At 40.1% G+C, this 72089-nt stretch overlaps 2 protein-coding genes across 2 annotated transcripts; both read left to right on the forward strand.

Moving 5' to 3' along the window:
- The first annotated feature begins 7706 nt into the window (after positions 1 to 7706).
- On the forward strand, positions 7707 to 32407 carry zdhhc1 (zinc finger DHHC-type containing 1). Its single transcript, XM_033987992.2, has 11 exons — positions 7707 to 8252; positions 10894 to 11122; positions 13968 to 14143; positions 19701 to 19802; positions 20728 to 20852; positions 21786 to 21941; positions 24030 to 24148; positions 27415 to 27503; positions 29776 to 29887; positions 30551 to 30623; positions 31836 to 32407. Exons 2-11 carry the CDS (start codon positions 10910 to 10912, stop codon positions 32297 to 32299), a joined length of 1629 nt encoding a protein of 542 aa, XP_033843883.1. The 5' UTR covers positions 7707 to 8252; positions 10894 to 10909; the 3' UTR covers positions 32300 to 32407.
- Positions 32408 to 41381: 8974 nt separating this feature from the next.
- Positions 41382 to 48472, forward strand: LOC117390949 (tubulin polymerization-promoting protein family member 3-like). Its single transcript, XM_033988758.2, has 4 exons — positions 41382 to 41469; positions 45484 to 45693; positions 45964 to 46117; positions 46823 to 48472. The coding sequence occupies exons 2-4, from the start codon at positions 45503 to 45505 to the stop codon at positions 47051 to 47053; spliced, it is 576 nt and encodes a 191-aa protein (XP_033844649.1). The 5' UTR covers positions 41382 to 41469; positions 45484 to 45502; the 3' UTR covers positions 47054 to 48472.
- The last annotated feature ends 23617 nt before the right edge of the window (positions 48473 to 72089 follow it).

Raw genomic sequence — 72089 nt, forward strand, 5'->3', positions numbered from 1 at the left:
TAAAAATTTAGCCTATTTTCATTTCCACTTTGAGTATAGATTACATGAGACAGCGTCTTTCCCTGAAAATAAATCTGTTTGTCTTCCACAGGGGTCTAGGTCTTGTCAGTTTCCTGTCTGCTCTAATGTTTTGTGACAGCTCTGGAATACCTACACACTCCTGTCAAAGGTTTTTCTTCATACAGAGAATTATTGCGATAGACATATATTGAATCTATAATATTGAAACTACTTTATGTCATTGACACAATATAATCTATTTAAAAATGTTTTACTAGGATTATCTTGCATTATTATTTATAATGCAAAATAATCCTAGTAAAACATTTTTGAATAGACAGAATCATTAAAGACCTGAGCTGCAACAAATAAATAACAGAATGAACCAATAACTAGCCATAGAAGTGATCCATTCTAGCCGCTACAGCTCAAATCTGACATTAACTTAAAATAGCGAAAATCTCAAAATTTTTGCAAAAAATTCGACTCACGATAAATATTGAGATCCCAAAATATATTGTTCCATCTTTCATATACTGAACTATAAGTGGATATAGTGATGATATAAAGACTAAAGTAGGAGCAACTAGCAGTTCAAAATGGTGGCCCAAGTAAGGGTAAAAATGTATTTGGGAAGCTACCAATGTTCCCTCTAATTTTTCACGAGTCTGAGTAAACACACAAACTCCTTGAGCGGTCCCATGGACCACTGTGAGCAACATCAGATGTGTGCACTGTGGTCATGCTGCATCGCATCCATCCAAGTTAAATGGTTTATTAAAACAATCAAATTACCGCATTTACATTTCTGTTATAAGACTTTTAATTAAGTGCTTTAGCCACTTATACAATGAAAATGACAAAAATCTTGCTCATGACCTGTGTAGTATGTTAATGCTATTGGAAGTATAAATATTTAATTTTAACTATGGCAAAACATGAGCTTCCAACCAAACCAAGCCAACTGTAAACTCCAATGTTGAAAACACACTTAACATTTTTATCATAAAGTTCTGACTTGTATTATGAGTATAAGCCATTGTGTGAAGCTTTTGCTGTGCACTGAGTGAGATTGTCCTACTGTGGTCTGGGAGACAGTCCGTTAACTCTTTTTCAGTATATGACACGATCATTTGATTTTTACAACTCATAAACTAGTGACAGTCAATGACCAATACACACATCTGTATCTGCACACCCAGCTGCTCTATTACTGTACATTTACATAACAAAACACAATATATAATGTGTATTTGTATATAAAATATATTCAAAACAAGTGGTATGGGTCAAAACAAATATATATTTACAAACCACACATGGCAAACAGTGAACAAACACACACTGGAAACTAAAAATACACTGTACATGTGACAGTGTGACAGTCATTCTGTGACAGAGGCTGGAGGATCGAGTCCCGCTTGGACCAACTTCTGTCATTGTGTCCTTAGGCAAGACACTTCGCCCAAGTGGTGTGTGATGATTGGTGGTGGTCGGGGGGGGGCGCATTAGCTAATGCTAATGATTACGCATGATATATTTGACCCACAATTAAGTCAATAGCAGAATAAACCAGGCTTACCGATCAGGGACAGCATCCAGTCCATCAAATCATAAGGTCCTCTGCTCCTGAGTCCACCATGAGATCTTCACTCGGTTCCACGAACCGCTCCGGGTCCGAGATGCCTCTAGTTTAACTTGTACAAACATCCACAGTGTCCTCGGTCGCGTACTTCCTTTGTTTTGTCCGTTTCGTCATGTTTAAAACGCAAAACTGCTACAAAACAGTGCGTAACAGTACGCCCGAGGGAGGGCCGTCAGAACGTTAAGGGGTTAAACACTTAGCATCATTAGCGAGTCTTCACTCCACATCGGCCACATCGGCTAAAACTCTGGTAGCGGCGCATGAAGAGCCTGTCAATGACGTGGATAAGCTGTTCAAATACGTATGTGAATCGCATAATTGTCTGGAGCAGCTCGTCACCGGTCACACTCACTGACTCACATTGAAAAATAGCGCAGAATGAATTGTTGTGTGTTTATTTTATTTTCAATTCCGGTTCGATTTTTTTGTGCGCAGCACAGATTTTCTGTGCGCGGAGACCGTGTCAGCAGTGCGCAATTGCGAACGCACGCAGCTTAGAGGGAACAGTGGAAGCTACTACTCAAGTAAGAGTAGTAGTTTAAGTAGTAGAATTTGAAGTTAAGGTAATTTGCAGGACAAAACATGAAATACTGCACAAAATGTAGTGTTTTCAAACAGACACAAAAAATGGGCCAAACAAAATCATATCTGAAGGAACTGCAAGAAACACAAATGTTCAAATCATTTCATATTGTCAACATAAAGCTCAAGTCACTAGACTTACTCACAGTGGGAAGAGGAACCACAACTTTTACTCAAGTAACAGTATTGTTACTTCAATAAAAACATTACTCAAGTAGGAGTATAAGTATGCTGCTAGAAAAGTACTCTGAAAAGTACCATTTCTTTAAAAAGTTACTCAAGTAAATATAAGTGAGTAAATATAACTGAGTACTGCCCCCCTCTGGACTTGTAAATTACGCAAGTTAAAATCTTTCACCATCTTGTGGCCTAATCAAAAGTATTTACAGCATGAAGGAAAACATCTACTGCAGAATCCCAAGCGTTTGTGGTGGACTTCTGGGCCTGTTATGCAATGTCGGGCCCGGCAGAGAAGCGCTGATTTGTGAAAACATGGTCTGTTTTTTGCAATGGGACCCCTGAAGTTTGAAGTGGAATCATGCACATCTGTCTTTTACAGCTGCAAACCCGACCAGAGACCAGCGCTCAAGCTGAAACCTTAATGGATCTGGCATTCAAAAGCAGGACAGAAGATGTGTCATACTGTTTACAATTACAGCTACACTTTCTGGAGGTGGTACATCACCTGCATGATTCCATGGAAAGTTCAAACATTCAGAAATGTCACCAGCAAGCAGCAGTTTTTCATTTAATTTTTCATGTACTTGTGTTTGTTTGGCATATTTGGCACATGTTTATTCATTTTGGCACATTTTCTGGAACTTTTTATAAATCTGGCAAAACTTTTGTGCTCTCTGCAAATCTATTCATACAAAAGACATAAAAATATTCAGAATATTTGAAAAAGTAACTTTGAACAAATCATAAAAGACTCTTGTAAAAAGGACACTGTGTGGTTGAAATATAAACACAGTCATCAGATATATAAAGTCGTGTAGCCATCATCCAGACACTGGCTGAGAATACTACAGTACTGTTAGGCTGTTAGACATGTACTTGGTATCTGAACTGCATCAGACCTGGACCTCTGTGTCTGAATAAAAACCTTGCTCACACAGATTTTCACTATTCAAGTCTTTTACATTGTGTTTCTAGTGCTTCTGTCTGAAAAATCATATTGTGATTCCTGTGTGTTCACTTTTGTCCTTTGTGTCTTTGGTCTTTGGACTTTGATAAGAGTGTGCAGTATTTAGGAACTTTGCATTTTTCTTGAGTTTTCAGACAAACTTAAAACTTTTTGACCTTGTTTTAAACTATTTAATTAGTTAGTTTTAATTATCTGATTTATATAGCACCTTTCATGGCACCCAGCACGCTGTGCACTGCATGATTAATTCACTCCACAGTGATGGTAAGCTACTATTGTAGTCACAGCTGCCCTGGGACAAATTGGCAGAAGCAAGGCTGACAATCTGCACCATTGGCCCCTCTGGCCGATACACACACACACGGGGCAATGTGGGTGAACAAAGCACCCCACTGAGGCCCCTGGTATCACAGCAGTCTCCCATCCAAGTACTGACCAGACCCGGCCTGGCTTTGCTTCTGAGGTAATACAACATCAGGCTTTGATAAGCCGGTATGGCCACCGTTTGCTAATTTGTGCACTGTGTTACCATAGTAACTACTGAACATGCCACCATAGTGATACATGTAGAACACCTCCAATTATTTTTGTCAAAATTTTATTTTATTATTTTTTTTCTGGCGTCACCAGGGCCCCACCCTAGAGCCAGGCCTGGGGTGAGTGCTCGAGAGCAACCGCCTGGTGGCCGAGCCTTACCCCACGGGGCCCGGCCGGGCTTAACCCAAAGGAGCGACGTGGGGCCGTCCTCACGTGGACCCACCACCCGCGGGAGGATCCATAAGGGGTCGGTGCAGAGAGATCTTGGCAGCAGTCAAAGGCGGAGCCCTCGACAACCGGATTTCCGGACATGGAGACTGGCTCTGGGGACATGGAATGTCACCTCACTGGGGGGGAAGGAGCTTGAGCTTATGGGGGAGGTTGAGCACTACTGATTAGATATACTCAGCCTCAGCACCACGCACAGCTTGGGCTCTGGAACCCAACTCCTTGAGAGGGGCTGGACTCTCCATTTTTCTAGCGTTCCGGTCGGGGACAGGTCTCTCACTGTTGTGTCGGCCTATAGGCCAAACAGCAGTATGGAGTACCTGGGGGAGGGGGGTACTATGCAGTACACCAACCGAGGACTCTGTTGTTCTCCTGGGGGACTTCAATGCCCATGTGGGTAACAACAGTGACACCTGGGGGGGTGTGATTGGGAAGAACAGCCTACCTGATCTGGGAGGAAATGCTTCTTATTGGATACAGGTCTACTGTACATCGCTGTGCTACACAACTCCCAACTGTTACAAACTATTTCTTTTATTCAAACTCTTCAACTATTTGACACTACAGGGTCAAAAAAATCTAAAATCTGAAACTAGATACTCATTTGAAAAAGTATCAATACTGAAAAATCATAAAATGTGACCTTTCCTGAAAAGTTATATCTTAAATTTTATCAGAACCAGTGTGAGATCACAAGGTATGATAAACAAATACTATTACTTTCTGCTGAAAAATATGGCAGTCTTAAAAAGAGCTTTTAAAATGATCACCGATCTATCCATCCATTTTCTTACGCTTATCCGGGGCCGGGTCGCAGCGACAGCAGTCTGAGCAGGGAGTCCCAGACTTCCCTCACCGCAGTCACGTCCTCCAACTCCTATAGTTGGATCCCAGGCCAGCCGAGAGACATAATCTCTCCAGCGTTTCCTAGGTTTTGACCGGGGCCTCCTCTTGGTGGGCTGTCATTTCAACTGCTTTTGTCTGCGATCTTGTCCTTTTAGTCATTACCCAAAGCTCATGACTATAGGTGAGAGTAGAACGTAGATTGAGCGGTAAATCGAGAGCTTTGCCTTTTGACTCAGCTCCTTTTTCACCACAACATCCTGATACAGCGACTGCATCACTGCAGACTCTGCACTGATCCGCATGTCAATCTCATGCTCCATCCTTCCCTCATTCGTGAACAAGACCCCAAGATACTTGGATTCCTCCATTACATACAGGGACTCTTCACCCACCTAGAGGGGGAAAGACACCTTTTTCTGGTCTAGAACCATGGCCTCAGATTTGGAGGAGCTAATTCTCATTCCCAGCCGCTTCACACTCACCTTCACACTCGCAAACCGCCCCAGTTCCTGCCGCAGGTCCTGGCTTGATTAAGCCATCAGGACAACCTCATCTGCAAACAGCAGAGATGAGATCCTGTGGTTCCCAAACCGGTCCCCCTCTGGCCCCTGGCATGTGTCTAGAAATTCTGTCCATAACAACAATGAACAGAACCGGAGACAAAGGGCAGTCCTGGCAGAGTGCAACATGGACTGGGAATAGGTCTGACTTACTGCCGGCAAGACTTCTGTTCTCCCAGAGCACCCCCCACAGTACACCGTGAGGGACACGATCAAATGCCTTCTCCAGATCCACAAAACACATGTGGACTGGTTAGGCAAACTCCCATGAGCCCTCAAGCACTTAATGCAAGGTATGGAGCTGGTCCAGTAACGCGACCGGGACCTCTTCTAAAAACAGAGGGACCAGCACCCCCCGGTATACCAATCCAGAGGCACAGACCCCGACCACCACACCATGTTGCAGAGACGTGTCAGCCAAGACAGACCCACAACATACAGAGACTTAAGATACTCAGGATGGATCTCATCCACCCCTGAAGCCTTGCCACTGAGGAGCTTGCCAACCATCTCAGTGACTTCAGCCAGGTGATGAATACGCCTCTTAGTCTTCAGTCTCTGCTTCCTCGGAATTGAGGACATCCTCAAAATATTCCTTCCACCGTCTGACAACATCCCCAGTCGAGGTCAGCAGCTCTCCGCCCGCAGTGTAAACAGTGTTGGTGAAGCACTGCTTCCCCCTTTTGAGGCGTTGGATGGTTTGCCGGAATCTCTTTGAGGCCGACTGATAGTCCTCCTCCATGGCCTCCCTGAACTCCTCCCAACCCCAAGTTTTTGCTTCTGGGACCACACATGCTGTGGCACACGTAGCCCACCAGTACTCATCAGCTGCCTCAAATGATCACTTGGGTATCGAAATCGATATTGAAATTGAGTTTGAAATTTTTGTATGTGGCAATACTATATGTGACATGTTTGAACCCTATGACTTGGAGTCTGATTTACTTTTATTTTTAAATAACCTCAAGTAAGTACGGGCTTACCTAGTAAATGTGGGAAAGCTGCAGTGTGTTGGGACATGGCAGACGGTCATGGTAAATGTAGGCTTATATAAATCAAGACTCCAAAGAAACTGTATGATTTTTAATGTTTATCCCTTAAAACACAAAGTTTGGACCAGCAGAACAGAGCAAAACAGGTCAGATCACATACAATCCAGACATAGGGGACCCACACATAGGGGACTCACCAATCCAAAATCGATCACCTGACTGTTAATAATGCGAGTCAAGTCCATGGAGCGGTTATGAAATCCAGTCCTTGTTTATGTAAATGCTTCCATCTGCTGGCTGTTTTGCGTAATCACCAGAGGACAGCTGTGGGCGTGGTCTCCTTTCTGTAACCAATGGAAAACTCAGATTGTCAAAATCTCAGGCATTTCGCTCGGGGTGCACCTTATTCACTTTGCTTGGAGTATAAAAATATCTTGAGAGAAAAACACACATAGTTAATTTGTTAATTATTTAAAAGTTAAGGTGGGGTAGGTTTTATTTAGGCATAATACTATACAGGGTTTTCCAAATAAAATGTTAAGTAATAATAGGTGGTTTAAGGTAACGAAGTACAAGTAGGCTAGTAAATTACTGTTAAGTAGAAATTTTAGGTGTCTGTACTTTACTTCAGTAAATTTACAGTGGACACTTTTTACTTTAACTTCACTACATTTGAAAGAAGGTATCTGTACTTTATACTCCACTACATTTAAAAAAAAAAACTGGACTGAAAAATAATAAAGCACTTTTCATATGAGTCGAGGGGTTATTTTTTACCATGTTCGTGGAAACATCCTGACTAAAGTTTTTCATCTTCTTCTTCTTCTTCTTAATTCAAGCGTCGGCTTTGAGCAAGAATTTACAAGAAAGAAAAAAAAAGAAAGAAAGAAAGGTCTTATTGCTGTTGACCAAAATCTGTATCATTTAAAATCATTATCACTAAATTTATCACACTCGGGTACTACATTTTTTCATGTGATACTTTAATTTTTACTTGAGTAACTTTTTACCTCTGTATCTGTACTTTTACTTAACTAACAAACCGGACTACTTCATCCTTCGCAGGAAATAATAAAAGAGGCCAGTCGGCGGATGAAATGCCTCGGATTGATCGCGTGCCGTTGGTTTCCCCGTTTCCAGGGAAACAGGGCACAGCGCAGTGAGGCGGCGGAGGCAGGAGACTGGAGGCTAATCTGCTGCTAACCACACTCCGCTATGCCCCGCGATGTCTGCTGAATATTTAACACATTTTTCTTTTTCATAATTTACATTCACGTTTCTGTTCTCGTTCGGCGGGCCCTTGCTGCTGGTCCATACTCTTGCTCGATCGCTAACACAATAAACGCCTCCTTCGCCTCTCCACGCCGCACCAGACTCCCTCTTCAGATTAGCAGGCTAGCAACACAAACGACCCTAATCTTTACAACGGGAATAACACACTTTTGAATTAACCTAAACGTCTGCCTTTGTGGGAAGGGAAGTGTCGTGTTTCTCTCTCGTACACGTTGGATTTTCAGTCGGAATGGATACGTGTTAAAGCGGGACAAACACGGGAGAAACCGGGGACACCAGAGGACCGAGACGACTGGAGCTCCATACCGGCGGATTCGAGAGGTCCACGCCGCCTGAAGAGCCAGGGACCCGGGCTGACATGGAGATACACGGGGCGGGAGGAGCGAACCGCATCCACTGTGTTGTTAATTAGTAATAAACGGGTATGTCTGGATTATTATGTATTATTAAATGTAACGGAAATCAGATATTGATTAGTATCTGATTTCTGTTTCTTGACAACCCTGCATTGTAACAAAATAGTAACAAGATATTACATTAGATTAAAATTATGTGGTGTTATTAGAAGATAAATCCACTAACTATTTGGAACAAATTTGGCAATAAATGTGAACTTTATTTTCTATAGCACATTTCAAGCCCCCAAAATATAGGGGAAAGTACTTAAAGATATAAATGTATTATGAACAATTTTGTACTCAAATAAATACATATTACATTATAAGTTTAAAAGATTATCATATATTTATTATGAAATAATTCAATAAGTCATTAATTCAATATATGTGTATATATGTGTATGTGTGCGCGTGCGTGTATTGAAACAGTTCTGTCATTTGGGTTTAAAACTGGACTGTTGGACCAATCGTAAGCCAAACTTTTTGCTTACAATGGGGTTGTCAAAAGTATCAAAAATCAGACTCTAGTCAATACCAAAACTAGTATAGAAGCTATACTCATTTCAGCAGGTATCAACACTAAAAAGTGACATTGACAGAACAGAAATTAATCTTTCCTAAATAGCTTTAAAATGATTTTTAACTGTATCAGAACAAGTGCGAGGGATTACACAGATATAAGGCCACATGGGAATATAAGACAAAGTATTATCATTTAATGCTGAAAATCACATTCTACTATCGAAATAAAGAGTGTTTTTAATTATCATCATGGTAGCTGAATCAGTATCGAATATCAAGTATCGAGTTTATTCCTTAGTGTCGAAATCAAGTTTGAAATGTTAGTATCGTGACAACAGTATAGCCCAGTGCTACCTGCTTTAAAATGACATGGTCTAACCTCAAAGAGAATAATTATGTTTATTATAGATAATGGAGCAGCAGATGCATTCAGACTGAGCAGAGCGATGGGACTTTCCTGTGTTTCCATTCCATAGAGCTCTAATGGCCGACAATTACGCTGATTACAAGTGTGTGCTAATGCTTCATAAAGCAGCAGAAGGAGCCTTTTCCACAGAGAGGACACATCCAAACAAAGATAACTCGTATTCTCGTAGTCATATAACAGCTCATCTCAAGAGACCCAGTTTGTCCTGCTAAAATAAGGTCAACTCTAGGGCTGTAGGCCTATAGTTGTTTAGCTGGTTAATCATTATATTTACATTTTTAATTATTTAGTGGGAGTATTTAGTGAGCAATCTGAAGATTTAGTAATTTTGGTATTTAAAAGGCAGATTAAACTCTTAGTCTTAGCTAGATTAGTAGTTTTTGCATGAACTCCAGTGAAGTAGTCTTGTGAGTGCAATTTGGGTCAGATACATAGACACGCATACTAGTTTTGAAAGCTTTTGCCATGCCCCCTTTTTAGTCACTAAATACAGCCCTCTTTAGTACCAAGTTCTGCTTCCTCTCTTCACGTTTTCAGTCTCTGCAGAGCCTCCACAGTCAGTGTCAGTGTTGAGTGTCTCTAAGCTTTAACAGCAGTAATTAGCCTCAAGCTCTGTCTGTCTCCCCTCTCAGCTGCAGTGCACATTATATGACAATGTTCCAATGTTCATATCATCCCCACATCACGATATATCCCTAGAGATATGGCCCTGCCCTAGGATTTCGCTATTACAGTTTTGTCTGTGTAATCTCTCAGTTGTCCAGGTCTGATCCATAGTAAAAGCCAAAAGTAAAATCTGTCAGCTGGACAAAAATGTTGTAGGAGTGAAGACATTTCGTTGCTCATTCAAGCCGCTTATTCAGTTCTGGTCAGATTGCTAATAGAAATATTAGGCAGTGTCCACCACTAATTTGACCAGAACTGAAGAAGCGGTTAGGATGAGCAGCGAAACGTCTTCAGTCCTACAACCCGAATCATACTTAACCGAGGAGGGCCTCCACCTGCTTGTCTCCATGGAAAGTGTCTTCCTTTGGCTATAATATTCCACAATATGGCATAAAACTTATCAATCTTTAAAGAGAATGTTGCAACATTTGCTTTTTACTGTCTATTTCCACAGAACCATGCAGTTGACATGCTGCCTCCAGAAAGTTACACAGTGTTGCTTTAAATAATCTGCCTGAATGTACTCTGTCTACAACAAAATGATGAGTGTTTCAGTCTCATCAATGTGCTGAACAAACTATAAACAATGTGCTCCTGCTCTGCTCAAATGTTTTATGATTGTATTGTATCTTCTCTGATGTGACTGATGTGTGTCTTGTGAAATGTTCCTTTCTAAATCTGCAACTGGGAAATTGTGTTGTCACAATACTAACATTTCAAGTATGATTTCTCAATACAGACTCTGATACCACAATGTTATAAAAAACACTCTTTCTATAACCAATAGAATGTAACTTTCAACATAAATCACAGTGACCATATATATGTGTAATCCTTCAGTTGTCAATGTAGGTTCCATAGTGGTCCATGGGCTTATACTAGTCTGTGTGGCCAAATGACTATATTTTCAATACTAGTTTTATTATCGATTAGTTTCTAGCTTTAGTAGTGATTAGAATCTGATTTTCAATATTTTTGACCTACTGTGAAAACAAATTTCCCTGTGGGGACAATAAATTAACTTACAAATGAGTACATTTGTGTTTCCAGCCAGAGCTCCAGCCTGATGGAGGTGTGCAGTAAGAACCCGAACAGGACGGCTCCGGTGGGGGAGGAGCGCCGAGCCGATGTACCCCTCTGCTCCAGGACCAACGGCTGGAGCTGGCCCCCTCACCCCTTCCAGATGCTGGCCTGGCTTCTCTACGCATACTTCGCCATCACAGGGTTTGGGGTGTTTGTGCCTCTGCTGCCTCCTCACTGGATCCCCGCTGGGTACATTGTATCCTTCAGAGGGGAAAGAAATATTTAATTCATATTATTATAAGTTATATGAGTTATCTGGTCAGTATATAATTGCAGAAAAAGGGTTAGACTGAATTATATATACACTGCTTGACCCAAAAAAATTTCGCCACCTGGATTTAACTAAGCAAATAGGTACGACCCTCCTATTGGATAATTACTCTAGGTTCAGCAACAGTATGTGCTCAAAGAGCACATACTGAGGTTAGCTGACTATCTGAATATACTGAATTTTTCCTTCCCTGATGGCACAGCAGTGACGTGTAGTGAGGTTCATGGCTGGTGAGGCAATGATGTCATCACAATCAGATTTACAAACATGTAAACCAGGTGTTGGCAATTAAATTTGGCCCCGGGCCAATTTCTCTCATAGTAAGTGACTTGGGGCCAGAATAAAAAAAATAAATTTAAAAATAAAAGTTGCGAAATCCATATGAAATAGCTCTAATAGAATGAAATAAAAAGCAAGCTGGTTTTGTATTGTTTATTTTTTTATCCTTATTCTGGTTCCCCAATTTTCAATGGATTGAAGTCATTACATTTCTTACCAATTCGTACCGCTCTGTTTGAAAAGAGTGAGTCTTTCGTCTGGTAGTCTGAAGCAAACCTTTCAGTTTCGGCGTTGGTCTTCCTTTAATGATAACCTCCTGCTTCCACCAAAAGTCCAGTTTAGAAAACTGCTTGAACTTTAATATGTAATCCTCCATTTAAAAAGTAGGGCCAGACAAGAAGAAAAAAGTGAACAGATTGCTAAACTTGACTTGCTAACTCTAAATTGTAGCTTGCTGTCACTATTCTGCTGCCCCAAGAATCCCTGGGCTCACAAGTGCCCCTACTATTATGCCAGGTACAGTAACTACGTGCCTTTTCACAGCCGCTTAAAGTATATAGCAGTCCACGGTGAGATAAGAGCGGCTGGTGCCTCTCCACACGTCTCTTCTAAGTATTTGAACGGTAAAAGTACAAATTTAGTGATTTTGAATTAAAAAAGAATTAAAATTGCTTAAATAGAAAATAACTTTATAGTTCAAATCATTGGATAAATATAACCATTTCATTTATTTCTTCTCTGTGACGACAGGTGAGGTTCACCTGGGGAGGCAGGCCTCACCTGCCTCCCCTGACTGCACGTCACTGTGGCATGGGCATATTCCAAGATGACAATGCCAGGATTCATTGGGCTCAAATTGTGAAAGAGTGGTTCAGGGAGCATGAGATGTCATTTTCACTCATGGATTGGCCACGACAGAGTCCAGACCTCAATCCCATTGAGGATCTTTGGGATGTGCTGGAGAAGACTTTGCGCAGCGGTCAGACTCTACCATCATCAATCCAAGATCTTGGTGAAAAATTAACGCAACAATGGATGGAAATAAATCTTGTGACATTGCAGAAGCTTATCAAAGTGAATGCGTGCCCTCAAAGCTAAAGACGGTCCAACAAAATATTGAGTATATATATATATATATATATATATATATATATATATATATATATATATATATATATATATATATATATATATATATACACACACACACACACACAATTTCAGGATACGAAAGCCTTCATAAAACAGTTAGATGAATGTACACATAGGCATGGGCAGTGGTCCAGTGACGGCACAAATACTCATTATTATTGATTGATGATTTGTGGTGATTTGTATATCACTTTATTTCCTGATTCAAATAGATTTACTGAATTACGGGAAAAACAGAACTAGTTCATTTTAAATAGTTTGCAGTGGTCCCAAGTTATTCCTTACTTACCTTATGCATTCAGAGCATCCTAATTAGTTACAATGATGAGTTTACAAGTGCTTTTCACAACTTTCAACAACTACCATCCTAATGTACACTTCCTGATTATCGGAAAATAAAATGCTTTCTGATTAGATGCAGACTGTGCACAATATGTACTCAGGTACAGGTACATTTACTTAAAATAAAAGGTACATTTGGCCTACATTCATAGTCTGAGTATACTGTTTACATGGAGGAGCTTCAGCTGTAAACATTAGGTGCTAATAGAATACAATGGCCCCATTATTCCACATGTGAGCAGTTATGATTATTTATGCTCCTCAGGCTACAGCACGAGGGTCACAGCATTTTAGACTTAACAGCGTCAAAGTTACAAAAACACAAATTATACTCAGGGCAGAACTGTGGCAGAGTTTGTCAGGCAATTTCCAGGCCAAGTGTGAATGTGCTCTAAGGCTTAACTCCTAGTATAAATGAATAAGTGTATCATGTAATCTTTTTTTTTCTACATTGCTTTAGGGTTGTCAAACGTATCAAATATCAGATACTAATGACTACTAAAACAAGTATTTTAGCTAGATTCCCATTTGAGCTGATATCGATACTTAAAAAAAGTCCCAAATCACAGGATGGAAATGAACCTTTCCTGAATAGCTTTAGAATGATCTTGAGCTGTATCAGAAAAGTATAAGACCATATAGACTATTGTACGCCCATGGACCACTATGGAAACTACCTGAACTGCTGAGGAAATACACAGATATAAGGCCACATGGGAATATAAAAGGAAGTACTACCAATCTGTATTAAGTATCAAGTCTATTCCTTAGTATCGAAATATAGTTTGAAACAACACTAAACCACACTGGGTCTAAACCATGACCAGTGTGAACGCACTCTTAAGATTATATGCTATTTATCTAATGGTAACATCGTTTTTTGCTAACTCCATTCACACAATTCCCAGTTTGAGAAGAGTGGGTCTAAATGGTTCTGTGTTTACCTGTTTACATTTCCTGCTCCACTTCCCCTGGTTTTCCTGAGCACTTCTGTCAGTGCACTGGAGTCCTGTTCGTGTGTCACCTGTGTGTTCATGTGCTGGCTGTGTCCATAGACCCAGCAGACTCTAACGTGAGGAGCCGGACTCACCGTGGTCCTGTGCCTGTGTTCGACCGCTCCAAACACGCCCATGTCATTGAGAACTGCCACTGCTTCCTCTGCCAGGTTGATGTGTGAGTACCAGACCACTCATACCCAGAACCTCCTTGTAATGCAAAGTACAAATTATTATTCACATGGGTCCTTACTGTGAGCGGGCTTACATCTTCACCAGCCTGGCATTCCTCCCACTTGTCTCCATGGAAATGTTGTTCCTTTGGCTCACAGACTGTATAAAGAAGTGGACTAAATGAGTGTGACGTCACCCATAGCGTTTCACTGAAGCTAGCAGTTATAGGGGCAAATTTGGAGCTGATTTCCATATTTGGTATTACGACTGTGAGTATCATAGCAACAAAAGAGCCAATCCGGAGTGAGCGGTTGACCACTGGTTTAGCAGGGAGTGGATGCTTAACAATGCTGTCAATCAAACCTGTTGCTAACGCTAATGGGAGTAAAGTCAGAGAAAGACTGTGCCTGATTTTTCTGTTATTAATGTTCATATTTTGATTTACGGACAAAATAGCAAAACAAAATAACACCAGCAGGTTAATGCTAACATTTTAAGACCAAAATGACGAGTCTGACAGGAGCAGTTCCAAAGAGAAGAGCGACACAGCAAGTGTATTGGAGCCAGAGTCGATGGAGCCAAAAGTGCGACCATGCTCACTTCCTATTTGGAATGTGGCTGCTAGCAGATTAGCTATGTCCATTTATACACTGCCTTGCCAAAAAAAAGCAAATAGGTACGAGCCTGCTATCAAATAATTACTCTAGGTTCAACAACAGTCTGTGCTCAAAGAATGAGGTCAGCTGACTACCTGAATATACTGAATGACCAGGTTATTCCATCAATGGATTTTTTCTTCTCTGATGGCGCGGGCTTATTCCAATATGACAATGCCAGGATTCATTGGGCTCAGATTGTGAAAGTGTGGTTCAAGGAGCATGAGACATCATTTTTACACATGGATTGGCCACCACAGAGTCCAGACCTTAACCCCATTGAGAATCTTTGGGATGTGCTGGATGTGCAAGATCTTGGTGAAAAATGAATACAACACTGGATGGAAATAAATCTTGTGACATTGCAGAAGCTTATCGAAACAGCGCCACAGTGAATGCATAATCAAAGCTAAAGGTGGTCCAACGAAATATTAGAGTGTGTGAACTTTTTTTTGGCCAGGCAGTGTATATACAGTCTGTGCTTTGGTTGTAGAGCTGGTAAATGTGCTATCACAGGTTCATTAGGTGATTGAAAACAATGAGTGTTTACAATTTATTCTTTTTTTGTGACAACACATGTCACATTAAAAAGAGTTTGCAGTTGTTTAAAGGTTATAAGCACGGATCTATAATTATAACTGTGACAGAAAGTGTACCAGGGAGGTTGATGTAAGAAGCCAGGCAAGGCTAAGCTATCATTAGCAGTGACTGGCAGTTACAGAGATATAGAGATACAGTTTGTGGTTAAACATTTGCTTTTGAAAAGTAATTGTCTCTTGCTTGATGAATAAGTAACTAAACAAAGCTAGAAATCAGCTGTGAACTTTCTGGTTGGACCCAGAAGTGACATCATCAGTTAATAGCTCTATAATATTCTAATGGCCTAAAATCTATCTTTATGGAGAGTGTTCCAAAGTATGGTTTTAGCTTTTTGTTTTTCTTGGAGTCATTCAGGTGATGTTCCATCTACAGAAAGTTATGTGGTGTTGCTTTAAATATATAATATAATCACAAAATGGCACTCTGCTCTAAAAATAAAAAATGTAAACATTTCACTTTCTTAGGTATTACTCTTGACTCAAACTTGACCTTTAAGAATCATGTAAAAAACTGTGTAACTCCCTAATATTTAATATGGCAAATTTTAGGTACATGCAAGGGTCTTTTACAACTGAGGCATCAAACATGTATTTAAATTCTATGATTTTGTCACGTTTTCTGTACTGCATAACAAGCTGGTTGCAGGCTTACAAAACAGCCTTAAAGCCTCTTGAACCAATGTATAAATGCACACTAAAGATTCATGACAAGAAACCCAGACAGTATCACCACTGTCATATCCTCTCTAAATATGATTTTCTAATAATCTGCTAATATGTACTGTACTGTCTGTTTAAAATTATTCATGGTATTTCTAGTCCTCCCCTAAGAAGGTTTCTCTCACTGTGCTCAGAAAAAACAACTCGAGTCACTAGGGCGACCTCTAGAGGAGAGTGCAGCATTCCAAATTGTAGGCCCTCTTTCACCAAATCTGCTTTCTCTATTGTTGCTATGAGTCAGTGGAATAGTTTGCCAAATCAGATTATAACATGCACATGTTTGCACATGTGACAAAGGAATGGGTATCAAAGCAAGTTTGCACCCATTAGTGAATGTGTATGAAAGAAGGAGTAGGGGGGGGGGGGGGGGGATGTGTTGTATTTGATGTATGCACAATATGCGTACTTAACATAAACCTGTCCAGGGACTACAGGTGGAAATTAGTATTTTTGCTATAACCTGGCACCATACATCTTTCCTGTTTGTTTGGGGTTTTTTTATGGTCAGTGTATTGTTGTGCACTGTCTCTGCCCAAATAAAAGCACACCATACCATACTGTAGAACTAAGTGTGGAGAAGGACTTAGTGTGAACATAATAGTGATATTTTGCAGTAACATCACACTGTTTTAACAGTATATCAGCTCACCAGTTAGTTACATCTACATCAGTTCTTTAAATAAGAACTGAGACAGATTATGTTAAAACAAAGGTCAGATTATAGTCTAACTTGAGTAACAGAGCTTCAGACAGAGCAGTTCCCCTAGTTAGCTTCACACCCCAGGGAATTTTTATGCCATCAGTCCCCCCAACCCTCACCATTTCTCCATAGCAACAGTGTGACGCTCTCCTATATATTTAGTGCTCTCTACAGACAGGTGTCCCAGTAGCAGTCCCCACACTCTGCCCACATCATTAGCACAGCCCATGGGGAGGTGTTAGCTTCCTGTTAGCAAACAACTTTGACGGCAGCAACCAAAACATTATGTACCACCACAACATCCCAGTCACTTTCTGCTGTTACACAGGAGCTTATATGTAATAATGGCTACAATTGACATAGACATTCAAACTAGTATCACTGCCTTTACTGGTGCTTCTAGAACTCTTTATCAATGTCATTTAAAGTCAATCAATCAATCAAACTTTATTTATAGAGCCCTTTACAGCACTCAAGGTGACCAAAGTGCTTTCCAATAAAACAAACACAATATAAGAATATTCAAAACATTAAACAATGAAATAAAAACTAATAGTACAACGGCACTGAATCTTGAATGTTTGCAGTGATCCAAAGTTATTCCACACTTATGCGTTGATAAGTGCTTTTCACAACTCTCAGAGACCAGTTTGGCGTTTTGCTGTGACTGTAATACTAATACCACTTAGTATGTTAATGTGCACTTCCTCTATAACTGGACAATAAAACACATTCTGAATAGATGCAGACAGGGAAGAAATCAGGTACAGGGCCTTTAATCATCAAAATCATGATTGGTTTACTGATGTCTGTTTTCCCCACATGTGTTAATAATAATACTGCAGTGGATTTATGTAGGCCAGGTCAATATACTCAAAGCTCTTATGCATTGTTCATTCACTCCTCAACCACCATCTTACTCATGAGCTTATTGTGTAGCCACAGCTGCCCTGAGGCTGATAGACCCATGGTTGCCAATCTTTACCAAAGGACTCTCCAATCAAACGGTCCCAAACAGGTTTATTTTAAAGGTACAACATAGAACTGCGAGATGAATCCCAAAATCACAATTTAATTGGACTCAAGTAGCAAATCGTAATGACTGCACTTTTTAAAGTACCATCATTTCCTCTACAAATAACAAAATACCCAAAATATGCTTATTCTGCTTAAAAAAAACTGCTAACCCTGTAGTGTAGATCAATGCAGAAATACAAAGTTTATCAGTTTATGTTTAAGTCTTTTTGTCACTTCAGGGAGCATGCGCTTAGCAACACTGTAAATTAAACCTGTTGCTAACGCTAGCAGGGGCAACCTTTGGGAAAGAAGGCTGATTTGTCTCTTATTAATGTTCACATCTTGATTTACAGACACTATAGTGAAATAAAAACACCAGGATCATGTAGAGTGGGATAATATATACATTTTAAGGCCAAAACGACAAGCCTGACAGCAGCAGTTACAGAGAGAGGAGCCACAGTTTTCCAATGTAAAGTAAAATGGAGCCAGAGTTGACAGACCCGGAAGCGCGCCCATGCTCACTTTCTATTTGGAACATGGAGACTAGAAGGTTAGCTATGTCCATTTATATATCCAGTCTATGGTCCAAACCGGCTGCGCTTTGTTTTTGTTTAAATAATGTAGTGTGTTTTCCTCCTTTGCTGCCTGTCCCTAAAGCGTGCAGACCAGTGTGCATGTTTTATGCAGAGCCTGAGGTGTGGTGTGAATAAGTAAAAGTGACTGTCACCATCCTCACTGTGAATCGAAGGCAGGTCAGTGAGACACCGTATTCCAGCATGCTTTGGGGGAACTGGGTCAGCAGCACCGTAGGAGGTGCTTCCCTCCTTCCACTCTTTACATCCATTTCTATCTTTAATTTATGATGCCGTAATCACCATAGCAACAGAAATCTGAATGTATGTTATTTCAGTCTGACTCAACATGGAGCAGTAGATGTGCCATTTGATGTTATAATGATGGCTCTACTGGAGGAACACTGTGTGTGTTTTTTGTTTGCAAAGCTCTCAGTTAGTGCAGTGTACCAGCTGTACTCTTCAGACTGGTATAGGATTTGAACGCACTACACAGTAATAATTCAGGATATCGGTTAAGGTTCAGATCTATATATCTACTAAAAGACAGAACTGGCCGTCTACTTATGCTGGAGACTCATGAGGACACAGTGGATTAGTGGTTTGAGTGTTTATCTACCAAGTCCAAGGTAGATGGCCTGATCGCGTTGTATATTGTTGTGTCCTGGAGCAAGATGGTCAGTATATATGAACATAGCCTGTGAATGAGTGATTGCTGGGAGCTGGAAGAGCTGATGCCATGTCAGTCCACCTCAGGGGAGCTGTAGCTACGGTAGGAGCTTAGTGTGTGGAGTGAATAAATAATATTACCGTGGTGTGAAAGGTTTGTGGAGCTTGTAAACCACATTACAAATATCAGCCATTATGTTTAATATGTGCACTTTGGCTTTACTGTGTGGTTTAGAGTTATGTTGTGTTCACAATTCACCTCATGAAAATGTGTGCTAAACCAGTACAAAAGTCAAACCTATACTTGGAGTAGATCAGTACTAAACAAGGACTAGAACAGGACCAAAGCTAAAGGACCAAAGTCCTCATCAGAACTAAAATTTGAACACACTCTGAGTGTTGTTGTTGGTAAAGTGCTTGACTTCTTTGGAATAACCAGGTTATTTTCACTATTGATCTATGCTTAAGTCTAATCAATAGCAATAAATCAGGCTTAACATAAGAGCCACTTGCCAATGAAGTTAATACCTGATCATGTGTGTGTATTATTATGCAAGTATTATGCAGTTTGAATTTTTTTGGCCTGAGACAATGCTAACCTTCTGTCACCTTCTGTCTCTCACAGGGGCCCAAAGTCCAAACACTGCAGTGCCTGTAACAAGTGTGTGGCCAACTTCGACCATCACTGCCGCTGGCTCAACAACTGTGTGGGCAGCCGCAACTACAAGTCAGACTCACTTTTTTTAATAAGACAAAAAAAAACTTAGTTACTGTTAAAGGTCCTATATTACCGGTATACAAACTTGACTCTTGTGAGCTTTGAGCCATGTTATAATGCTGTTATCTCCTCAAAACCTTGCCTGGGGTTGTGTTAAGTTTCTTTCACACATGTGAATGAGCTAAAATGATCCAAGTGATTCTAATGGAGGTGGATGGAGTTTAAAACACAGTGGAGCACTTCCTGTATTACCACATGACATCACAAGGTGGAACAGTGTTTTCTGTTTAAGAGAAGAACTCATCCTAAATATGCAGTGTTTGTGTGTTAGACATGTGTGAATGAAACAAAACACAACTCCAGGTATGTTTTTGATGAGGAAACAACATTATAACATAGATCAGAAAATAGCTTAATAGAGGCATATGACAGGTTAGATTACTAATTTTACTAAAACATTGACACCATCATTATATTTAAGATCCTACACAAAATTGTTCCTAGTTTCCAGTCCCTAGTTTTTACATTTTGGTTTTGTTTGTAATTTTACTTCCTGGTTGGACATGGGCCGCAGATATGACATACGTTTAGACAATTCCATAACTGTTACCTAGCAACCATAATGTAACAAGGGTGAAATCTTGTTTATATTGCATCATATTTATGATTAGACCAATAAAAATGTCTCTTTATTTTGAGTGTTGATAACATAGGTAGAACTTAGTGCTACTTCCTTTATTTTTCTGCTTTTCTACTCAACTGCCACTTGACTATGATATATATATTCACCAGAGGTACTATCCCACCAAACCAAGTAATAAAAAAAACATGAAAACCTGTCACATACATTTTAAATATATTGTAGCATTGATGCAAATTTTTTCTAAAATCTTTCTGGGTGTGGTAACTACATATCAATGTTCCTGCCTTGTAGGTTGTTCCTGCACAGTGTGATGTCTGCCCTGTTGGGAGTGTGCTTGGTGCTTATTGTTGCCTCATATGTTTTTATTGAGTTCTTCTTGGACCCGTCTAAACTTCGCACTGACAAACACTTTCAAGGTAACCCTCCTGCTAATAAACAAATACAATCACATAAGCTTACAATTTACACACAGTCAAAGAAAAGTGGCTAATCATTGATGTTAAATACTTCACTTCCAGATGGATAACATTTTCTCTGGGTCTTAAAGATGTATTATGTAACTTTTCTGGTAGAGGGTACGCCAGTTGCTTGTCTCCATTACTGCTTTGCCTCCATTACTGCTTTGCCTGGAATGTTCCACTATCTGTCAGCCAGTGATGCCACCGGGCCAAGATCCAGATTGGATGAGCCTGTTTACAGCAATGCATGTTTGTAATGTTTTTTTTATTTTTTGTTTTGTTTTGTTTTATTATTAAATAATAACACCTGTAAGTAAATTCATGGGTTTCAAGCTATGGCAACTGTCCTCTGTGGTCTTAGCAATCAAGCAATTTGATTCTTTTGAATGGGGAAAGGTCCTCAGTCTTTCAAATCAGAAATTAATTATTTGTGTGAAACCCATGAATACATGAAGCTAGATTAGTTTCAATTGCCATACTGTGAAACAGGCAAAGCAATAACATCTTTATGAAGACAGATAGGTGGCATAGCTGCAACCATAAAAGTGAATTATATGGAGGAAAAACTAAATGGACTCTTTTACATGAAACATGAAACATGAAACAGTAGCTCAAGTTAGTCAATGACACAAAGACAAAAACACGCAAATAACAAAAAGTGTTAGAATCATTTGCTATAACTTTGATAATCTCTCAGTAGGCCTGTCACCATTACACATTTTGAAGTTCGATATATTGCTGAAGAAATATAGACAATAATCCTAACTCCTCTCCCACTCTCTCCCTCCTCTCTCTCTCCCTCTCGCTCTCTATCCTTTTTCACTCTCTCTCCTTCTCTCCCTTACCCCTCTCTTCCCTCTCTCCCCTCTCTCCCCCTCATTCTCTGTGCAGTACATAACGAGTCGGCGGTGTGGTTCCTGTTTCTGCCCGTGGCTCCGGTGGTCTCGGCCGGAGCAGTGATCCCAGGGCTGGCTGCTGTCACCATCGCTCTGGGCCTGCTGTCCTGTGTGCTGCTCTGCCACCTGCTGGGCTTTCACATATACCTCAGTAAGTACCACTGCAATAAAGCTGTGTGCTTTTGATGAAAGCACATATTCATAACATGGTTTAAAGGTCCTATATTGTGCAAAACTGACTTTTGTGAACTTTAAGCCATCTTAGAATTTTGTTCCTTTATCAAAAACATACCTGGAGTTGAAGTTAACAGCTACCTTTTACCTTTCTTTTTGTAGAGATTGGAAATTCTGGAGCCTAAATATGCAGGGTTTGTGTGTTAAACATGCGTGAAATAAAAAACAAAAACAAAAAAAACACAACTCCAGGTATGTTTGTGATGAGGGAACAACATTGTACATTATAATTTGTCAAAAATGTGTAATTATAAAATTGTTTCCTTCTTTAGAAGGATAATCCCAGGATAATAGAACTAATTTCCACATCTACATTAAATGATTTTGCAGTATTCTTTAATGACAAGATTATATAGCTATATCTTATAGCTGACTCACATTGCACCTGTAACTGAAACTGCCTAATAGATCATCACCAGTCTGAGTTCATCTACATGCTGCCTCGATGTGCTCCCCACTAGATTTCTAAAGCCTGTGCTCAACAGTTTGCTGTCACCACTCGCTTGCATTGTTAACATGGAACATTCCCAAGAGCTTTGAAAACTGCGGTTATCAAGCCTCTCCTAAAGAGCAGTCTTGATGTCACAATACTTAATAATTACAGACACATCTCAAATCTGCAGTGTTTAGGCAAAGTTCTTGAAAAAGCTGTGTACCAACAGCTTATACACTTTCTCCAAATTAACACCTCTTTTGATATTTTCCAGCCAGATTTTAGACCCCATAGCACTGAGACTGCTCTTATCAAGGTGACAAATGACATTCGCCTGAACACTGATGCAGACAAAGTCTCAGTCTTGATCCTGTTAGATCTGGGCGCTGCCTTTGACACTGTGGATCATGGGATCCTCTTAGAGAGACTAGAGGACTGGGAAGGCATCTCTGGTACTGCACTAAACTGGTTCAACTCCTATCTAGAAAACAGGGAGCACTGTGTTGAAATTGGGAAATGTGTCTCAGATAAAATGTCCCTGACCTGTCCCTGACTTATCCATGCGTTTGTCTCCAGTAGGTTAGACTACTGTAACAGCCAGCTCACTCACCTCTCCAAACAAACGTTAAGACAGCTGCAGTACATCCAGAATGCTGCTGCTCGGATCCTGACTAGAACTAGGAAGTACGAGCACATAAGTCCTGTGCTGAGGTCTCTGGACTGAGAGAATAGACTTTAAAGCAGCTCTGCTTGTGTACAAGTCTCTCCATGGCCTGGCACCTAAGTACATCTCTGACATGTTAGTGCCATATGAACCATCTCGCACTCTGAGAACGTCAGGGACTGGTCTCCTGCTGGTGCCCAGAGTCAGGACTAAACATGGGGAATAAGCGTTTCAGTTTGATGCAGCTAAAACCTGTCTTCCCGAAGATGTGAGACAGGCCTTACTTTAACAATGTTTAAATCCAGGCTCAAAGCTGTTCTGTTTAGCTGTGCATATGACTGAAAGATTTTTATTCTGCACTCTTCTCTTTTAATGTTAATTTTATGATTATTATTTGTGATTATTTATGTTTTGATTTGTTGTGATTTTAATGTTTTTCTTTTCTGTAAAGCACTTTAAATTACTTTTTGTACGAATTGTGCTATACACATAAACTTGCCTTGCCTTTAGGCCTTGTGTCAGTGGCTTACATAATTATTTAAAGTTGTGCCATATAACTTTTCTGTTGGGGGGCTTGCCACCTGCTTGTGTTCTGTATATGCCTTTGCCTAGAACATTCCATTTACATCTTGCATATATCTTGAAGCAAGCTTTGACAGGTTTTTTTTGTTTTTGTTTTTTTATAAATATTACTGTGCGCAGACTTGCCTCTCCACAGACTTGACCTGCCACTTGGCCTGGTCCTGCACCTGCTTATCTTTGTGGAAGTAGATAAGTTTAATGCCATACTGTGGAACAATATGCAATGCTTAGCTGGGAGGCCAAGGCAGTAGGTTGTGATTGACAGGGAAGAAATAAACTGGTCTTACGCATGTATTAACTGTGCTGTTTATTGTATGTTTTTGCAGTGTGGAACAGACTGAGCACATATGAGTACATCATTCGTCAGCGTCACCGTCTGAACCCACGAGACGCGAGGAAGGCCCCAGTGAAAGAGCACACTCTCCCCTCACTCAACATCATGAAGGTACAAGCTCAAGCTCACTTTACACAGGGCTGAAGGAGTCTGGAAAATGTCATTAGATTTGTGATTTATGTAAAAAAAAAATCTGGGCGACAGTCGAAGGCGGGGGCCTCGACGACCGGATCTCTGGACATGGAGACTGGCTCTGGGGACATGGAATGTCACCTCGCTGGGGGGGAAGGAGCCGGAGCTTGTGCGGCTCCTAGATATAGTCGGCCTCGCCTCCATGCACAGTTTGGGCTCTGGAACCCAACTTCTTGAGAGGGGCTGGACTCTCCATTTCTCTGGCGTTGCCCGCGGGGAGAGGCGGAGAGCTGGTGTGGGCTTGCTCATTGCCCCACAGCTCAGCCGCTTCGTGTTGGGGTTCACTCCGGTGAACGAGAGGGTTGCGTCCCTGCGCCTTCGGGTCGGGGACAGGTCTCTCACTGTTGTGTCGGCCTACGGGCCAAACAGCAGTGTGGAGTACCCAGCCTTCTTGGAGTCCCTGGGAGGGGTACTAGACAGTGCACCAACCGGGGACTCCGTTGTTCTCCTCGGGGACTTCAACGCCCATGTGGGTAACGACAGTGACACCTGGAGGGGCGTGATTGGGAAGAACGGCCTCCCTGATCTGAACCCGAGCGGTGTTTTGTTATTAGACTTCTGTGCTAGTCACAGTTTGTCCATAACAAACACCATGTTCGAGCACAAGGGTGTCCATCGGTGCACGTGGCACCAGGACACTCTAGGTCGGAGGTCGATGATCGACTTTGTTGTCGTGTCATCTGACCTCCGACCGCGTGTCTTGGACACTCGGGTGAAGACAGGGGCTGAGCTGTCAACTGATCACCACCTGGTGGTGAGTTGGATCCGCTGGCGGAGGAGGAAGCCGGACAGACCTGGCAGACCTAAGCGTATTGTAAGGGTCTGTTGGGAACGCCTGGCAGAGCCCTCTGTCAGAGGGGTCTTCAACTCACACCTCCGGGAGAACTTCTCCCTGATCCCGGGGGAGGCTGGAGACATGGACTCCGAGTGGGCCATGTTCTTCACCTCTATTGTCAATGCGGCCGCTCGTAGCTGTGGTCATAAGGTCTGTGGTGCTTGTCGCGGCGGCAATCCCCGAACCCGGTGGTGGACACCGGAAGTAAGGGATGCCATCAAGCTGAAGAAGGAGTCCTATCGAGCCTCGTTGGTTCGTGGGACTCCTGAGGCAGCCGATCAGTACCGGCGGACCAAGCGTGCCGTGGCTCGTGCGGTCACAGAGGCAAAAACTCGGGGTTGGGAGGAGTTCGGGGAGGCCATGGAGGAGGACTATCGGACGGCCTCAAAGAAATTCTGGCAAACCGTCCGACGCCTCAGGAGGGGGAAGCAACTTCACCAACACTGTTTACTGTGCGGGTGGAGAGCTGCTGACCTCGACTGAGGATGTTGTCGGGCGGTGGAAGGAATACTTTGAGGATCTCCTCAATCCCCCCGTCATGTCTTTCGAGGAGGAAGCAGAGACTGGGGACCCGGAGGCGGACTCGTCCATCACCCTGGCTGAAGTCACCGAGGTGGTTAGCAAGCTCCTCAGTGGCAAGGCTCCGGGGGTGGACGAGATCCGTCCCGAGTACCTTAAGTCTCTGGATGTTGTGGGACTGTCTTGGCTGACACGTCTCTGCAACATCGCGTGGCGGTCGGGGACAGTACCTGTGGAGTGGCAGACCGGGGTGGTGGTCCCTCTGTATAAGAAGGGGGACCGGAGGGTGTGTTCCAATTACAGGGGAATCACACTCCTCAGCCTTCCCGGAAAGGTCTACTCCAGGGTACTGGAGAGGAGAATCCGACCGATAGTCGAACCTCGGATTCAGGAGGAGCAGTGTGGTTTTCTTCGCGGTCGTGGAACACTGGACCGGCTTTATACTCTCCATCGGGTCCTCGAGGGTTCATGGGAGTTTGCCCAACCAGTCCACATGTGTTTTGTGGATTTGGAGAAGGCATTCGACCGTGTCCCTCGTGGTGTCCTTTGGGGGGTCGTCCGGGAGTATGGGGTCTGGGGCTCTTTGCTAAGGGCTGTCCGGTCCCTGTATGACCGGAGCAGGAGCTGTGTTCGCATTGCCGGCAGTAAGTCAGACCTGTTCCCGGTGCATGTTGGACTCCGCCAGGGCTGCCCTTTGTCACCGGTTCTGTTCATTATATTTATGGACAGAATTTCTAGGCGCAGCCAGGGGTCGGAGGGGGTCTGGTTCGGGAACCACAGGATTTCATCTCTGCTGTTTGCGGATGATGTTGTCCTGATGGCTTCATCGAGCCAGGACCTGCAGCAGGCACTGGGGCGGTTTGCAGCCGAGTGTGAAGTGGCTGGGATGAGAATCAGCTCCTCTAAATCCGAGGCCATGGTTCTTGACCGGAAAAAGATGGTTTGCCCTCTCCGGGTGGGTGGTGAGTCTCTGCCCCAAGTGGAGGAGTTCAAGTATCTTGGGGTCTTGTTCACGAGTGAGGGAAGGATGGAGCGTGAGATTGACAGGTGGATCGGTGCAGTGTCTGCAGTGATGCCGTCGCTGTATCGGTCTGTTGTGGTAAAGAAGGAGCTCGGTCACATGGGGGGAGCTCGGAGTAGAGCCGCTGCTCCTACACGTTGAGAGGAGCCAGCTGAGGTGGCTCAGGCATCTGCTCAGGATGCCTCCTGGACGCCTCCCTAGGGAGGTGTTCTGGGCATGTCCCACTGGGAGGAGGCCTCAGGGAAGACCCAGGACACGCTGGAGGGACTATGTCTCTCAGCTGGCCTGGGAACGCCTTGGGATCCCACCGGAGGAGCTGGAGGACATGTCTGGGGTGAGGGAAGTTTGGGAGTCCCTGCTTAGACTGCTGCCCCCGCGACCCGGCCCCGGATAAGCGGAAGAAAATCGATGGATGGATGGATGGAAATTTATATTAAATAAATCTCTGCCTCCTATTTGCTTCTCTCTGTCCCTGTCTATTGCTGTCTCCTCCTTTCTGCCTTTGTCTGCTCCTCTCTGTCCTCTGCTCCTGTCTGCTCCTCTCTGTCTCTGTCTGCTTCTGTCTGCCTCTGTCTTCTCCTCTCTGTCCCTGTCTGCTCCTCTTTTCTCCTTTCTGCTCCACTCCTGTCCTCTCTTCTATTCTCCTTTCTGCTCCTCTCTGCTCCTGTCTGCCCCTCTCTTCTCCTCTCTGCCCCTGCCTGCCCCATGCCTGCTCCTCTCTTCTCCTCTCTGCCCCTGCCTGCTCCTCTCTTTTCCTCTCTGCCCCTGTCTGCCCGTGTCTGCCCCTGTCTGCTCTGTCTGTCTCTGCAGGAGGTGGACTACTCTGGGACGCTGGGCTATACGAACACACAGATGGAAGTGGAGGAGCCCTGCGCCGTCACAGCACAAGAAGACACAGAGTATGACACTTTGCCTCCTGTTTCATAAATACCTCTCAGACGTCTGTAGCTTTTATTTGATAGACTTTGTAGAAAGACAAATCAACAGTTACATTGCTTATTGGTTATTGCTGATTTTCAGGTCATATTTTAAACAAATGGGGCAGCCAAAATTAATATGGTTAAAATGCTGATTTTAGTTAAAGTGAGTTCTTGAATTAACAGCACAAATCAGTGCGCCCGTTGTAGTTCTAGCTAAGTCAGTTCTTTATGATCAGATTGTGTTAAAACAAAGCTCAGATAAAAGTCTAAGTTGAGGAACAGAGCTTCAGACCACAGTGCCTACGGTTAGCATCACACCCTAGGGAATGTTGATGACTTCAGCTGCAAAGTATCAATAACAGAAATGATCAGGTTCAGCATTTGTAAATTTATGGATATTTTATGGAAAAATACCATGTAATCAAAACTGTCTCTTGTCACATCTGAGAATATGACATCATCACATTGTAGAATCCTAAAACCACCAATACAAGCTCCCCATTTTGTACTGATGTGTTGTTTGCTGAAATTGCATTTTAACTTTATGTTGAAAGCATAATATACAGTAAAAAGTAAGTTGTTCTTTGTGGCATGTATAAGATGGGTACATTTAGTAGATGTCTTGAGATGTCTTCAGCAGATGGTGGAGTAGAGGTGGTGGGTGCTGCCCCCTTGTTTCCACTTCTGTTAATGACATACAATCACACGCAGTTAAAAATAGATTCTCCTCACTCAAGGAAAACATTTGAAAGTGTATTCTAGTGTTTTCAAAAGTATCGAAAATCAGATACTAATCAATACTGAAACTAGTATCAAAACTCTATACTCATGTAAGCAGGTATCGATACTAAATTACTAAATTCAATATTAACTGGATCAAATTGGACCTTTCCTAAACAGTTCATCTTGCGTTTCATCAGAATTAGTGTGAGACCACATGGTATAATAAACAAATACTATTACTTTGTATAAAAAATGACCAAAAAAAGAGCTTTTAAATGGTCATTTGGGTATCAAAATTGGTATTGAGTATCAAGTCTATTCTTAGTTGAAATCAAGTTTGAAATAGTATTGTATTGTGACAACACTACCAATGTCCTTTTAAAACAGTTAAAAGAAATAATCTATTAAATCCCTCTTGTGATCGGCCTTTCGACTGGTCCATACCACAATCAGAGCGTCTCGGTGGAAATGGCAACAATACAGCAATCTGATGCAATTCCAGGAAAAAGGACTTCTGAAAATCTAACAGAGTGAGCTCAGTGCATTGTGGGAGGAGAGAGAGGAGCACCCTGAGCTGCTACTGCTGATGGACCAGAGAATAAACTTATTACATTCACATAGGATTCTAAAAACAGGGTTTACAGAAGAGAGGAGAGGAGGCAAATTTAGGTTTTTAACTTGTTTTTAATGTAAATTTGACCTGTTCAACATGAGGGATGAAACAAAAACTGAGATATACAATCCTCTTTATTTATGCATTTTGTTGCTGCATATTGATACTTTGCAGTGACATCATGCTGGGGGTCTTCTACATGTATCGCTATGGTGGAATTTTCATCAGTTACCAGGAAGACAATGCACGCATGAGCAAAGACTGTCAAAAAGTGTCAAGGTTCTTATAACTCAAAAAATACTAAATGGATTTAAACAACATTATAAACAGTTGGCTAATGTTAGCTAGCTTGTGACTCTAATTTTATGTGTGAGATACGGCACAAATCATTTGTGTTGTTTAACAGCACTAATCAGCTGACCTGTTATAGCTTCAACTAAATTAGCTCTTTCTGCTCAAATTGTGTTAAAACAAAGCACAGATTAAGCCTAGTAAACTTCAGACTGAGCAGAGCCTTCAGTTAGCCTCACACCCTAGGGAATGTCTGTGAAATCAGCTGAAAAGTATCAATAGCTGATGATCTTTTGCTCCATTTCTGTGCAGAGAACATAAACTAATTCTTTACAATATAACGATAATGACAGCACCAAAGGCTTGTCAGATTTAGAAAACATAATTCAATCATAATCATAATCAATCATAATTATGTACGCTATTTGACTGTGTACAAAATGGAACCGTAATACATTTAGAAGTATTGGTTACAGTTCTGCAGATTTCTTTTCCAACAACACTGCCCTCTGTTGTTCCTAAATTGAATTTTACCTGCTTGCACTTCTTGTGTATTAATGAATTGGGGTTTGGCATTGTATCTTGACAGACAATCGTTTCTGTTGATTTTCTTTGTATTTACAGGTGTGTGGCCAATGGGAGGGTTCGGAGTGCGTCTGCTCCTGTAGTGGAGGAGGAAGTCCCGCCTCCTGCTCCGACTGAAGTGACTACAGTGACCCCACAAAGAAGAACTCAGGTCTGACTTCACACAAACAGTACACACATTGGGTTTTCATGCTTTGTGGGGACATAACATTGACTTACATTAATTTACTGGAGACCAATCTTTACCTTAAAGTGCATATGACAGGTTTTCATGTTGTTCTAATTATGACTTGGTTTTGGTGGGATTGTACTTATGCTCAATATCTATCAGGTTATAATTTTACTTCTGGTTGGACGTAGGCAGCAGATATGACGTACTCTGAGGTACTGTTAAATTAACCTGTCAAATGCACTTTAATCATTTATTTGACAAAATAATGGTGTTGTCACAATTTTTTTGTAATCCAATCATAGCTATAGTGCAAATTCATAAAATCGAACCAATTCCTTCCTGTTTGAACGCAGTGGGTGGCAGGTTAGCTATGTCTATTTTTATATACAGTCATGGTTATACCCCATTATGATTGTTCAACAAATGATCCTTGTATGAAAAAAAAAAACCCTCTTCACACTGTATTTTGACCTGTGCTTTTGGCCAAAATATCCACAATTCTCAAGGGCAGAGAACTGCACCCATTCTCTCCCATGTATTTGGAATGAACTTAATACAATACAGACTATGTCTCTCTATGTTCAGTTCTAAAAAAAAAAATGTCATTATAAAATTGTTGTATGTGGTTCATTTGTTTTGCAGAAAAGGAAGAAGAAGGTGCGTAAAGTACCGGCTGAAGTGACAAAGGAGAGGCCCCTGAGTGCTGTTCCTCCAGGTACACACCTCACACTCAAACAAAAATGTGGCAATGGACATGCTTTTTCTGTTTATCAGGATTTCTATACATGGTTACATAGCACTTTTCAAAAAAAGTCATAAAGACCATAGAAGTAATAAACATCACCATTTTGAATCACACATATTACATTGTGTTCAAATCTACACTGCCTGGCCAAAAAAAAAGTCACCGCCAAAAAAAGGTCACACACTCTAATATTTCGTTGGACTGCCTTTAGCTTTGATTATGGCACGCATTCACTGTGGCATTGTTTCGATAAACTTCTGCAATGTCAAAAGATTTATTTCCATCCAGTGTTGTATTCATTTTTCACCAAGATCTTGCATTGATGATGATAGAGTCTGACCGCTGAGCAAAGCTTTCTTCAGCACATCCCAAAGATTCTCAATGCGGTTAAGGTCTGGACTCTGTGGTGGCCAATCCATGTGTAAAAATTATGTCTCATGTTCCCTGAACCACTCTTTCACAATTTGAACCCGATGAATCTTGGCATTGTCATCTCGGAATATGCCCGTGCCAACAGGGAAGAAAAAATCCATTGATGGAATAACCTAGACATGACCATACCTATTTGTTGAGTTAAATCCAGGTGGCAACTTTTTTTTATATGCCTGGCAGTGTATGTTATAATGTTGTTTCCTCACAAACATACCTGAAGTTGTGTTTTGCTTCATTCACACATGTTTAACACTCAAACCCTTCATATTTAGGCTGAGTTCTTCTCTCAAACAGAAAACACTTCCACCTTGTAATGTCATGTGGCAATACAGGAAGTGGTCCACTGTGGTTTTAAACTCCATACAGTTTCACTCAAACAATTTGAATGATTTCAGCCCTGGAATTGCCCTTCTCTACCATTTCATGACATCACAAAGTGGAACAGAGCATTTTGAGCTTTGTAGATGTAGACAGACTAATAATAAAATGTTACGCATACATGTGTGAATGAAACAAAACACAAATCCAGGTATGTTTTTGAAGAGGAAACAACATAACAGATCTGAACACAACGTACTAGATGTAAGGCTTACAAGAGTCAATTTTCTGTAATATAGGACCGTTAATAAAAAAAATAATAATTCAAAAGTAGAAACAAGTGTTATCCATGGTTTTCATAAATGATTCTTTGGCATTAAAATTACCTCATAATAACTACGTTTGGCTCTTTTATTTCTCTCTTCTTTGCAGAGCTTACGTCCGTCTCCACTGTATCTCTGAGCCAGCGTCTGCCTTTTCCCTCTTTCCCCCTACGCGCCTCCCTGCCTCCTCTCGCCTCTGCACCTGCCCCCGCTCCTGTCATGGTCCCTGTCATGGCTGCCGCTCCGCCTTCCGAGTACCACTCCGACTCCGCAGAATCCCTGGAGGAGATTCCCGTAGCGCTCGCAAAACTCGGATCCTCGTCCAACCGGGATAACTCAAATTTAACCCATAGACCTACGTTATCCTTCCCTCTGCCCTCCCCACTGCCAAGGACCAAGAGGAAGGGGTCAGCGAGAGCCAATAGGAGTGCAGGAGACTTGAGTTTTGAAATGGCGCCCCCTACTGTGTTTGTGAGTAGGGCGAGTGGAGAACCGTCACTGGACAAAAGGAGACATCAAGGGTCCAGACCTAGCTCCAGAACTTCACTTGGGACAAACTGGATGGAGCGATAAAATTAAAATAAACTCTTTGTACAATCCTCAGAAGCAATTTGAAACGTTTTATACTAGCAACTATTTATTACTGCTTTGATTAAGAATAATTTGTATTTATTTTTATCACCAAAGTCACTGCACAATTTTTCTAAGTAAAGGACGAATGTGATGGGAAAATAAATGGTTAGTGCTAGATAGTCAGGTCTGGAGGGACGGAAGTGATCATATAGATGTGATTGCTGAGGTAACGTGTGAGCGTCTGTTGCTATAAACAGGCCTAAAATGTGATGTTTTTGATGTTTTATTTTATTGTGTAAATTGAGATAAGGCTAGCGAGTGGCAAATTTGCATTTTAAAGTTACTTCTGCTAATCCAAAACATTTGCCTAACCTTAACCATTTTCCTCACCTCAACCATGACCTGTTTCCCAACTTTGAAAAATAACCCTGTTCCTAAACCTCATCACATCAAAGGCCCAGTTGCATCAGACCGTCCCTCCAGACCTGACACTCCAGCATTAACCAAAATAAAATCTTTGTAGCTGGTAAATCGTTTTTGTAGGTTCAGAAATGTGCTGGTAAATCGTTTTCAGCTGATAACAGTTGAGTCTTAAATGTTTAAGACAAACATGTCAAACTCAGGCCTGTGCACCAAATTTGGCCCTCGATATAAATATATTTGGCCCGTGAGATCATATCAAACAGGTATTAGAGCTTGCCCGCCGGTCGTTGCACCAGTATAGCGCATGCACCTCTAATACTATGAATGCAAATGTGTTGGCACCGGCCCTATCGCTTCTGTTGACACTTATTTGCATCTGCTACCTGTCGCCTCACTCAAATTTAATCCACCCCTTTTGAAAAACATGCAGATGTTGTTGAAATTTTTCAATAAATATTTAGTTTGGCCCACAGCTTAGTCACAGTTAGGCCCTCTGTGTATTTGAGTTTGACGCCCTTGATTTAAGACTCAGCTGTTTTCAGTCTATATACAATTTCAAGTTGAGATGAGATAATGTAGCAAAATTTTTTACTGGAAACCTGATCAAAATTCATATTGTATCACATCACATTGTATTTTTTTTGCACTTAAAACCATACTAGGTAACTTTTCTGGTGGATGGTCCGCCACCTGAAGATGTTATTTCCTTGCTTGTAATGTTTCACAGTATGACATAAAAGATGTCTGTCCCCATGGAGACAAGCCGGTGGGCAGTTTACATGTCAGATCTGTGGAAATGCAACCCCATTCACTGTAACAATACATTTTTTAAAAAGATTTTCTTTAGCAATCCAACACCTGTAATTGAATAATACCATTTTACCATTTTTACCATTAATGCCATTTTTACTTTAATGCCATACTGTGGAATATTCCAGGCAATAACAAGGTGGATACAAGCACGTGATGGACCTACACCATAAAAGTTACATAGTGCACCTTTAGCACACATTTATAAACCAGATAAACAAACTTCATGACAAGATTTGTTGTGCTTAAAATTAAAGAGGGGGTATTATGCAAAATCTACCATGTTATAACGTTGTTCCCTCATCAAAAACATGTCTGAAGAGGTTTTAGATGTCATCCAGCTGAGTTTAAACTACAGGGACTCTAAATTGTTGCGTTGCCATGTGAACACAACCCTTTGGTGAACTTCATTCAGTCTTAGAGCTTTTCATTTTAAACCATGTTGTAATGTTCTACTTCAAATATACACATTTTATGTTATGTGTTCAAGGCTCTGAACACTGGCTCATGACATCATCCAGTGGTAATCCAGATGGACTCCTCCATGTTTTTAAAGTCTTTCACCAAACTCATTCTATTCATTTTAATTTTGCTTTAGTATGCAGTTAAACATGAGATGTTAGCACCTACTATTTAATATATGCTGATTAAAGCTACATCCCTCCTCCAACTGTTTTTCACCACAGCGATGGTCCCTGAATGTTGCACAATATGGCATTAAGTTTATCTATCTTGCATTTATTATTATTATTATTATTATTATTATTATTATTATTATTATTATTATTATTATTATTATTTGTATTTTGAGCTTTGGAGATGTAGACAGAGTAATAATAAAGGGTTACTCAAACGTGTGTGAATGAGACAAAAAACAACTCCAGGTCTGTTTTTGAGGAGATAACATTATAATGTGGTCTAAAGCTCACAAGCTCACATTTTTTGGATAATATAGGATTAATATAGGATTAATATAGGATTTTTTTAATAGGATTTTTAAAAAATAACTTTAAAACCATACTTGCTTACTGTAACTTTGACATGTGGTATTACATTCTTATTTCTATGGAAATATTTAGCTTAATGCCAGACTGTGGAACATTCTGGACAGAGCATTTTCACCTCAGTGGATACAAGTAGGTGGCCTTAACCAGAAACGTTACATAGTGCACCTTTAATTTAAGCGTACTACTTCTGTCGTCTAATATATCGATTTCGATTGGATTGCGATGAGTCATGCAGCACTGATGTTAAAGAGTTCTATTTCCTGTCCGTGAGATGGACACACATGTCATGGCCTGTGTTCATTGCATTGATTTCTGTAGAAACATGGACCTACTTTAAAACATTTAAATAGAGAAAAGTACCATCCTCATTGTGTGTATCATATCCTGTAGATTCATGACTCAAGATGCTGTTTCTAGATCACATTTATACAACATGAATTGGTTTGATAAATAAAAGCTATCGTTGAAGTAGTATGTGATCAGCGCATAGCCTATATAAAGAAGTGAATTAAGTGAGTGTGACGTCACCCATAGCATAGCTCCAGTCAAATTAGGCTGATATCAGCAGTTATAGAGGAGAATTTGGAGTCAAGTTCCATATTAGGTATTCCGACTGCGAGTATCATAGCGGCCAAATAGCCAATCTGGAGCAAACCTGTTGAAAGTACCGCCTCTTCTTGTCCGCACCACTGGTTTAACAGAGAGTGGGCACTTGCTGTCAATAAAACATGTTGCTAACACTAGTGGGAGCGACCGTGGGGAAAGAAGGCGTCTGATTTGCCTGTTTTTTAGTGTTCATATCTTCAGTTCTGGACACAATAGCGAAATAAAAATGAACCAAGAGCAAAATGATGAGCCTGACAGCAACAGTTACAGAAAGAGGGGCCACAGTTTTCTAATGTAAGGTGAATTGGAGTCAGTGCTAACTTCCTATATGAGAACGCAGTGGCTAGCAGGTTAGCTATTTAAAAGGCAAAAAGAAAAATCGATCGTCAGAACAGTATACACAATGATGTGTAGAGTAGTCATAAATGTACTCAAAAGAGTAACTAATATTATTTTTTATTTATTTATTTTTAAAAGATGACCAGATTTAAACAGGTTTTGGGGCTGTATTCCTACTGGTGGAGGCAGGACAACAGCGCCACCTGCAGTCCAACTTCTTCAGGACAGTATCCCAGATGTGTCAGAGTAAAAAGGCCCCCTCGTCCTGGTTTAAAGTCCAGTCCTGCCTCCACCAGAAGGAAGACAGCGCCCAAACCTGTTTAAATCAGCTGACTGCACATGTCACAGCAACACCATGTGACTGCTCAGAGGAAGAGCGCTAGTGAGCAGTCCAAACTGTCAGGGATGAGAACAAACTAAACCTTGGTCTGAAAAATAATCTATTTAAATAACTTATCAGAAGACCAGATGAACCTCACTGCACTAATATTACTCAAGAAAAGTACGAAGTAATTGTCCAAGAAATTACTCAAGTAAGAGTAAAAACCTATTTGGGAAAATTACTACTCAATATTTATAATTAGATTTTTTATGATTTACAATTTGAAGTAATTGAAACGACAAAACATAAATAATGCACACTAATGCACAGTTCAAAGGATATACGCACAAATTAACCAAACTAAATCATATCTGAAGGAGCTGCAAATGTTCAAATCCTTTCATATTTTCCACTTAAAACTCAAATCACTTTACACTTAAAATAAAAATAAAGATATTACTCAAGTTGGAGTTAAAGCATAGGTGGGTAGTACTCAGCTACATTTACTTGGGTAACTTTTTAAAGAAATTGTACTTTTCTAGCAGATACTTTTACTCCTACTTGAGTAATATTTGTATTGAACTGAATGCTAACTGAGTACGGCCCAGCTCTGAATACACTGACTCCATTCTAATCTATTAAACATCTTTTTGTTCTTGTTGCCATGTGCCCCTCCCTCCTATTAAAGGGGAGTGTATTCAGATCCATGATTGTTGTACAAGTTTGTTTGTTTAGATGAAGTCACATAGAGACTCTTCCTGTTAGCTCACATCCTGCTGCTCCTGTGGGCTCCAGTCTCCACTGAACACAGTACACTCCATTCTACACAGTACACACCACTAGAGGTAGTACACAACACAACACAGTACACTCCAGTAAGTTTGAATGACATAATGTGCGGTGAAATTGGCTCTACACATCAGCCCAAACATGTCTAAAGAATCAGTACCAGCATCAACCATGAAAAAAACCCATATCAGTGGATCTCTACACTCAACTCAACACAATACACAACACAAGAGCATAGGAGGACCCAGGGCATCTGTGAGAAACAGAGACTGGATTATAAAGCAGATGGCAGGGGCACTATCCTGCTTCAATAAAACATTAACAGAAGTGAGTAGCGTATCCAAAGAGTTTACTCTAGTAAGAGTAACGTCATTTCAAAATAATATTAGTAGAAGCAAGAAATTGCTCAGATAAGTACAAAAGTATTTGGGAAAACTACCACTCAAGTAAGTGACTCATAGAGTAACTTTAAACAGATCTTGGTCTGGCTGGCGGCCTCACCTCCTCATCTTCATGGAGATAGTCAGATTTAATGCCATATTCTGGAGCATTCCCAACAAAGCAGAAAACTATCTCCATGGTGACAAGAAGGACTCTACCAGAAAAGTGAAATAGTTCACTGTTAAAGTAGAGTGTTTGCCCACTAACCCAGAGCTTAGTGGTTTGATTCTCGACATGCACTTTGCCCGGCCAGTCAAGTACAGTCTTGTCTAATACTTTACTAACTCAGATTATGAATCCTAACGCCTTAAGCCAGGACCATAAACCTGAAAATTACTTCTGGATGGGAGCCAGAAGATCTTGATTACAAAAATATTGTTCAGATGACCACTGTTCAGACTTTTTCAACATACGTATCCATTTTAGTTTCTGTTTACAAAAAAAATGCTTCACTTGACACTTTGTTCTAAAACAGTCACAGTCATTTAACAGTCTTAAACAAAGAGCAATTCATAATTTTTAAAGTATAAATCTTACTCTGGAGGCACTATTTCTGATATTTTCAGAACTAGTTAATTTAAAACATTTTGCAACTGTCCAAAGTTATTCCCCACTTACCTTCTGCATTCTGAGCATCCTAATTATTCATCTTGATAAGTTTTTAGGCACTTTTCACAACTCAAAACAGTATAGTTTTGCTGTGACAGTAAAAGCAACAGCAACTAGCATGCTAATGCGTACTTCCTGACTGTCTGACAGGAAAACCCTTTATAATTAGATGCAGACAGTAGCAGACTTATTTTGGCCTCAAGAGCTACGCATGCAATATCTGTACAGTATATTAGTACTGGAGCAGGACTAATTTTGTTCAAATAAATTGGAGAGCAGAGCCTTTAATCTCCGATCTGATCTGGTCTTATTTCCAGGGCCTGACGCCTGTGTGTCCGTACTTGGGGCATTAGTTGGTATTATGTCATCATTACTGAGGGCGGGTCCTTGGTTCTCACAGAAAGTTTTTCTCACAAATACATTCCAAACTGTGTCTCAGTATTCGCACTGTGCTCTCAAATCAAACAGACTGACTCCATTCAGCCTCAGTGACGTGAAGAGGCGGAGTCACATGACCTCGGGTGCAGCTCACCACAGGGACTGAGGTTACAGGGCCTTTACTGTGTACAGAGGGAGGGAAAAGAGGGAGAGGGGGAGAGGTAGAGAAGAGGGGGAGATAGAGAGAGGACAGAGAGCAATAGAGAGGAGGGGGAGAGATAAAGAGGAGGGGGAGCGATAGAGAGGAGAGGGAGAGATAAAAAGAAGGGGAGCAATAGAGAGAAGGGGGAGAGGAGGGAGAGATAGAGAGGAGAGGGAGAGATAGAAGGGGGAGAGAGGGAGAGAGAGAAGAGGGGAGGGAAAATGGAGGAGAGATAGAGAGGAGCGGTATCAGAAAGAAAGAGAAAGAGAGAGGGACAGAGAGGGAAGGAGAGAGGAGAGAACGAGTGAGAGAAGAGGTGAAGAGAGTGGATAGATAGAGAACAGAGAAAGAGGGGTGTCAGACAAGAAGAGGGGCAGAGGAGGGAAATAGAGGAAGAGTCCTCCCTTTCTCTCTTTCGTTGTTGTCAGAAAGGGAGAGAGAGAGAGAGAGAGAAGAGGGGGGAGGGAGAGTAGATGGATAGACAGAGAACAGAGAGAGAGGGGTGTCAGAAAGTCAGAAAGAGACAGGAGAAGTGGGAGAGAGAGATGAGGGGAGGGAAAGAGGGATGACAGATAGAGAGGAGAGAGGGGCGAGTCAGAAAGGGAAAGGAGGTGAGAGAAAGAGAGCGGGAGCAGAAGGGGAGCGAGAGAAAGGGAGGGAATCAGTAAAGGGAAAAGAGAGAGAAAAGGGAGATGAGGGAAAGAGAGAGAAGAGGAGAGGTCAGAAAGGATGAAAGAGAGAGACAAAGAGAGAGAGAAAGAGAGTGAGGAGAAGGAGGGAAAGAGGGTGGATAGGTGGAGGGCAGAGAGAGAGGTGTGTCAGAAAGGGAGAAAGAGAGGGAGGGAGAGCGAGAGAAAAGGGGAGGGAAAGAAGGGTGAGAGAGGTATCAGAAAGGGAAAGAAGGGGGTGAAGAGACAGGGAGTGGAGGGAGACACAGAGAGGTGTCAGAAAGGTAGAGAGAGGGAGTGAAAAGGGGGCAGCGAAAGAAAGATAGAGAGGGTGAGAGGAAGGAAAGAGGGAGGGGGTTGTAGACAAAGAGTGAGAGAGTGTAGGAGGAGAGGAGAGTTGTCAGAAAGGGAGAGGAAGGAAGGGAGAAAGGAAGGATGATGGGGGGGTCATAGAGGGAGAGAGAGGAAGCGAGAGAAAGAGAGAGAGAAGTGACCTCATCTCTTTAGCCCACGGACACATCGCTATGGAGACTGGACCAAACAAACCCAAAACCCGAGTGACCTTAGCTGAGGGTGAGACAGAGACTTTTCTCAGCAGGACAAAATCACATGTGTGTACTGTTTGTGTATTATTTATATTTGTGTGTGTGTGTGTGTGTGTGTGTGTGTGCGGGGGTGTGTGGGGGTGTGTGGGGGTGTGTGTGTGGGTGGGTGGGTGGGTGGGAGGGAGGGACCTTGCTGTAGCTCTATGTTAAAGTGTTTGCCCACTAACGCAATGGTTAATGGTTTGATTCTCCCCATGCACACTTTGCCTGGCCAGTCGAGTACAGTCTTGTCCAATACTTTACTAACTCAGAGTATGAATCCTAACGCCTTAAGCAGGACCATCAAATGTAAAATGGCTTCTGGATGGGAGCCCATATCAACATCCTCTCCCATTCATTTTAATAGGAAAACAAAGTAAAAGCATTCATTTTGACATTTGTAGGCTGCGCAGACAAATGGCTCGTGTTCATATGTTTTTTACATTTGCCAATGAATAATAACAGTCGATATCTAACTTCCAGCTCCAGTTTGTTCACTCATGTTTTCAGGACATCAAATAAAACTCACCACAAATTGTATTTTGGTGCATTATTGTGCAGCATAACATTAGATTTAAGTTTATTACGTGTTCCTTAGCTAATTTCACTAAATAATCGGCAACGTTCATAATCTACACAAAACAGTGCTACACGTGGTAAATATTCACATTTTTATAAAGTGCTTTTCCACCATCAAGGCACTCACCTTTAGGGCTTTACATTAAGGAACCACTCACTCATTCACACACATATTCATACACCACGGTACGCAGACACTGGGAACAAGGTGGGTTAAGTGTCTTGCCCAAGGACACAACAACGGTATTCATCTGTGGGAGCTCGAATTGCACCTCCAACCTGTGGGTCAATGGATCTGATCACTCAACCAAAGAACCGCCAACCTTTGGATCAGTGGATGAAAATTCTACCAACTTAGCTACTTGTGATGATTGGAGGCTAATCCCAACTCTCCCACTGAAAATGCAAGTAATATATTAAATGGTATCAGCCTTTAAAATGTGTTCTTTTTGCAAACCCTGGAAGTCTCTACATCCTGCACAAGGACTGGGCAACTGTGTGCAATGCAATGGTACTCCATCAACTATTCCACAGTAATTATCCATTTAGAGGTTAATAGCTGCCTAAGCCTACATGTTTGTATTACTGTAAATTCAAGTGCTAGTAGTATGCTAGTGTTTTATTATTACACTGGTGGAGATTGAACCACCAACATCTGCCCTTTGACCTTTGATTGTTTTCTTTTTGTCCCATTTGTTGATGTCCAATTTGAGTTCTTCAGTCTGGAGATGGGTCCAGGTTTAACCCCGCAGCATTGGAGGATGGGCCAAATACAGAGAGTACATTTTCTTATATTGAACATATAAGTATAGCTTAAAGATGCACTATGTAACTTTTTAGTGGAATGTCTAAAAAAGTTAGTGGAATGTCACCTGATTGTCTCTATGGAAATTTGAATGCATTTTCTTGAATGTTCCACAATATGGCATTACACTTGTCTGTCTTCACTCCTACAACGATTTGTCCAGTTAACAAATATAAACTTTGTCTTTTGCTATAGTCTATGTGTCTTAAACTTGTTTTGATACAGCTCAAGATCATTCTAAAGATATTTAGGAAAGGTTAATGTCTGTCCTGTGAATGTGACTTTTTTTTAGTATGAATACTTATCCAAATAACTATCTTATTTCAGTTTTAGTATTGATTAATATGAGATATTTGATACTATTGACACCCCAACAGTACAGTGTCCCTGGGTGTGAATCTAACCTACTACCCTTTGGTCCACAGGCAACTGCTTATCCCACTGCACCACAGCGGCCTGGAGTCTGCCCCGGTCCCTGCCCCGGTCTGCCCCTCCCTGATGTTACACAGCGTCTCTGGGTGACCGCGTAAACACACAATAACAGAGCAGAGGTTTAAAGAGCTTTTCAATGGGACAGAGGCTGGAGCTTGGGACGGACTCTTGCTCAGGTAGGACATGCAGGGACATCAGGGGGTTAGGATTTTACCAACTTTTACTTCACACATTTGGAATCTTTATATCTGCAATGTTTACCACTTTGTTGTGCATAGTTAACATACTACTAAGACATTTTTGCACAATTGTTGCAGTGCAGAATTGTTGTGGAGGAGGAATATTTTACTTAATGAAAAAAATCTGTAAAAACAGAGACAGATTTATTTATTTATTATTATTATTAATTCAAATGCATGGTCTAGAGTAAAAAAAGAAAAGCAAAAACAAGGAGACTAACTATATTACAATATGCAAAATATTAAGTTAAGGGAAATTTTCCCTCTGCATTTGACCCATCTTTCAATATCACTGGATCACCTCATCAGGAGCAGTGAAGAGCTCAGGGACCCATCTCCAGGTCTTGAGTTAGTCTTGATCAGAACTACCTTCAGCTGGAGGATTTGACCTGTGGTGTTTGGGTTAATGGAGCAAATTAGGGATAAATAGAAAGATAGACAGACAGATAGATAGATAGATAGATAGATAGATAGATAGATAGATAGATAGATAGATAGATAGATAGATAGATAGATAGATAGATAGATAGATAGATAGATAGATAGATAGATAGATAGATAGATAGATAGATAGATAGATAGATAGATAGATAGATAGATAGATAGATAGATAGATAGATAGATAGATAGATAGTGTTTTGTTTCATTCACACATATCTAACACACAAACACTGCATATTTAGTTTTTCTCTCAAACAGAAAACATTCTGTTCCACCTTGTGATGTCATGTGGTAATACAGGAAGTGGTCCACTGTGTTTTTAAATGCCATACACCTTCACAAGTCAATCATTTGGATAATTTCAATCCTAGAATTGGCAATTTGTACTAAACAAAAGGAATTGTTAACTTCATATGGTGGAACAGAGCATTTTGAGCTTTGGAGATGTAGACAGACTAATAACAAGGGTTACTCAAAAATGTGTGAATGAAACAAAACACAACTCAAGGTATGTTTTTGAGGAGGTAACAGCATTATAACATGACTTAAACCTCACAAGAGTCAAGTTTGTGTAAAGTGGGACCTTTAAACTGCTTGCCTATTTTGCATGTAAGAATTAGCAGTAGTTGCCTTTTTGTTGTTTTTCAATCACAGATTATTGCATTAACTGTATTTAAACAAACAAACAAACAAACAAAAAACATTGCTAAAGTTTAAAAATTTTAATTGCTGAATGATATAAAGTATGAGATCTTTTAGGATTAATCAAAACTGAATGAGTACATGCCCTTCTTTTTTGAAGCCAGTGTGTATTCTGCCCCTGCTCTTCACAGACACTTGATTTGTGAGTGTGTTTGGTGCAGAGCTGTGAGCCCCTCCTGCTTCTGTCTGTCCCACTGAACCCAAAGACACAAAACTACTATCTGATAAAGTTACCTAATGGCATAGAATTAGCAATCGTTTTAAAACATCTGAACTGGATCTGACCACTGTGATTCTTCTTAAACAAAGATTATTGTGTTAATGATGTCCCCACCCGTGATAAACAATGAATCTAATATGTTCTCTGATCATGGGTGGAGCCTCGTGCTTCTGATTGAAGCTGAATCCCACATCAAACTGAACTGTGGTCCAACAGGGAAATGACCTGGATACAGCAGCTGTGCCTGACTCATGGCCACATTAAAGTTATTTATAATACAGGCTAATGTTGTCATGATACTAAAATGTACAACTCCTTTTCATTACGAAGGAGGAACATTAGTAATGATACGCAGATAGAGACATTTTTGACCTTAATACAACAGAACAATGTAGAGTTCTAATCAGTCAGTCAATTAAAATCACTGTATTTGCCCCGAGGGGCAGTTTAAACACTGAGCAGTAAAATACAATAACAACAGAAAAGCTCAAGCAGAAGTCTGAGAGCAGCTCAACAGGTCAAGTCATCAGATCAGTTAGGGCAGTTTGCAGAGCGTAACCTCCCTCAGAACAAAAGTGTCCCTCCTCAGTGTCCTGTGTCCTGTAGCCTGGACCTCACAGCACCCTCCAGGGGGCACCGGTTGAGCTTTGGACACAGCAGAAAACCCTCCTCTAAGCTGCTCTCTCGATTGTTTGTCTCATTGTTTTGGTTGGTGAAAAGAGATTCCCTTTAAGTGTTTCCTCTTCTGCCATATTCAGTATAGAAAGCCTGTTTCATTGGTGAAAAAAGTCTGTAACATTTCACAGCTATCTGGTTAGCATAACTTTCTTCTAGCAGGGTTGCCATGGATACAGGAAAAACAAACTGCTCTAATCACACAATCCAACTTCTGTCCTTTGAACTGCACAAGCTGTACTTCTTAGTTGGTCAAAATCTCCAAATATTAAGTTACAAATGTCATACATTTTTTTTTAAGTTTAAAAGCTGCTTAGTGTGCCAGCCAAGTGCAAGAGCAGCCAACAATCATGACCATGGCAACCGTGATGAAGGTAGAGTCATCTGCCCAGAAATGAGTCATCAGCATTTAACTGCATTTAACATATGTTTAAGCAGCATGCCTGTACAAGGCTCATTACAACGCACAGAGGTATTATATAAAGACACACACACGAAAGCATGCATATGTTTCTTTTTTTTTTTTTTTTTTTGTAATTTAAACAATAGATCTGTGTTACTTTTATATTTCCCCAGACCACATCACAGGAGCAAAATGGGGAAGGATAAGAGTACAGTAAATTGTATGCAGGGCTATTATTTTATCAGTGTGGGGTTTATGATCAAGAGTTACACTTAGAAACACGTGTTCAGATACTCTTAGTTTATACTTTTGCTAGCCACTCAGCCACAGTGTTACCTCTTGATGCATTCTTCAATGTCTCTGTAGTTAAACCTGCCAACTCCAGATCTTAATGGACTATTGTAAAGAGTAGCTACAGTAGGATTACAGAGCACCCGCAGGTCACACACTGGGACTCTAACTTGGACTAAACCAGGACTATATCAGCACATGACTATTGATCAGGACAATCCCAGGTCAAAAGCAGTACAACAGATGAAAGCTGTAAGAATGACCTTTGATTCTTTGGAGTGTTTTAGCTTCTTGGATGTTTGGTTTTATAAAATGGAGACACAGGAGCTTTGTGGCACAGGTGAGCACAGAGAGGTGAAGTCATAAACATGAGCAGCAGGAATCTAGCACAGACTCAACACTGTCCTCGTTCTACTCCTTACAAAACCTCCATAGACACTATCACACATGTGGCCATAATTGGTGGATTGGTGCCTGATTGGCCTCACAGCTGCTGTGTGGAGTTTGCATGTTCTCTCTGTGTCTGTGTGAAGTTTGCATGTTCTCTCTGTGTCTGTGTGAAGTTTGCATGTTCTCTCTGTGTCTGTGTGGAGTTTGCTTGTTCTCCCTGTGTCTGTGTGGAGTTTGCATGTTCTCCCTGTGTCTGTGTGGAGTTTGCATGTTCTTACTGTGTCTGTGTGGAGTGGATGGAGTGGGTGGATCCTCCAGGCATTCTGGTTTCCTCCATCAACCTCATACCCCAAGCCACAGGATCTGGAGATGGGTCCCCGGGCATTGCACTGTGGCTCTCTGCTCTGACAGGTGGCCCCAGCAGCACTGAAGAGCTGAGGGATTAGACAAATGTAGAGAGTATGTTTCCCTTGTCTAACACGGACTAATGCTGCGCTCCACTGGGATGTGCTTTATTTCTCAGTTATGAACATCACGAGTTCTGACCTCAGAGCATTCCAGCTGAATTAAACTAGAACACTGTAGGATTTAACCTGTAACATTTATGTGATGGTTAACCACTGATATACATTTCTGTGATGATCATCATTGTTGCAACACATCACAGTTTATCTCGTATGTGAAGTGAGCTGCGTTCCAGGGCATCTTTTTCAAGTAAGAGGAGGGAAATATCCCAGTTACCAGATCTGGATGAGGAATACTTCCCAACAAGTAAAACTGTCAAAATAGCTTTATAACAAATATTTTTCCATGTACTTTTGTATTCTAGTATTGCAGATCTCAGCGTAATGGCGAAGAGCTCTGACATGGATGAGCTCCTGGTGGCCTTTAGGAAGTTTGCGGCTCATGGGGACCACAAAGCCGGCGTGGTCTCGGAGATGCCGGGCCAGAAATGGGCCAAACTCTGTAAAGACTGTAAAATCATTGACGGAAAGCACGTGACCAGCACCGACACCGACATCATCTTCTCCAAACTAGTGTGAGTCCATTCTACTGTACCTGTTTCAGCCAAACAATCCAGTTACTCATATGAATAAAAAACAATACAATACATCTTTGATGTCTGATAATGAATGAACAAAGCTTTCATATGTCAGACTCAAACCTTAAAGCCCAGACCTGGTTTTCAGACCTTAAAAGGAGGAGGTCATAGTTTAAAGTTTAAACACTTACTCTAACATGTTCCTTGTTCTCACAAACTCTTTGGCTCAGTATTCACATGCATGAAGTTAATGTTTATTATTTTCAGACCAAAGACGTCTCGTGGGATGTCCTATGCAGACTTTAAGAAGGCTCTGGAGATGTTGTGTCAGAAGAGGTTTCCAGACCAGAGCAAAGGGGAGGCACTGCAGTCTGTTTATAAACTTATCGAGGGAAAGGAGCCCGCCAACGCTGGGGTCACGGTCAGAGAAACAGCTTTGTACACCACTACATACAACTTGTGTTTTTATGAAGTTCTTCATTACTCAATTTCTTTGTTTTTCTTCAAATAAGCAAGGATAATGAGCAATTGTATAGACAAAATGGTGTTTTACAGAATATACATAGTAACGATACCAGTGTATGCATTGTACTTTACAGTCTCATAAAAGGCCGTATATTACGTAAAACTGACTCTTGTGAGCCATGTTAGAATGTTGTTACCTCATCAAAAACATACCTGTTGTTTTGTTTTGGGTTTGTGTGCTAAATGTGTAAATGTTGCTACACAACTCCAGGTAGGTTTTTGATGAGGTAACGACAATATAACACTGAGCATTCTGCCTGTTCAATTTATTTATGGATTTCAGGGTTATAAAAATATCCCCATCCCCATTGCCACAGCAGTTAACAATCTGATCCTTTGAACGGTCACACGTACTCAAAATGTTACCTGTAAACAAGAAGTTTATGGGACTTTCAACTGTTACTTTCAACATGCAAAGATATTTACTGAACTAGGTAAATCAGTGACTTTGGAAATTAATGTAATGTTAAGGCAGCATTCATACTTAGACTTGCTTGGGTGCTTGGTTTGGTCCTGTTCCAGTCCTAGTTCAGTCCAGATTTAATCAAATATTTTTTTAAATTATTATTTATTTATGTTTTCTATGTTTTTATTTTTCCAGAAAGTGGACAAAACTGGCGCCGTGGACCGCTTGACCGACACATCTCGATACACAGGCTCTCATAAAGAGCGGTTTGACGGGAGTGGGCGAGGCCGAGGGAGGGAGGGACGAGAGTACTTGGTGGAGAACACAGGCTACGTCAGCTCTTACAGGCACCAGGGCACCTACGACAACAAGGTCAAAGGTCAAACCAGCAAACCCACCGGGCCCCCAGACAGCAAGATCAAGTAGGAGGAGTCACAGCTGAAAAATAACTCAATGTGTGATGTTGTGTTTGGGGTCAGCCATAAGACAACTAATTGTGTAGAGATGCTTTTCTGTTTAAAGAAGATATATGCTTTTTTTGGTATTTAGTCACACAGTTGCCTGGCACGTCCACAATGATATATATCATATCAGTCTAGTCACCACTCTCCGTGACGTCTTGAGCCTGAATCAAACATGATCGTCCAATCAGATTTGTTTATTTCAATGAAACAGGTGAAACTACAGACTCATTGGTCACCCATAATTTTGAACAAAATCAAACTTCTCTCACCTAAAAGAGTTTAGTGCTTTGCTCATTGATTCGTGATATTTTTTTCTCTTTCTTTTATCCTTGTAAGCAGCCATATTTGTTTTGATATGGACGGGCCATGATATGTGTCAATCATGCCTGTCTGAACTTGGAAGATTCACATCCGCGTAAAGTATTGGAGGAGTGTGTATTCTGGATCCAGGCAACTGTCACACATGTAGATCATTTTACATTTAGCATTGTAAACTGCAATATTGATCTAAAATACAATACAATACTATGAAATAGAAAATGGTCCATTGACTTTCTGTTTAAAACTGCAGAACTGATTCTCTGGATCTGGGCTCACAGTGAAGTGTGATACACCTATAATAACCACTTACGTCATTTGTATTTTTTTTCCATACTGCCCAACTCCCATGAGACTGTAGTCTCCTCCTCAGAAACATACCTAGAGTTGTGTTTTGTTTGATTCACACATGTTTGAGTAATCCTGGATTATTTGGTCTACATCACCAAAGCTCAAAATGCTCTGTTTAACCTTGTGATGTCATTTTGTGGTAGTTTTAAGGTTACAGCTATGTTTAGCCTCAGTTCAACTGCTTTACTCTTCAGTGTTCTAGAAAAAAACTTTAGTTGTTGCTTTATTTTTTATATTTTAGTTTTACCCTTTGTTCAGTTGAGATTGTCACAGAAAGTCTCTAATATCTGCTGATGCACCGAGGAATGAAGCATTTTCAATGAGGCTAAAACAATAGTTGTAACTTCAAAGAATGAAACAAAACATAACTCCAGAAATATTTGTCATGAGGAAACAACATTATAACATAGATTAAAAATAGTGCAATGTAGGCCCTTTAATTTTGATATTTTCTGATGAAACTGGACCAAATGCACTGAAGATATGACCAAAAGAAAACTCACATATGAACCTCAGTCATGCAGTTTACAGATGAACATCATGCAGTTTACTGATGAATGTTTATATGTTGGTTTCACGTTGCTTTGTTTCTGTTCTGTCTATGTCCACTGCCCTCTCCATTCATTTACTCTCTGTTTATCCTGGTTTATTTTTCCTATTGTCAAAACGTTTGCTTGTAACAAGTTAATAAAACAAGGTTAAGTTAATTGCAGCGATTGGTTGAATGTGTTTTTTGTTTTGTTTTTGGCAATATAAAATGGTAAATTCACACACACATTCGTACATTAGTGTACGTAGACACTGTGGGCAAGGTGGTCTAAGTGTCTTGCTCAAGGACTCAACAACAGCATTCATCAGTGGCCGCTAGAATCGCATTGCCAACCTGTGGGTCAGTGGATCTGACAGCTCAACTAATGACATTTAAGAGAGTCAAGAGCGGGATTTTAATCGCCAACCTTCAGATCAGTGGACAAACACTCTACCAAAAGAGCTACTGCCACCCTTAAAATCCTTTTGTTTTTATAATGAACAAGTAGTATAAACAAGATACACCAACAGTGATACAACACACTTCACGTAAATTTTCGGTTGGAGGGTTCACCACCTGCTTGTCTCCATGGAGATGTTATTGCCTACCTGGAATACTCCACAGTATGGTATTAAATTTAAATAGCAAAAAAAACAAAAACGGAATTTCATCTTTTGCTATGGATCAGACTTGGACAAGTGAGGGATTACACAGATAGTAAACTTAAACTTAACAGGTGAGGTTTTTGGGTTGTTGTTTTTTTTAAAATACCAAGCAGATTTCATTTATTAAATGTTCACTTTATAATACTCTTCATTTTACACTAACTTCAAATTATAAATCAGATGTTACTTACTTAGGTGTCACTTTCCCCAAAATTCCTTCTATTACTGATTTAGGTATTTCTTGGACCACTTCTTTTTTAGTTAAATTTTTGTGAGGTCCACTCTGCACAGAACAAAAACACAAGCTTTAAGTGCTTTTTTTTATTTTTAAACACAAAACAGAAAGAGGTAGCTCTTATTCCCTTTAATCAGTGTTTATATACAATTCAGTTGGGTAATACTTAAAATATAGGTTTTACAAGTCATGTAATGTCATATTTACATATATGGCATTGCATTTATAAATGTAATAGACAAAAACACATTTTAAAAATACAGTTACTCACTAAATAGATGTTGTAGACAAGACTTGGAAGACGTGTCAATATAGACATAAAAATACATGTATTTATTTCTAAAATTACAATATTACAATACAGCTCTTTAACTTAAATATTAAATCTTGTTCTTAACTAATAAAACATTACCTAAGGTCAAAAGTGCAGAGTGAAAATGATGGGATCAGACCTCCTCACTATGTTCTAAGGTAGCCAAGGGTGTGCCACAGGGTTCAGTACTTGGTCCAATCCTGTTCACACTTATATATTGCCATTAGGTAATATCATCTGAAAACATGGCCTTACCTTCCACTGCTATGCTGATGTCACACAGCTGTACTATCAATGAAACAGATCAGACTGATCGAGTTGTGCCTGTGTGAAGGATATAAAAACCTGGATGACACTTAACTATCTGATTCTTAACCCTGACAAAACAGAGGTCATTGTTCTGGGCCCCAAAGGCCTGTGAGACTCTCCATCTGACCAGAGAGTCACACTGGACAGCGTCAGTGTAGCCTCCAGCTCTACTGTAAGGAACCTTGGGGTCTTATTTGACCAAGAGCTCTCATTCACAGTCCATATAAACCAAGCCTGTAGAACTGCCTTTTTCCCACTGTGTAATATTGCCAAAAAAAGTTATGCTGAAAAACATCTATGCTTTTGTTACATCAAGGCTGGATTACTGTAATTCCCTATTGGCCACATGCCCTAAATGTGCTATAAAAAGACTTCAAGTGGTCAAAAATGCACCAGCCAGACTCTTTGAAATAATCAGATTTTGATTTTTTATGTAGAAAAAACAGCAAAGGAACCTCTGGAGGTTTACCCGAGATGTGACAATCCTGGGTAATTCAAAATTGTGTGTTTTTATGGGGAGTGGACTTACTAAACAAGTATTCATCACTCAAGTGTGAATAAAGCAAAATACAACTCCAGGTACGTTTTTGATGAGGGAATGACAATATAACATGCTAAAAACCTCAAAAGGTGTCATAGTATGTGTCTATGTGACTTAACACCTAAATGCCATCAAATGTTCCAAAACTACATTTCAAATAGAGCTCCTAAATTAGGCAATACCCGGAGAACTAAAGAAAAGCGTGAGCAGGGATCAAGGGCGGAGTCTGGAGGACTAAATAAAAGCATGAGGAGGGAGGAGGGGCAGAGTCTGGAGGTATTAGGAACAGTGTAGTTGGTCTAACAGCCATCAACCCTTCAAACTCTGCCCCTGCAGCCAGACATTTGTAATCAGAAACACCTGGCAGGGCAGTCCTGTGTGATGTCACCAAGTACCTGAAATTACAATGACCACTGGAGCCAGGACACAATTGCCAAAAAAAGGACTAAGAGAAGTAGGCAATGCTATTCAAACACCAGATGCAGAGTTTAGTAGCAAAAAAAAAAAGTTCTCATGAGTCTGGTGGTCCCTCAGTCCTGGAGCTGAATGCACACACCAGATCTTTGACACTGCTAGCCGCACGTGGCTTCTCTTCTCCCTGTTTCTTCGTCTTTCTTGGTTTTTCGCTCAGACTTTTGGACCTCAGCGTTGGGTAGGTCCTCTCTTCCTCCTCCATCTCCTCCGTTCGCTCCTCAGTAGAGCCCCCTTGCTTTGATTCACTGCCTTGTATCTCAAATTTCTCCACTGAAACTGCTGAAGCTTGCCCCAAAGTTGAACAAGGGTGTACTTTTTTGTGTTCTGACCCCCAGCGATGCATGATGGGAGATTTCGACCCCTGCTCCATTGTAAAACTAGTTGCCCATTGGTTGCTCATGGCCCTTCTTCGAGTAGGTGGTGAGTTGAAAGATGGTGATGACAGAAATTGCATAACCTTGTATTTTTCGATTGGGTATGAAATGGTAGCCTCAAGTTTGGGTTTGTCTGCAGTTGATGGGTTAATCTGGGTTGAACCAGGACTCAAAGTGGACTGGTCTTGGTTTGGTTTTGAGGGCTCTGATTCACTGGGTGTTATCAGAATATCCACATTAGAAGATACAGAGTGCCTCCTCTCCTTCGGCCCGCTCACCTCCAGAGTTGTACCAAACTCCTTCACCACCGGATTTGGCTCGGCTGAAATAAAATGCATAAATATGTGAAATAGTTATTAGAAGGTTTATTTAAACCAGCACTATCTAACTTTTCTGGGAGATGGGTCCGCCATCTCCTTGTCTCTATGGAGGTGTTACTGCTTTGTCTGGAATGTTCTACAGTGTGGAATTAAACTTATCAAACTATCTCTTTGGAGAAAAGCAGGAGATGCCACCAAGCCAAGTTATAGGTCAGGTCTGTGGAGAGGCAAGAACGGTCACAGTAAGAATGCATATCTGTAACTGTAACTTCTGTAACTGAATAAATGCAATATTTATAAGATTAATGCCGTATGTGGGACATTCCAACTTAATTAAATAGCATGTCCATGCAGGCGCAAACAGGTGGCGGACATTGTGTAACTACCGTACTATAAATGTGTTTTGAAATTAATTTATATTTTCAGAATTTATGTTTCAAATAAGTAAATAATGGCACAAAAATAATAAATTAATAATTCAATATTAAAGGTCCTATTTTATGCAAACTTGCCTCTTGTGAGCTAAATGTTGTTACCTCCTCAAAAACAAACCTGTAGTTGTAGTTTGTATCATTACACATGTTTCAGTAACACTTTATTATTAGCCTGTCTACATCTCCAAAGCTCTAAATGCTCTGTTTATATTTTTCAAGTAAACAGCTCCTTTTATCTTTCGTTTAGTAGACATTGGTAATTCCTGGAATTAAATCATCCAAATAATTCTAGTGAAGGTGTATGGACTTTAAAAACATAGTGGAGCACTTCCTGTATTATCACATGATATCACAAAGTGGTACAGAAAGTTTTCAGTTTAGCCTAAATACGCAGAATTTGTGTGTTAAACATGGGTAAATAAAACAAAACATAACTCTAGGTATGTTGTGATGAGAAAACAACATTAGAACCATTTAAGAAAAGTGTATAAATTATTAGGGAACCAGTTACATAACCAATAAATAAATAAAGTAATAAATACTTGATCTATATTCTCATTTTGTAGTGACTGAGATAACATTAACATTACAGGTCTATAGAATGGCATGTGGAATATCTGGGTGTACTTGTTTGTATTGCCCCCACCTGTTCCCCCCTCTGGGTGGGCTCTTCTCTCTGGACTGAGCTGGCCCCTCCTCTCCTCAGTCTCCGTGGCAACCGGGCCCCTCTCCTCTGTCTCCAGCTGGTACCTGTACAGACTGTATCCATCGGTACTGTTGATGCTTCCGTGTCGCATTAGGGCCGCGGGATCACCGATGGAGGAGTCTCTGGACCGGGAGCGGACCAGCTGGGAACGATCTATCCCAGCCAGTTTCTCCAGAGCGTTCATCATACGCCCAGAGAACTCTTCGAGCTGACCCAGGCGAAGGTCCACGGTCTGCAGGGAAGCTTTCATGGAGTGCTCCCTCTCGTTCACCTCCTCCAGACGCATGAACATGTTCTCCACCCTAACAGCACAACAGGAATGTCAGCACAAATCAGATGAGCTCCCCAAATACCCAACACCGCCCCACCATTTTATGAATATGTAATGAATTTCTCTGCTCAGTAATTCAAAGTGCAAAGTGTTGTTGAGTCCTTTCACATTCTGCGAAAGACATAAAAGGGCCACTACTTTCTGATCTATGTTCTAATGTTGTTTCCTCATCACAGACATACCTGGAGTTGTGTTTTGTTTCATTCACACATGTTTAACACACAACCCCTGTATGTTTAGGCTGAGTTCTTCTCTCAAACTGAAAACACTCTGTTCAATTCAATTCAATTCATTTATTTTTGTAACGCCCAAAATCACAACAGCAGTTGTCTCGAAGGGCGTTCATGTTTTGGTTGATGGGGGAAACCAGAGTACCCGGAGGAAACCCATCCAGACACGGGGAGAAACATGAAAAACTCCACACAGAAAGGCCTGGTGACCCGGGGATCGAACCAAACCCTCTTGCTGTGAGGCATGAGTGTTGCCACTCAGCCACTGTGCTGCCTACACACAAAAACAAAACAACAGGAAAAATCAGACAAAACAAGAAAAATCGGCCAGGCGAGGAGGAGGAGAGCCAGGCGAGGAGGAGGAGAGGGTCCAGCTGTCATTGGGGAATCTGAAAGAGTTACACTCCACAGGGGGAGTGGGACAGGGAACAACATGTGAATAGCATTGCTGATGAGAAAATGGGACAAAGCAGAGGATAGTGCTCAGGTTGCCATACTTCCCCCAGCTAGTTATCTCCTACTGCAGCTTATCTTATCCTGGGTTTTAATGTCCCTATCTCCCTCACTATGTAACCTGGTCATACGCTATACCGAAGAGGAAGGTTTTAAGCCTGGTCTTAAATACAGAGACTGTGGGGGCCTGTTTAACATCAGCAGGGAGTTGATTCCATTCCACATAGTGATGTCATGTAGTAATACAGGAAGTGCTCCACTGTGTTTTTAAAGTTCATACACCTTCATTAGAATTATTTGGATAATTTCAGCCCTGAACTAAAGATAAATGGTAGCTGTTAACTTGAAAACTACCGCTTCATGACATCTGACAGGTGGAACTGAGCATTTTGAACTTAATAATGAGACTAATAATCCAGGATTATTCAAACATGTGTGAATGAAACAAAACACAACTCCAGGTAGGTTTTTGATGACATAACAATGTTCCAACATGGCAAAAAGCTCACAAGAGTAAATTTTGCATAATATAGAACCTTTAAAAGTTTTTTGACAAACAGACCATGCAACTCTCTGATTGTTTAATTCACCTGTCAGTCACCCCCAACTCAAATAGGAGAGACAGGATACAGTTCCAGACCCACTTGTGTGTTGAAAGGTTTTGTCAAAGCGTGGAGTCTGGCTGGTCAGATATGTGATTATAGCAGTGACTTGTCTTAGTGTACCTTTCAGACGTGACCCGGATGCGCTCGTTGTTGGAGGACTGCTTCTCGTCCTCCTTCTCCCTGAAATACTCCTCCACACACTGCTCCTCAAACTCATAAAGGCTCTTGAGTTCCTCCGGGCTCAACACCAGCTCTAAGACACAAAAAAGTATGGAGCACATGGGTGACAAAGTATTATGGGCCAAATCATTCCCATTACATATAGGTAATTGTTGTAGAGAAGGAAGCTTGACTCATTTATTCTATTTTACTTCCTATTTAACTCTTCACTAGGTCTTGAGCCAGTATCTTTGTCAGGAGGTATACTCAATTGAAGTATAGTAATAATCTGCACCATTAGCCTTTCCAGGTACAACTAGTGACTCATACACACACCGCATTCTATGGAAGATGGGTGAAATGTCTTTCTCAAGGACACAACTCACGCAGTCCGCGGTCGTGGTCCTCATGATCACCCTCTGCCTTTCTGGGACGGCAGCGGCAGCAGATCCTCCTCAGGGTCAGGTAGATGTGGGGGAAGACGATGAGGGGAGGGGGGAGTATGGGCCGGTCGTGGAACGTCATAATGAGCTGGTACCTCTGGAACTTCCACACCTGGTTAGAGATGGACTTCACCTCGAAGAATGTGTTACTACAAAACCAAAACAAACAAGTTTAGACCTCCTGTTTGTATGTCATTACAAAAGTGTCAAAGCTGCATTTGATTGAATAGTTTAAATATGTTTAACATGTGCTGCACCTAACCTTATAACATATGTGGCATGTTTCATTATTCATGTCTGTGAGCATTACCTGGAGATGTACCATGTCATTTAAGATAGTCTTTTAAACATTTTATTTGATTTATTTTTGCTAATGACAGTTATAGTAAACAAGGCCATAATAGAGTCTTATAGAGGTACATGATCTCACTTGAATACGGCGATGAGCAGGTTGACCAGGAGGATGTTGGCCACAAGCAGGTAGCACGCCATGATGGCCGGAGTGAGCCAGGCCCCAGGAATACAGGGAGGCAGCTTCTTCCCGTCCTCATCATACATGTTCTCACCACAAGGGGCTGCAAATATGTAACACAACAGTAAGTATATAAGCTTTACTCAAGTATATAATAATAATAATAATAATAATAATAATAATAATAATAATAATAATAATAATAATAATAATAATAATAATAATAATAATGCTTTGATCAATTTTTCTTTCACTCCAAACATCATCAATCATACATTTACATTATTACAATTGTAGGCAAAATGGTTGGAGTGCCTTGCCCAACGACAAGACAACAGTAATAAAACCTTTTATACTACTTTGATTACTTGACAAAACATTTTTAAGTCTTAAACCTTAAAAGATATGTGCATATTTGCATATCTTTGTAACAATTTCAAGTTGTTATATTTTTGTTTTTTACAAATCTAATATTTTGAAACCTTAAACCCCAAATCTGTAAAAGTGAAAATAAAAACATAAGTGACTCACGGTTTATTTCCATGGCGTATACTGTTTAAAGGACAAACAGGAGAGAACAGAGACATATTAATAAGAGTAAAAACATTACAACACAAACTAAGCTCCAAAACAGGATGATCCAGTTTCCTTTTACAATGAATTTAAGATTTATGAGCAGTAATACAGTTCAAATTTTAATTACTGGGCTATAAGTATTTTTTTAAATAATAATTTTTATTTTATTTTTTTTTTTTTGAGTTTTGAGTTTTGTGGGCAATATCCACATAAATAAAAATAACAAAAATTGTGTATGCATCCCCCGCTGTGGAAAAATGATGGAGCATTTTCCATCTTTTATTTTAAATGTGTTTAAATTGTTATTATTTATTTTTATATTAAAGATTATCTGTAATTCATATTTGGTGCCAGCAGAGGGCGCAGACACAGCACACACTACTGACAACACCACGAGACTGTGACACCTGTGCATTTTTAAATCCTTGAATAAAATTCTAAAACATTTTTTAATAATTATTTTATTTTCATATTATCAGGTCTTTTTAAAATAGTATTTATGATACATTTTAGCTTTTTGTTTATGCTGTGTTATTCTTGTATTCTACTCCAGAAGAAGGTTTATAAAATGAATTTATTATAATAACTTCCACTAATATGAGCACCCTTGACAATACATTTGAAATTCTATTTATTCAAAGCAACACTGTGTAACTTTTTTTGGAGATGGCACTTCACTTAAATGATTCCATGAACACAGAAAGTTAAAACCATTTTGGAACATTCTCTATAGAGATAGGTGAGTTGCCATACTATGGATCATTATTTATGGATTCATTCATTTTGATAATATTGTTTTTAATTGTTAATCACTTTGACAGTGGTCCCAATTTTTTAGCATTCTGAAAATCATCAATAAAGGAACAACATTTCTATGGCGACAAGCAAGTTTGTGGAGATGCAAGTCCACTCACAATAAGGACACATGTTATCCTATGTTTTACAGTGCAATAAAAACATCAAAATAGAAAATCATGCTTTTATATTAGTCATTTTTTTTAATTAAAAGTTAAACAGTGGGGCTTTAATTATTTATTGCTCATTACTTATTTATTAAAGTGATAGTATGTAACTCTATGAAGGTGGAAAGTCAACTGCATGATTTCATGGAAACAGAGTTAAAGCCATACTTCGGAATGTTCTTTATGGATGATTTATGCCATACTGTGGAATATTATAGCCAAAAGAACAACATTTCCATGGAAACAAGCAGGAAGAGTCAGGTTTGTGGGGATGCAAGCCCGCTCACAGTAAGGATGCATGTTTTTCAGTGCAATAAAAACTTATTGTACTGAAATACTTTTACTTCAGTCATGTTTTGCCTTAAAACTTACACAGTGCAGCTTTAATTATTAATTATTTATATTTCCGGGTTCTTTGATCAAATAGTTACATAATTACCAAGGATGCCAATATTATAAAAGTGGAAGTATTTTCTCCCCCCCAATATTTTACGTTGTTTATAAGGCTGTATTTGGCCTGTTGGTAATGCACAGATGCCCTGCAGGAGTAGGTCTGACTGACTGGAGGATCTTACTATGAACGCTAGTCTTACGGTCAATGGAGTCCGCAAACACCTCTCCGTAGATCATCCAGTACGGCATGTAGAAGATGTTCCTCGCCAGACGCCATGTTGGCTCCTCATCCGGGTGGAGAATGGCCTGCCTCGCCACGCCGAAACTCATCAGCACCACCAGCATGATGACCACGAAGTATAGCATGTCAATCATCTGACAGACAACACAGGGAGGGGGACAAACAGAATGAGTCACGGAAGACAGGAGAGGTAGAGGGAAGATGAGAGAGAGAAATGGAGAAAGGGAGATCAAACACTTTACATACAGAAAAAGTCTTGGAAGAAATTAGAATAACCAATATCCACTGAAAACTGAATGCTCTGGTAGACTAGTGTTGTCACAATACTAAGGAGTAGATTCATCATCTTTCTTTAGACAATAGAATAGGCTTTTCACCATTAAATGGTAGTACTTTCTTGGATATTCCCATGTGGCCTTATATCTGTGTAATCCCTCAGTAGTTCAGGTAGGTTCCATAGTGGTCCATGGGCATATACTAGTCTATGTGTCTTATACTTGTTCTGATACAGCTCAAAATAATTCTAAACCTATTCAGGAAAGGTTCATATCTGTCCTGTTGTCTTTTTCAGCATCAATACTTGTTCAAATGAGTATTTAGTTTTGAGACTAGTTTTTGTATCGATTAGCATCAGACAACATTTGCAGGAATTGAGTAAGATTTTGTATATTGTAACAATACTCTAAAGTAAAAGTTGTGGTTCCTCTTCCCACTGTGAGTAAGTCTAAAGTGACTGGAGCTTTATATTGACAATATGAAATTATCTGAACATTTGTGTTTCTTGCAGCTCCTTCAGATATGATTCAATTTTTTTTTTTTATTTCTTGGCTCTGTCCTTTGAAAATAACAGATTTTGTATTTTATTTTTTGTCTTTCTAATTAAATAACTTCCTGATTATAAAATCATGTTGCATCCAGTTTCTCCAAATATTTTCTATAGTTTTACTTGAGTATTTTGTTGAACCAGTACTTTGAACTTCTACATGAGTCATATTATTCTAAAGTAACAATACTTGCCCATACCCCTAGTACTTTCTACAAATGCTCACCATTTTCCCGATCATCATGACGTAAGGGCCCAGGTACTTGTTGACTCCGAAGATGTCGAGTACTCGGATGTACCAGAAGATGATGTCCACGCAGTAGATGACACGGCCATAGCCCATGTAGGGCTCGGCCTGTAAACGTAGCAACAGCCCCAGGAGGAAGGTGGAGATAGCCGCCAGGTCAGTGATGTTCCAGTAATCCTCCAACCACACGTTTATCTTCTGCTTCAGCTTCCCCGGCTCCGACATCAGGATCTGAGGGACAGGACTGCTTACTGAATAGTATCAAGATGTAATCAAATATTTAATATTTTACAGTGGTTAACTTTTGAATAATATTGATACTTTGCAGCTGAAGTCATCAAAATTTCCTGGGGGATAAAGCTAACTTGAGGCACTGCTCTGTCTGAAGCTCTGTTAGGCTCCTCAGTTTAGACTTCGACCTAAGCTTTATTTTAACACAGTCTGACCATATAGAACGGACTTAGCTGGAACTACAACAGGTGGGCTGATTTGTGCTGTTGAACAAGTCGCTCTCAAACAATATTATAGATAAAAGCTAGCTAGCATATCCAAATGGTTTTTCAGTTAGCCACTCTTACCTTTTTTCTTAAAAATCAAACTTCTAAACAGGACCATCGTATTGATCACAGGCACTTGTTTAAGTCCATTCAGGCTAGGTTTGCTAATGTGTACATTGTCTCACCATGGTAACATGCAAAACATTTCTCCATACCCATTTATGCAGTACCTCCCTGTGTGATATCACTGCAAAGTATCAATATATTTTTTAACTTTCTAAAAAAGGCAGGCCTCTAACCCCTAGTGGATACTCAATGTAGTTGTGGTAGTAGCAGTAACAAAGCAGATGTCATTTGTAGTAGTATTCAGAGTAACTTTAGTTATAGTATAATTTAAGTATCTGTACCATAGACTGTATATATATAAATAGACCTAGCTAACCTACAAGCCCAAATAGGAAGTAAGCATGGGCACGCTTCCGGCTCCAGCAACTCTGGCTCCAATTCACTTTGCATTGAAAAACTGTGGCCCTTCTCTCTGTAACTGCTACTGTCAGACTCATCATTTTGGTCTTCATGTTAACCTGCTCTACATGATCCTGGTAATTTTATTTCACTACTTTGTTTTGTAAATCAAGATATGAATATCAATAACAGACAAATCATGTGCCTTCTTTCCCTGAGGGTGCTCCTGCTAGCGTTAGCAACCTTCAACAGCCTTGCTCCGTATTGGCTCTTTGGTTGCTATGATGCTCACGGTCCAAATTCCAAACATGGAACTCGACTCCAAATTCACCGCTATAACTGCTAGCCTCGATGAGCTTCGTTTGACTGGAGCCAAATGCTGGACTCCCTCAGTCCACTTTGTTATACAGTCTACATGCCGTACCTGTCGGACTTTCTCAAGGCCCAAGGTGATGATGTAAGAGATGACGATCCACTCCTGAAGAGACGGCCATCGCTCCATCTTCACCAGAATGATGTAATTATAAAGCATCAGATAAACCAGGTACGAGATCTAACACAACACCCACAGGAACACCAGAGGAAAATATTACTATGGTACCATGTAGTGTTGTCATGATATTAAAATTGCGATACTAAAAAACAGACTTGATATTCAATAATGATTCTGGTACCACGATGGTAATAAAAAACTTTTTTTTTTTTAGAAAATAGAATGTAATTTCCAACATTAAATGGCAGTACTTTCTTTTATATTCCCATGTGGCCTTATATCTGTGTAATCCCTCAGTGGTCCAGGTAGGTTCCATAGTGGTCCATGGGCGTATATTAGTCTATGTGTCTTATACTTGTTTTGGTACAGCTCAAGATCTTTTTAAAGTAATTCAGGAAAGGACTTTTAGAATCTAGATTCAGTACTAGTTTTAGAATCGATTAGTATCTGATTTTCCCTACTTTTGACAACCCTAAATTGTATTTCCAAAGCATGAGAATTGTACCCTGGCTAAGGAACCTCAAAAATGGCAAAAATTTGTATCGGGTAACTCCTATCAAAAATTTGAACTGCATGAGCTCTAATTGTGAATGAAGACAACAAGATAAAATACCTAGGGTTGTCAAATGCATCAAAAACCAGATACAAATCGATACTAAATTAGAGTAGGTATTGATACTAAAAAAGTCACATTCACAGGACAGAAATAAACCTTTCCTGAATATCTTTAGAGCACAAACTGTATAAAGAAGTGAACTAAGGGAGTGTGATGTCACCCATAACATTTTAGAACTCTGACTGAGTATCATTGTAGCCAAAGAGCCGGTCCAGAGCAGGGGTGTTGAAAGTAACCCTTTCCATTTCCCACCTGCACCGCTGGTTTAGCAGGGAGCCACCTCTGGGGAAAGAAGGCACCTGATTTTTCTGTTGTTAATGTTCATATTTTGAGTTATGGACACAATAGTGAAATAAAAACACCAGGATCATGTACAGCGGATTAATATGAACATTTTAAGATTAAAATGATGAAGCTCATTGCAGCAATTACAGAGAAAGGGGTGACAATTTTTCAATTGAGCTGGAAGCTTGCCCATGAGCACTTCATATTTGGAATGCGGCGGCTAGCACGTTAGCTATGTTCATTTATATTTACAGACTATGCTTTAGAATGATCTTGAGCTGTAACAGAACAAGTATAATACCACATAGCCTATTATACACTCATGGACAACTATGGAACCTACCTGGACCACTGAGGACTTAAATAGATACAGTAAAACATCACATTGTAATGTAAAAGAAAGTACTACTATTTTATGTTGAAAATCCCATCCTATTGTCTAAAGATTTTTTTACTGTCTTTGTGTTAATGGAATCAGTATTGAGTATCGTCTATTCCTTAGTATCGAAATTGAGTTTGTAATTTTAGTATGGTGACAACACTAGCAGTGCCACATGTACCCACAGTGTTGAACCAAAACTTGGTGAACGGTGCGTTGTAAAACTCATAAATCTTCTTAAAGACGGGAACTCTCTTCTTATTGGCCTTTGGGTTCTCCTCTTCATCACCTTTCTTAGAGGTGGTGTCTACATTTGAGACCGCATCCTTAGAATGAAAAAAATAATAATAATAATTACATATGACATAATTATACAGCACTGGTGTCATTTTTGAGCTGCATTGAATGGAGATACTATAGATTTGTTTGGCAAAATCTATATTACCACCTATAGGAACTGATGGTAGAAAAGAGGAAACAGAAAGACTGAGGAGGTTGATGGTTCCTGCTACTGCGGTGGAGAGTTGGAAGAGGGATGCGGTGTGTAGCTTAGAGGGACTATATTATGCCACATTGATTCTTGTGAACCATGTTATAATGTTATTACCTTCTCAAAAACATACCTGGAGTTGTGTTTGTGGAGTTGTGTCATTCACACATGCTTGAGTAAGCTTTTATTATTAGTCTGTCTCCATCTTCAAAGCTCAAAATGCTCTGTTGCACCTTGCGATGTAATGAAACAGTAGTTTTCAAGTAAACAGCTAAACTAAAAGGTAAGGTAAGCTTTTACCTTTTGTTTTGTAGAGATGAACAATTCCAGGGCTAAAAAGAATCAAATGATTCTAGTGAATGTGTATGGAGTTTAAAAACACAGTGGAGCATTATGTATCACATGACATCAGAAAGTGGAACAGAGTATTTTCTGTTGGAGAAAATAACTCAACCTAAATATGCAGGGTTTGTGCCTTAAACATGTGTGAATGAAACAAAACACAACCCTAGGGATGTGGAAACATCATTAGAACATAGATCAGAAAATAGCGCAATATGGGCCTTTTACATAACACATATTGTGCTTGTGTGTGCTCTATAGTTATAACCGGTGACACCTGTGGATCATTATATCAGAATTTGGTTATTTTAAAATTAGTTGATTAAAGAAACATGTCCAGTGATTTCTGCATTAGAAAACTGTGGTGTGCAATGAGAGCTGACGTCACTGTAAACATCACATTAGCAAGTAACAGATTTTTTTTTTTTCATTTATGCCAACATAACTACACAATGTTGTAGAATCCTATGTGCATCACCTACAAAATGAAATTGGAGAACAAAAAAAAATAACCTTAATTGTGTAGCGTTACAGGGAGTTCTGTTGGTTGTAGTCCATACCTTGCTGGACTTGTTGTCATCCTCTTTGGCTTTGGTATCCTCGCCCTGATAGGTGGAAGCCTCGTCTCCAATACGAAAGTCCATGAGCAAAATGAACGGCGGGAAAATTATGCCCAAAATCACCTAAAACACCAAAGCAGTCACACAAAAAGATTATAAAGCTGTACAGTACATAGCAATAACAACATAACTGTGGCCATCAAAGCCCTTAAGGTAAACTGAAAAAGCAAATCCAATTAGTAAATAATGAATGTGCTACTTCATTAACTCCACTTTGACTTTGAGGCTTAGTGACTTAGTTTGCATATATATGAAGATAAACAAAGAGATTGACACTTTTCTCCAATAGCCAATCAGAACCCCGGCTCCACACATGTGACTTCATCTTACAGGATTGTGGCCAAGTTATGGGGAGATTTTATTTGTATTCCATCTACATTATAACTAATAGTTCTTGGTTAATGCTTTTTAAAATTGATTTATTTGTATGTCTATTTATGTATATTTTGCTTTCTGTTTTCTACAGAACCAGACAAATACAAAACATCACTAAATAAATCTGCAAAGTCAAATAGATCATGTAGCAGACGAGAGTCATACAGCACTCCCTAGTTCTCTTCAGACAGTTTGATAATGACAGAAGGGAAGGGCAGATACAGTGAAAACAGAAGGGGTTCAAGCACTGATCCTTGTGGTAAGACAGAGGTGCGACTTAATACTGTATTTTCCGGACTATAAGTCGCTCCAGAGTTTAAATTGTACCATCCCAAAAATGCATAACAATGGAGAAAAAATATATAAGTTGCACTGGACAATAAGTCAAATTTTTTGAGGAAATTTATTTTACAGAATCAGAGACCAAGAACAGACATTTTATCTTTAAAGGCAATTTATAAAAATAATAAAAAACAGAAGAATAGGCTGAATAGCAGTACAGCACACTAACATAACACATTTATTCAGCTACATGAAGCATAGACAGCAACTGAATACGTATCTAGTATGTTAACATAAGATATTAACAGTTAATCAGATAACTGGATCATAAAAAACAAGTCAACAAGTTTACTCTCAATCTCACTCCAAATCACTAAATCCAAAAAATTGAATTCTTCATCTTCAGTGTCTTCTGAACAACTCCACCAACTACCATAATGTTGAAATTTTGAATTTCCAATGTTACAGGAGTAGTAGATACTGGTACACAAGCCTAGAGTGCCCTCACGCATTTGTTAGTAAAGAAGATATTAAATTCTATATTTTAATAATTTTACATGTAAGTCGCATCTGAGTATAAGTCACACCCCCAGCCCAACTATGAAAAAAAGAGTGACATATAGTCTGGAAAATACAGTATATGCCTTTCTCAATGTGGATAGTAAATCTTCAGTCAGATGTGACTTTGGGGTCCACCCCCATTGCCTCTGAGATTGACCAGTCGATCATGATCAATGCAGTGGGCAGCTCTGTTTTACCCTCACCCAGCCTTTACCTTGAGGCTGTTGCTCTTGCCCATGCGCAGGCAGCCCATCCACATGTCAGTGAGGAGCATCTGGCTGCAGGTGTGTGCGATGAAGTCCCTGTGCTTTGCGGCTACAGCCAGTTTGAGGCAGGTGGAATTGCTCCAGTTCTTTAGGCGATAGGTCAACAGCTTCATAGCTACTTGCTCATCACGTTTATACGACTGGTCCAGCAGCTCGTATGCCAGCTGACCGAACTCTCTGGGACAAGAAACAGCTATGTTATTATTTTATTTGATCATTTTGATATGTAGTAAAAAGAAAGAAAATAATGTGGTTCCGGGGAAACTCAAATAGAAAGTGCCATAGGTCAGGTTCATTACATTCTAGTGTGTGGTGGAGGTTGAGGGTCTGTATGTTATGGTATAATTTGCTGCTAATCTGACAAAATGTTTTTGACCTGGTTTATGGTTACAATCTATAATCTTTGGGCCTTTTCACAAACCTATATAAATGTGACCATTTACCATTTACAAATCCCAACATATGCTTCTGGGAAGTGTTTGATACACAGACGGTATAAAGAAGTAGAGTAGAAGTAGAGTGTGACGTCACCCATAGCATTTAGCTTGTCAAATAAAGCTCATCGAGGCTAGCAGTTATAAAAGTGAATTTGGAACCGAGTTGAAGGTGGCGGGCACTTAGCAACGCTGTCAATCAAACATCTTCCTAACGCGAGTGGGAGCGACCTTGGGGAAAGAAGGCAAAGGGAGAACACTTGGAATACCATGTGCCACAGTGTGGTAGTAGTGACTCTACTGAATACTGTTATTGTGTTTTTAGGCAAGACACTTCATCCATCTTGCCTAGTATGAATGTGGCCTTTTAGTGAGTGGTGGTCATCGGAAGGGGCAATGGCACAAATTGACAGCCTTGTTTCTATCAATTTACCCTAGGGCAGCTGTGACTACAATAGCTTAGCACCACCAAGTATTGAATGAATGAATAATCCAATACAATGCACTTTATGTGTCTGGAAAGGTGCTATATGAACCCAGTGCATTATTATTATCAAAAAGAAGATGATCCATTATGTCCTTTTTCAGATATATTAATTACAAAGAGCTAAAAGATCAACACGTCACATCTTGCACATATTGTCACTAAAATATATAAAATTGTGTTCCTTACTTTGAGTTGTTCTCCAGGTCCTGGTAGATGTCGTCCACCAGCTCGCTCTGAGACGACTCGTGAGCCATGGCTTTGTACAGTTTGCAGGCCACCAGTGCTTTGGCCATGGCCTCCTCCCCACGTTGCCAAAGGAACAGCGCCATCTTCTGACGCTTCATGAGAACTGCCCACACCATCAGCTCATGGAAGGGGTACTGGAACCTGCTGACTTCTGGGTCATCCACATCAATGTCGACCTCCTCCTCTTTCTTCTTGGCCTTCTTACCTTTACCCTTTTGACGCGGTTCATCATCCTGGCAACGAAAATTTGAAACTGTAAGCAAACCGCAAAATATAAATCAAAATAACATGTGATTACATACCTCCATTCCAAGAAGTTTCAGAGCTTTTGGCTGAAATAAGAACAAATTTTGAATTAGTAATTCACAGTCCCTCTGTGTGATCCGACATCAGAAAATGCTAAATGGTAATATTATATACAATGTTTTGAAATAATGCAATAATTTATAAGATACTAATGTCAAGAAATTTACTTTCTGTTCAGATTAGGGCTGGGCGACATGGGGAAAAAAGTCATTAAATTCTTTTTTACCATAGTAATAATCAATCATAATTTTTTATTAAAGGAATTGTGCTTTGTTTCATTCACACAAGTTTGAGTAACCCTGCATTATTAGTCTGTGTCGTGAAAGTGTATGGAGCTTAAAAACACAGTGGAGCACTTCCTGTATTACCACATCACATATGTGAATGAAACAAAACACAACTTCATGGATATTTGGGACGAGGAAACAACATTATAACAAAGATCTGAAAAGAGGGTAATTTTTCTAATTAAAAACTACAGATTGAATTGAATTTCAATTAAATTGAATAGCGACAAACAAAAGTTTTAGACAGTGCCATTTTACTCCCAAATATTGCTTTTCCAAAACACATGCCTTTACTAACAGTGGACTGGCTGTAGACCTCATGCATAAAAATAAAACCCGAGCGGATCATTTCAAATGGCTGAATCTCGATGAAATTTATCTTATTTTAAATTGAAAATGCGCTTTGTGCTGGCAGTTTGAAAAAGAAAAAAATACTTGGTTAGTGGCATCAAATTCCTGCACTGACCCGCTTGAGTCCATAGAGGTTGTTGTAGAGAGTCCTGAAGGTTTTCCTGGTGTAGTTACAGCGATAAGCCCCGCCCATCAGGAACTCCAGCACTAAACCGATGTCAATCAGTGTGATCTGGTAATCCGGAGGAAGGTTGCCCTGAGAACAAGAGGCGCTCATGAGTCATTACGAGTTTCGGAAAAGTTTGATATTGTAGAGTAATGATTTGGAATACCTTCTTTACATCCCTGACCACAAAGTGCAAAGTGTTAGGAGGCCCTAGTTTCTGTAAAAGAGCAAAAAGGAATTTCATTTTTGAGAAGCATTCGATACATAACTACTAAACTTTCATGCAAACAGTGTCAAATTAACAATGTGAAGAATGGAGAATGAATGAGATATGATCCACGAATCCACGATTCTTGCAGCAGTGAAAGGGGTTGGAAAGGCTGAGGAGCACTGGTCCCTCCAAGCTGCGCGTGTGCGCAATTGCGCACTGCTGACACGGTCTCCGCGCACAGAAAATCTGTGCTGCGCACAAAAAAATCGAACCGGAGTTCAAAATAAAATAAACACACAACAATTCATTCTGCGCTATTTTTCAGTATGAGTCAGTGAGTGTGACCGGGGATGAGCTGCTCCAGCCAATTATGTGATTCACATAAGTATTTGCGCATCTTATCAACGTCTTTGACAGGCGTCCTCATGTCCCGCTCCCAGAGTTTTACCCGATGTGACCGATGTGGAGTGAAGACTAGCTAATGATTCTAAGTGCTGTTTAACCCCTTAACGTTCCGACGGCCCGCCCTCGGGCAAAGATCCGCGCATAAAATTACGCGCGCGTAATTGCGTAATTTTACCCACTGTTTTGTAGTAGTTTTGCGTTTTAAACATGACGAAACGGACAAAACAAAGGAAGTACGCGACCGAGGACACTGTGGATGTTTGTACAAGTTAAACTAGAGGCATCTCGGACCCGGAGCGGTTCGTGGAACCGAGTGAAGATCTCATGGTGGACTGAGGAGCAGAGGATTTGATGGACTGGATGCTGTCCCTGATCGGTAAGCGTGGTTTATTCTGCTATTGACTTAATTGTGGGTCAAATGTGTATTATGTGTAATTATTAGCATTAGCAAATGCCAATCTGCGCCCCCGACCACTACCAATCATCACGCACACACCACTTGGGTGAAATGTCTTGCCTAAGGACAAAATGACTGTTGGTGAAGTGACTCGTGAAAAATTAGAGGGAACATTGCTGAGGAGGCCGATGTTTCTGCTGCTGCGATGAAGATAAGAGGAATGAACTGACACTATAATGGAGGAGATAAGGAATATATTATTTATAGATTTAATTGTACTCTGTATTTAGCCAGCTAATGTACATGTTTTGGGGTTGATGGCGCGAACCAGATCAGACTTATATAACTAGAGAGGTGGCTGGTAAGAACATCTAACTTCTTAAAGTTGCACATCTGTCGTAAAAGCTCCACCAGGTGCTTATCTCCATGGAGATATTATTTCGTGGCTTGCAATGTTCAACAATATGGCATTAAGTTTATGTCTCCATTTAGACAAGCATATCATTTCACCAGGCCAAGTTACAGGTCTATGAATGTTTTTAAGGGATAAAAACACTTTCAATTGAATAAATGCAAAGTTGATAAGTTTAATGCTTTACTGTGGAACATTTCAGGTGACATCTTCAGTAAGTGGTGGGCTCATCAGTACATCATTTACATAGTGTACCTTTATATTTATGATTTAGCTTTATAGTTAGGCACTTTAACGATTTAATACTTAAATCTGACCGTGTTGTAAAGCTCCTCAAGACGTGGGATGGTGAGGAAGTGGTGGATGTTGACTCCATTTTCGATCAAAAGTTTGACAAAGTCGACTCTGTCCAACACCAACGCGTCCATCATAGACTGCTCCAGAGCATTCACCTGTGAACAGACACGAGAGACGGCTTTAGACTTAGTGACAAAAGCATGAATGAAACAAAATATAACTCCAAGTATGTTTTTGATAAGAGGAACACAGTATAACATGATTGAGGGTAAAAATACAGTCAATTTTGCGTAATGTGTTTTTTAAATAGGGGTATTTTACTTCTATGCGGTATTAAAGAGGGAGTATTTTACTTCTATGAGGTATGAACTGTTAATTCGTAACATTTAGATCAGCATGTTACCTTTTATTATTTTGTAAATGTTATATATTGACAGAAAACAATGTATCAGCATGTTTTTTTATGTTTCACTTTCGTTTTTGATGCTGCTCTCCACTATATGTCACTCCCCTTAAGAACCCTATCATCACGTGCATCCCACTATTGATACTACTGCACATCACATCAGGTTTGTCAAGTTGCTGTGTACAGTTTTGTATCATGTTTTTGTATATTTATGGAGAATTATCATGTGGGAGCATGGGTGGTGTAGGCTTGTGGGTAGAGCATTGTACAGAATCTTAAAGGAGGAGGGTTCAAATAGGGCCCAGGAGAGATTGCTAGATAGGCCCAGGAGAGATAGCTAGATTACTCAAACATGCATGGATGATATCTAAAACTTCATCAGGCATGAGGGAACAACATTATTACATGGTAGACAGCTAAAAGACATCTATTTTGCATAATACTCCCTCTTTTAAAATTGCTGCATTTGTAGTATTCCTGTCACATGTCTGTACCCAGTTGAGCAGCTCCAGTTTGCGTGGGTCTGTCTCTTTGGGAGGCTCAGGTTTGTCTTTGCATTTGTTTTTCTTCCCTTTGGCTTTCCACTTCCCAGCCACTGTGACCACGCGCTGAGCCGCTCCTGGGCTTTTTGGGCGGTCACTCGCCATTCCAATCACTGGCTGCAACACACACAAGACACATGGGTTTAGTATAATATGTAAAAAATAATAATTTTTAAAAATCTCTTTTCATGTATTTTTTGTACTGATTTTGATGCAATTGTATGTTTTCATATTCAAAACAAAAACATATGGCTTGCTATCTTAAATTAAGATCATGACCACTTTTAAAGGTGCACTATGTAACTTTTCTACTGGGGTCTGTCACTCGCTTCTCTATTGAGTTGTTGTTGCTTCTCCTGGGATGTTCCAAAGATATGAAACTCATTTATCTTGCATTTATTCAATTATAGATGCTTTATTGCTAAGTAAATGATTAGATAATTATTTATATTATAAAAGTGATCTATGGGTTGTCTCTCCATAAATCTGACCCATAGCTTGGATGGGTGGATTCATAGATAGATATCAGCAGATGGTCAACCCTCCACTAGAAATATTAATGCACCTTTAAATGTAATTCAAATATAAGGTATTTTGAGCTGACCGGCCAGTGGAGTCCGTAGACAAAGATCTGGTTGCGTGCAATGTCCACTCTGTTCCAGGCCAGAGCTAGACTCAACTGATCTGTAGCACATGCATTTGTCCCTGAAACAAATTTGAATTTAGAATATATTAAAACATGTTTCCAGTCACATATGAATATGAAGAGGTCATTTGTAAAAACAGAACCATGCAATAAAACCAACTGTAATTTACTCCTTGCAAAAAGTGTTTTCAAGATTAAACAAAAAACATTTGTTTTTGCAAATAAACCTTCCTACTAATATTATTGGTAGTTTTCAGATTTTAGAATTTGATTCTTACCTTTGAGCAGAGCAGTGAGGATGGACATCTCGATGTCCTGCTGCCCCTCAGAGCCCATTCGAAAAACTGTGATCTGAACAAACATATTTGGAACATTTTGTTCTCAAACTCCCAATTACACGCAATAGTTCAGTTATCAACTGATCATACACCATTTAAAAACTGGGACTATATAAATAAACTTGGACTATACCAGAACTAAACCTGGACTGAACCAGTCTACATCACCAAACCAGTGAACAACCAGGGCATGGGTGAAATATTGAACAAAGGTTTCACAGACAAAGTATTTTTTTGTTTGTTTATTTGTTTGTTTTTCTTGCCTGTTGGTTATCTTATCAGAGAGACAAATGACATCCACCTAAATTAACAGGAGGAAAGACCCAATATTAATCCTGTAAGATCTAATGCTACTTTCATGTGATGTCATGAAATTACAACTTTCTGAGTCAAAGTTGCAGATAACTTTAAGATTCTTATAGTCAGACAACAGCCTTATTGTTCCAAGCGGAAGGCAGCACTAAAATCTAAATCATCTGACTAGACACATCATAGCAACATCATGCGGCACTTTGTTAGAAGTTAGGACGTAATATAGTGCATCCGAAACATGTTGAGGTATTATCCAACAATACAGGTCTGACTATAAGAATCTCAAAGTTAGTAGAGCAAGAAGACCAAATTAACCTATTCAGATAATTAGGAAGTTGGACATAAGCAACAAGTTAATCAGATTATGATTATTTGTATCAAGTGATTAATTAACTAAAGAAAAATAAAATGCTCAAAATAGTGAGTCACCAAATGATGCACATAAAAATAAAGTGAGTTTTCAGTGTATGGCCAAAAGCTCTTGATTGCATAGAGGTCAGATGATGAAGAACTCTCCCATCTGAACTGCCCAATATGCATATGAAAGCAGCCAGATGGGATGTGCTTTGTTGAAATTGTAAACTTGAACTGTGGGGTGCCTCAGGGGTCAATCTTAAGACCTAAACAATTGTCACCTTGAATGAATCATATACTCAAAGGAGGTTTCCGTCTTTGTTAGACCAATGCATTCTCATAAATATTCTTATTTGATTATTACAGTAATGAAATTATTTGGACAGCAAATGAATGCCACACAAATGACAATGGAATTGTATGTTTTATTGCATGAGATGCAATAACATGAGATGCAAAATAAAATCTCATATATAGAGATTTTTTGTTTAAATTATAACCAGGAATCTTCAGGTGAAGTATTCATTTTATAAGAAGAATCTTTACTACAAAAAAGCAAACCTAAATAAAAAGTTTTTTTGTGATCTGTTTATATCATATCTTACTCACAGATAACTGTTCCATTAGTAGCAACTGAATATAAGCTTATACAATGTGCTTATGTGGGAGTTGAACCTGTGATGAATGCTTAACCACTGCACCACCACACCACTACAACCTCAAATGAAATATGCACCTGAAGTTAGTTGAGTTCCTACAAAGTGCTTTTAAAGGTTTTTTTTTTTGTTATCAATATTATGGTTCATGGTGATCAGATGATGTGAATAATAAATGAATGACACACACATGACAGTGAAATCAATGGCACAGTTTTATTGAATGAACACGACAGATGCAAAAAAATAACACTTTCGTGACACTGTTGTATAAAAACCTGGCGATGGCTTAAAGTGCATATGAGGTTACAATACCTGTATAGTTTATATAGTTAAGATAATTATATTTAATATTTTACCAAAAATCTTTGTTAATCTTGCCAACTTTTTGTATTTTTTTCTTTATTGCGGGGGTTTATTTTACTTCCTGGTTGGACATGGGCAGCAGATGTCATGTAGAAGTAATTCCTGTTACCTAGCAACCATAATATTAACAAAACTTGTCTAAATTACACAATAGTTATGATTAGACTAATAAAAAAGAATGACAACTACTTAATTTTTGTTAAA

The sequence above is a fragment of the Periophthalmus magnuspinnatus genome, chromosome 3 (assembly GCF_009829125.3).
Source record: "Periophthalmus magnuspinnatus isolate fPerMag1 chromosome 3, fPerMag1.2.pri, whole genome shotgun sequence".
In the NCBI taxonomy this organism is placed as follows: Eukaryota; Metazoa; Chordata; class Actinopteri; order Gobiiformes; family Gobiidae; genus Periophthalmus; species Periophthalmus magnuspinnatus.

Coding starts and splice junctions, on each gene's coding strand:
- LOC117390949 (XM_033988758.2), top strand. CDS start 45,503: ATGGCGAAGAGCTCTGACATGGATGAGCTCCTGGTGGCCTTTAGGAAG. Junction 45,694..45,963: donor ATCATCTTCTCCAAACTAGT/GTGAGTCCATTC, acceptor TATTATTTTCAG/ACCAAAGACGTCTCGTGGGA. Junction 46,118..46,822: donor CCGCCAACGCTGGGGTCACG/GTCAGAGAAACA, acceptor TTATTTTTCCAG/AAAGTGGACAAAACTGGCGC.
- zdhhc1 (XM_033987992.2), top strand. CDS start 10,910: ATGGAGGTGTGCAGTAAGAACCCGAACAGGACGGCTCCGGTGGGGGAG. Junction 21,942..24,029: donor GGGCTTTCACATATACCTCA/GTAAGTACCACT, acceptor ATGTTTTTGCAG/TGTGGAACAGACTGAGCACA. Junction 24,149..27,414: donor CCTCACTCAACATCATGAAG/GTACAAGCTCAA, acceptor CTGTCTCTGCAG/GAGGTGGACTACTCTGGGAC.